Source organism: Piliocolobus tephrosceles, chromosome 4, assembly GCF_002776525.5.
Source record: "Piliocolobus tephrosceles isolate RC106 chromosome 4, ASM277652v3, whole genome shotgun sequence".
Classification (NCBI taxonomy): domain Eukaryota; kingdom Metazoa; phylum Chordata; class Mammalia; order Primates; family Cercopithecidae; genus Piliocolobus; species Piliocolobus tephrosceles.
Window position 1 is genome coordinate 98,269,475 of NC_045437.1, and position 72,089 is coordinate 98,341,563.

Sequence of the window (72,089 nt, forward strand, 5' to 3'; positions counted from 1 at the left end):
TTTTTGCTTAAAGCTGAATATGTTGGATCAGGTAATAAGAAATGAGGTCAAACACCCTTTAGTCTGTGTATGTGTTTAGTATATGTTAATATCACTAGAAGTTAGCTGTGCTTAATGTTTGTGTAGCTACAGATGCCAAAGGCTTCACTTTGTCCTCGTGTCCTTGTTTTTTTATCTCCTCTTGTGCTTTAGACTTTCTTATTTCTCCTTGGAAAATCTGACACGGAGTTCTTTGATCTGTAATTTGTTGTTAACATATGAGAGACTTGATGTGGCGGTAAGCTGTGTAGGAAAGGAGTATTCTGTTATCTCATGATTGAATGCTGGTGTTTCAATGGGTCTGTGTTTCCAGAATGTGACCTTCTGAAGTGTTTCTTCAAGGTTACAGCATTGTTCACTTTGCTCTCAACTTGCAGCATTTCCAGTTCATTTCCTTGAAACTCTAACCCTTCTTGACTATGTTGTGTTCCCTTGCTTTATTTATTTATTTATTTTTCATTATTTTGACAGGAAGACCGGATGGGGCTGAATCAAAAGAAATTTCACTCCCCTCTTTGGGATTTTTTGAGCTAATTTTGTCTGCTTGTTTGTTTAGGATTTTATTTGACAAAGCATTTTTTTTTTCATTTTTATTGAAGTATAATTGACAAAAAAAATCTATGTATTTTAGGTGTACCACTTAATGTTTTAACAGACTTATACATTGTGAAATAATCATTACAATTAGGCTAACATATCTAACATCTAACATAGTGTGTGTTGAGAACACTTAATATCTACCTTCTAAAAAATTCTGAATTAGATAATAAGTATTGTTGATTATATTCACATTGCTCTACCTTAGATATCCAGAATTTACTTATCTTCATCATTGAAACTCCAGTATTTAACACTCTTTCTGTCTCTTTCTTTTCTCCTGTCCTCCATTATTTCAATGGAATATGTGTCATTGCTTGAAATTTTTCCTACAATATCTGAGGCTCTATTTTTCTCAATTTTCTTTTCGTCTATTATTCATATTGAATAGCTTCTATCAATCTAACTTAATATTTATTAATTATTTATTTAGACATCATTGTTATTCTGCAGAACCCATCTAGTGATGTTTTTATTTCAGTTATTGGAAGTTTAATCTCTAGAATTTACGCTAACAATTTTCTTTTTTTGTAGATATTTTGTGTTTATTTAAAAAGCACCGTGTTTTTTCTTAGTCTTTGGACATGTATTTAATAACTTCTTTAAAGGTTCATTTAAAGGTCAGTTAAATCCAAAATCCAGAAACTCAAAAGACAGATAATTTCTATTGTTTACCTAATTTTTTTTTTAAATATATGTCACAGGTTTCTGACTTTTTCTTTCTTTGAATGTCCTATAATTTCTCATTGAAAACTGGGCAGTTTCTATAATAAAATGTAGTGACTCTGATATATTCATCTGAGGACTTTTAAATTTTAATTCTATTAATAGTTGAATTTATACTTCCTTGGACTCAAATGTAATCTCCTTTTTCTTTATAGTGTGCAACAACTTATATCTAAATTCTGTTAGTATGGCCTCTACTGTTGCATTTTTAGCTTGGCCACCTGGCGGTTTCCCTAATTCTGTGTAATAAGCTGACTCAAACTTATTTTGAGAGTCTCTTTTTATGCTCTTTGATGAGGAGTTCAGATTAGGTTGATCTATGAAAAACGAGGTATGCTAAATCAAGATAATGTCTTCTATAAAAAGATTAATCTTTTTTTTTTTTTTTTTTTTTTTTTTCTGCCAGGGTATCACATGTGCTAACACCCTTAGCCTAATTTAGCACTTTTCTACATTTGCTGGATGTTGCAGGTCCAAAATTGAAAATTCATTATGCTACTTGAAACAATGATTCTCATTTTACCTCTAGGTTAATGCTGATCTTTGCTTTGTCCTACAGCTTCTAACTCTTGTTTATCACTGAAACACTCAAGACATCATACGCCATGAAGATTGTATGTATGTGTGTCTGTGTATACAGAAACATACATATTTTATATGTATACTTAAATATTTCATATATACATAAATATATACAAAATATTTTATATAGAGAGTATATATGTGTGTATATATATTCATATATACATATACTATATATAGTCTCTGTGTGTATATATAATACACATATAGTCTTGATGGCATATGACTGTGTGCATATATATATACACACATACACACATATACATACATATAATATTTATATATAAGTGTATACATGAAGTTTTAATTTTAATTTTAGAATTAATTCTGTGACAAAAATATGTGTGTGTTTGTATGAACTACATGAATACATTGCTATTCCATCTTGCACCAGCTACTTCCAGAATTTCCTGTGGGACAGTGGAAAGAGGGGAGGACACTACAAACTAAAAATCTTTTTCCATCTGTTCTGCCACTGACACAAATTGCTTTCCACATGTACAGCTAGCCTGGAAAATTGTTTATATAACTTTACCATATTTCCTTTCTTGAACCTAATTGCATATACCTTATTCACTATTCACTTTAGGACCCATATCTAGTGTTTTAAACAAGATATATCCCTTTTTCTTCATGGTAAGTCTCTATTCTTTATAAATTTTGTTTTTTTTTTTCTGGCACTTCATGATATCTGATAAGAGTTGGATTCTCTCTCCACCCCCTACATTTATTCTCTTTATTGTTTTACTATACAGACTCTGCTGATCTGAGTTGCTTTGGTGAATATAACACATAAACACATATTCCACACTATGAGCACTACATATGGGTTTAGTTTCCTTGGAGTATATTTTTTATTTTTTCTTTAATTCTCTTTGTGACAATTTGATAATTTATGAGAGGAAAAGAAGGAAAATTCTGACACTCAGCAATGTTCAAAACTGAATCCATTATTAGTCTTAAATATTATCTGGGAGTTTCTTCCTTTTAAGTAATTTCACTCCCAAGATTTGTTGATACTATTTTTTACTGTTCTTTCTCCTCTTTTCGTGGTTCTTTGATTTTTCCCTCTCAATTTTTTTTCAAATATTGTAGAACCCATGATTTCATAGTTTCCATGGGACAAACTGAGTAACTTCTCCAAGTTCCAAAGAAAAGTGACTTGGAACAAATTATCTTACTGTTCTTCTATCTCTTTAAGTTTGGTTTGACCCAGTGAAGACAATGTTAATTTTCTAAATTTTGTAAATATATTTAACCACATATGTGGACTAGAGTTATCACTATTCCAAGATTAAAACTGTGTATGATGTCCTTCAGTTAGGGTTTGTTCTTTTTTTTCTTGTCATTATATAGGTATTTTCTGTCTTGGGGGATGGAGACCACAGTGGTAAAATTTCTTTTTTATCATATATTATGGGTAAATAATATCAGCATGTCTTATTATCATTGATGTCAACATTCTTCCCCTGGTGAAGTAGTGTTTGTCAGGTATCTCCACTGAAAAGATGAACATTTTCCCTTTCCACATTGTTCTTTTTGAGCAGAAGTCACTATGTGCAGCCTATATTTAGGAGATAGAACATTATATCCATCCTCTTGAAGGGTGGAATAGCTACATATACAGAATTACTCTGCTCACAGATTTGTCTGAAGCTCAACTGATTTATTTATTCAATAATTTATTCATGTAAATATGGAATTCTGGATATGTATTTTGTACTTTGTGTAATAAAGATGATATTCAACCTCATAATGTGAAAAATACACTAAAGGAATTTGTATAAATTATGATTTTTAAAAGTTACATGGGTATTACTCTCATTGTAGAAGTTTTATCTTAAATATTGCATATAGTTTAACATATCAATAAAAACAAGCTATAAATTCAACTTCTAATCAGAAAATTTAGAATAAAAATAAACTATCGAGCCAGGTTTCTGACTGTGTTCTTTTTCCAAGAACTGCAAGGAAAGACTAAGAATTCATGTGCTACAGATAAGTCTGCTTATTTCTATTCAACTTTCTATTCCCCATTAGAATATTAAACTTGATCAGATAAGGTTGGAAAGCAAAGAAAAACAGCCAAATGATTTTTTGAGGGTGGTGCATACCAATGCAAAAGTGCTTGTTTCTCATTTCCAGGACATAATTTGGGGGAAATTCAAGTGAATTATTGAGGTTCTTTATGTACAAGATATCTAAACTGATAAACTGAAAAATAAACCCTTGTATCTTATGGTCAAGGCCGAGTACAAGTGGGATCAGAATTTTTCTGCCTATCCTAGAGTGGGATACAGAGGGTCTAAGAGCACCAACAGAGTGGGAGGGATTACAGTGGAGCTAAGAAAGCTACATAGTAAGAAGAACTTAATTACAGGAACAATTGACTTCAGTGTGTTATGTAAGCAGAATATCCAAGGAGACAATTTAACCCGAAACCTTTTAGTAGATTTGTAAAGAAAGCCCAATGGATAGATGAAAGAAGCTAAAAGTAGGTCACAGCTAAGGACAACCAGGCACACCTAGTTCAATACTCTGAAGCATATAAGACATTTGGAACTTCAGATAAAAGTCATTGCTGAAAGAAAAGAGAAAAATAATTTGAGGAAAACCTACAAGATTGTGTATTTATAGTAGAGATAATTAATTAATATGGTAGTAGACTAAAATTGAACATTGAAAATGACAGTAATTCCGAGGTAGCAAAATTGGGAGTTTCTCTTCATCAAAAAGATTAAGAAATATCAGCAATTTAATTAACAATCAAAATAATCTAAATATAAACTGGGATTTTTCATGCTTGAAGTTAGATGACTAGTAACAACTGGACCCTCTGAGATTAAATGATATACCCACCAAAAGAAATAATGAGTCAGGTGACATTATTCCTAGGGCTTAAATTGTTTTGAGGGACTCATGGTTCTACATAGTCAATGGCTGATGCTAAAAATCACTCTTACCTACTTGCATGTGTGAGCATCAGTGATGTGGCCCAGCCTTTTCTTTATGGGATCCTATGATCTTCACATAGTATTTTGAAGAACATTCAGAGAAGAGGTAGAAGAAATAAAGACCAAGATGTTGGGCCATCTAAGTTAGTAACGAAATTTTGTTTCAGAGGGTGCCTTTGTGATCACCTGACTTTCCTGGGAGGTGGCCACTGGCAGAGATAAAGTGAATATACAATTCATATTCGAATGTGAGAAAACCAGGACAGTCTTTGCGATGATTTCAAGATTGATACCTAAAGACATGATAAGACTTTCTGATAACTTTGTAGGAAATGGGGTTCTATTTTGTAATCACAGGCAGATATGTTTAAATATGCTTATTGTATAAATACTCTTTTAACATTTGCAACTTTAACAGAATTGATAAATTCTAGTTACCAACCCTCATTACAAATATCTCTACTCATTTTGTTTCCAGCAACCAGCCAATCTTATTATTCTGAATGTGTAAAAACTATAAAGAGTGAAGTCAGGAAAGGAAATGAATCCTTAGACTCCCACAAAACAACTTTACAAGCTAATAATTTTACTAGTTAAACAGATATTTACAAAACGTTAACATTTCAAATTATCTGCTATTTATGAAACTATATAATTATCATCAGGTAATCTTTCTCTTAGGCTGTGCCTCACCTATTCTGGCATCTTTTATTCTTTATTAATCCTATTAGTGTGGGGATAAAAATTGAATTTTCTGAACATAACTGTGGAGAGTGTATTCTTCTAAGACTATGAAAATAATCATTGTACCCTTATTGTGTGATGGGCAGATAATGCAATAAGCAGTAATCTGAATCATTCACACACACACACACACACACACTCACAATAGTTTTATTTTATCGAGTGAGTAACTACTCTAAATTAATCACTCTGGTCAAGTTTAAACAACACACACCTATACCCAAATGCCAAATGAAATTGTTAATAAATACTGCATAGAATAATTTCTCCTGGACATATGTCTACAAATGACTGGAAAAAGAGAGACACTTTTATTACTATTGGTTATCAAGACACTTTCCTTTTACAGTGTTTTTGAAATATCTGACTAATGTGTTCCATAGATGAAGTACCTTTTTATAAACACTCTCAAGTCCTCCTTTTTAAAACTGATTGATGCCAATAAGTAGTCAGATAGTTAGCTCCGGGAACAAGAGCCATTTATTCATCATGATACATAGTGAGTCAGGAATTCCAAGAACTCAAGTGGGTGGTAATGGCTTAAGAAAAAAAAAAAAAAAAGTGTTCTATTTAGAACAACATTAACATTTTGAAAATCAACATTATATATTGCTCTGCCTTACCTACTAATCCTCAATTCATCAATATTGAAAAAAAGTTTCTCTCTCAAGTAAAGTTTAAACTATGGGTATACTAAATTAGGCCTCTGTGTATGAGACTTGTTTTTAAGGGCATCAAGAATTTCCCTGAATTATTCCCCTAGCCCAGTTTCCCTCACCAATGTACATCCAATGTCTGAATTTTTCCCATCATAAGTCAACTATTTTATGTACCATAAAAGAAAGTTTTAGTACAAAGATACAAATGCCCAGTAAAAAAATACTATAAAATAATTTATGGCAAAAATAGCAGAAACAGAGAAAACTCATCAGGAAAGTGTTTATATACAAATCTCTGTGTTAAAGTCGGAAGTGAGATGGAACTGTATTCTTTGTGAATGCCAGCTACACCCAGCTGTCATCATGTTCAATTACCCAGACTCTTCTAAATTTATGGCTGAACATGTGATACAATTTTAAGAAATGCTACATAAAGGAAAATTTCTGGGAAAGCATTTTACTTCAAAATGAAAACGGGGGAAAAAGAAAAGAGATTGCTCATGACTACCTCTGCCCTTTCTGCCTTGTGGACCCCTGGGAAAAGTAGTCCTGATAATCTTTCTGTCCCTCAGCTGAAATTCTTTGAATTATAATAATTATAATATTAGTCTCCATAACCCAAAATAATATAATCATGTTAAAACTAACATTTGCTGTTTTTCCTTATGCCCTGCTTTTTGAAGGAGAAAATGCTCCAGTGGAAAAAAGTGGCCATATAGACTGCCTTCATTGCAATGTCCTGCTCTCTGGGACTGTAGCCTCTGAAGCTTTGGGTACCCCAGAGAAAGCACTCTCTTTAAAATGGATGTTTGTATTTAATATGGATTTAACTGTTATTCTCAAAGAGTGGGTGGGTATGACTTCAGCTACATAAGTTCCACTGCAACTCAAAGTAATATTCAGAAACATATTGTTCAATCAGATGTATTGTTTTGAACATTTTATTATTCTATTAAATTTACCTAATTAATATGGTTTTAAGACATATTATGTGAATGTGCAATAAGCATTTGACTATTTTTGTTTTGTCAGGATTTTTGTGTTTTTTTTTTCTTTTGGTATAATTATAAGTTGTAGTAAATATAATATCTGTACACATGTATATTGTCAGGAAGAATATGTGTAATATATTTCTTGTTTCTTATATTTAATGTTTCTAATGTTTCTTATATTTATAAAATTGCTTTATTGTTACAAATATTTTCTAAAGATTTTTTGTTTTGTTTTGTTTTCGTTTTTGTTTTTGACTGAACCTTTCTCTCTTCGATTTTTCTAAAAATTAAACTGGGAGTAAACCTGGTTTTTATTTCATATGTTAGTGAGAGATTTAAATGTGATAACTTGTATTTAATAGAGAGCCTGGCAAATAGGAAGCAACAATAAATGCTTGTTGCTGCTGCTGTGATTGTCAAATCGTTTCCGTGTAGTTAATCTAATAATATCAATCCTTTGCTAGAAACTTAATAGACAATTGTTACTTTTATGAAAATTTTACTCTTCTCTTTTTTTCTTTTTTGAGACAGAGTCTCGCTCTGTTGCCCAGGCTGGAGTGCAGTGGCGCGATCTCGGCTCACTGCAAGCTCCGCCTCCCGGGTTCACGCCATTCTCCTGCCTCAGTCTCCCCAGTAGCTGGGACTACAGGCGCCTGCCACCTCGCGCGGCTAATTTTTTGTATTTTTAGTAGAGACGGGGTTTCACCTTGTTAGCCAGGATGATCTCGGTCTCCTGACCTCGTGATCCGCCAGCCTCGGCCTCCCAAAGTGCTGGGATTGAAGGCGTGAGCCACCGCGCCCGGCCAAGTGTTTTTTGTTGTTGTTGTTGTTGTTGTTTTAATGACTGATTAGTGGCCATGAGGCAACTCTCCAAATTATTGCTAGATTTTCTTTTCTTTTTTCGTTTTTTTTTTTTTTTTAATCACCAAGGGTCTTCCCTCCTGAGCAAATTTCTCAATCTAAAAAGTTAAAGGATTGTTTGTGCTTCCCTCATTGACTGCATTCTTAGTTAGACCCAAGACCTAAAAAACCAGGATACTCTGAATTCTCTCTGAGATTTGGTAGTGATTTATACAAAGTGGAAAGATGCTTCTGCCCCATCCCTGTTTTAACTAGTCCTCAATTTGGTCCAATGGCTAAGCCCTGCCTCTGCAGTTGAGTCCTGCCTCTTACCCAACTTTGTTGTAATAAAATGCACCTAACCAATTCTCTGCTTAGGCCTTTAACCTGAGTATAACACAATCACATACATACACAAATATTCAGGCAGGCGGAGTTTTCTTAGAGGTTTACTTGATGTAGAAGAAATAATAGGACTCTATATTATATAGCCTCTGAACTATGAACTGCTGATGTTAAAACCGCTGTTGTGCTAACGGTACATTCAAGATTTTAGTAAAGCTTCACTTAAAAATGTATTGGTTTTCTCATTACAAATTATTTAAAGGGTTTCAATGTATAAAAATTATTTTCATCATGATCAAAAACATAGTAAGCTATTTATAATGATCAGAATAGATATCCCCCTTTTCAAATTGGATGTGATATAGTGTAATTTTTAGCAGAAACAAACAATAATTTGCAAAAATAAACAGGAATTATCTTGTGTAGAAAGTGAAAATTTAATTACTTTTATAATAATGGATCAGAATAATAGTTTTTTATGTTATTAAATAAAACTTCTAATTCTTGGTGTTTTTATATCAAACATATGGATAATCCTAATATATTAGGTAATAATTTTACCACTAAAACTGTAAGTGATTAAAATAATTATTTTGGAGATTAATTTTCATCATAATCATGTATCAATTTTAAATAATTCTTATGAAGATTTATTATCCTTTTGTGGTTATAAATTCTTTTGCAATGAAACTACAGGAATACTTAAAAATTACATGTATATCAGTTGACATGTTTTGTAAAATAAAATGTCCGCATTACTGTTCAACCACTTAACAGAAAAGGAAAAATGTAACTTCAATGAGACTTCTTGAAGTAAAATATTTTGCTATGCATTTATGTATTTACAAAAACTCTACTGTAGCTCTGTCACATTTTTATGAGAAGAATTTGAGAATCACAATATAAAAACTGTTGATTTTACATGGTCTGTTAACAGTAGAATGTTTGATATTATTAAAAAGTTCAAGCATTTGTAATTTCCTCTAAAAAGTGGCAAACAATGATTTACTTTACTTCTTTATTTTCTCCTCAACTTTGTCTTAAACTATTCTACAGACTACACTAAATTGATCTAAAGTGGTGCGAAATTAATAAATAAATCAAGAATCAGTGAATCTCCTGGAGTCGACTTGGTAGATTCAATCGAATGATAAAAGAAAAATGCCTAAAACAATTTCGTAACTTAAACAAATAGACTGAGCTATTGTTTTTATTATTGATATCAGGATGTGTAGATTTACCTCTAAACATACAGTTTTTAACCAAGAATCTAAAGAGTCACATCGTTGAAAGCCATAGGGATGCCCAAAGTCATAAAAATGGATTTTCCAGAGTCCTTTAATTATGAGAAAATTTGTATTGCCGCTCACTGTGCAATAATAAAAAACTTGAATGGGATGATGTGACAGAAATAATATTTTTGATGCATAGGGGAACAGATAGTGTTTTTCACTCAATGGCATAAAACAATGCAATGGTTTTCTATGTAAGAGGTGTAGGCAGTTTGTCTTTGTCAAAAGGACTTTCCTAAGCGATTTGCCCAGATCACAAAAAGAAATGGGAAATACATGGCAAAGTAGATGTTGGACAAGATGGATGTACTAGCCAAGCCTAGTAGAGTGTAAAAGAAGAAAAGCAAAACAATAATAATAATAATAATAATAATAATAATAATAATAATAATAAAAGAGAATAAAAGAAAAGAAGTGTTGTCAACTAGAATGAAGGACTGAAACCTTTTTTATGGATTCTGAGAACAAAGTCAGCTGTATAATTATCTCTGCTAACATGAATGATATTGCAACATAGGTTTGATAGAAATGATTAGTTGATACAAAAAGTAATAAATATAAAATGAAATTCTTCAATACAATCTACTTTCCACTTCATTTCTTACATTCCAAGGATTTGTTTCTTATTATATTAATTGCTTAAAAAGAAAGATATGTGATTAATCATAAGCTGAGCATAGTAATTCTCATTAATAAATACATATTAATGTGTTTAATAATTAAAATAAGTAATTAACAGCAAAATATTTTTATATCTGGAGCATAATGAGATCTAGTTTATGTGATACAAAATTTTAAGATAGAAATTATTTTTGTAAAATTTATAAAAAGGGCATAAATTCTAGTTATATACTGGGGTTTACTGAGTAGCTAGGGAGATGGCTAGGATCAGAACCTTTGTGATTCTTGTTAAATATGTGTGCATCCTTGTGTATGTGTGTGTGTGTGTGTGTGTGTGTGTGTGTCTGTGTATGTGTGTGACAAAGAGAGAGAAGAGAGAAAGACAGAGAGGGAAAGAGAGAGACTCATAAAGCCTAATTTAATGTTTTGCTTTTACTTTAAAAATGTGCCTTTCCATAGCCAATGTATGATATGTTTGAGTGACATCCAGAATCTTTCATTTCAATTGCCAATGAACTCCATTTACCCTATTTAAAACTAGTTTCTAGGGGACATTAATAATAGTAAATATAGACTGATTGTAAAGTTGCTGAGCAATAAAACTATAAATATGTATTAGATAATTGCTATAAATTTATCAGTGGAGTATTTGCTGTGACCCCATTTTATGTTTTCAGGCAAATATCTAACCACTCATTCTTTAACGTAGTATGATCCAACTATAAAACTATTTGCAATTTTCTTATTTACTTCACAGTCTTTTTTGCCTCCAGATCTCTACAAATGCCATATCCTCTACTGTTTTTTTTTTTTTTTTTTTCAATGCTAAGTTTAATGAATGATTAAGGTCTCAGTGTACATGCTGCTTTTCAGACCCTCAAAGCTTGGGCCAATCATATCCTCCTATATGGATCAATAGTATGCTGTGTTAATCCCTTTATAACAATTGTCTATGCACTTACATGTCTCTCTTGTCAGCCTGTGAGTTCTTTCTAGAACAGGCACATTTTCTCCAATGTCAAAGTCCCACTGTCTAGTAATACAGAACCCAACACAAAATAAGTGTTCAATAGAGAAATGTTATATAAATGAATTGGCGAGGAGATGAAACATTAACCTATGTGCATGTGGCACATAGGTTAATGTTAGGAAGAGAAAGTACTATTTACATTAGTACCTCACATTTATTAAACAATTTTATATTCTTTATTCTATTAAATTTATCAACATTTTACAAATGAACTTCAGAGAGATTAACTCCCCTCATACTTAGCTAGTATACTGAGATTGATACATACATACAACAGAACAATAAATGTTAAATATAAGCACGTGTAAAATGCATCTTCTGATCAAATGCTTTATGTGTGTGTGTGTATATATATAATATATATTATATTATATATGAGGTAATGAGGTAATGTCTTATTTGGGAACATGGATGGATTGGGGCCATTATCCTTAGCAAAATATAATATATATTATATATATACACACACAACATATATATATATAATATGTTATATATTATATATATATACACACACACACAAATAGATGTGAGAAGGAAGTGTGGATTTCAGGATAAAGTGTGAGGTGAGATGGATTTCAAATGTGTTGCTTAGGGAGAGAAGGCTCCATATCACTGATCATTAGAGAAATACAAATTAAAACCACAATAAGAGACCATCTCTCACTAGTCAGAATGGTTATTACTAAAAAGTGAAAAAACAATAGATATTGGTGAAGTTTCAGAAAAAAAAGAGAACACTTAAATGTTGTTGGTGGGATTATAAATTAGTTCAACAATTGTGGAAAGCATTGTGGCAATTCCTCCAGCAGCTAAAAGCAGAACTACCATTCAACCCAGCAACCCCATTACTAGGTATATACCCACAGAAAAAGAAATCATTCTAAAGACATACACACGAATGCTCATTGCAGTACTATTCACAATAGCAGAGATATGGAATCCACTTAAATACCCATCAATGACAGATCGTATAAAGAAAATGTGGTACATATACACCATGGAATACTATGCAGCCATAAAAAAGGAATGAGGTAATGTCTTATTTGGGAACATGGATGGATTGGGGCCATTATCCTTAGCAAAATAACACAGGAACAGAAAACCAAACACTGCATGTTCTAACTTATAAGTAGGAGCTAAGTTATGAGAACTCATGGACAGAAAGAACGGAACAACAGAGACTGGGGCCTACTTGAGGATGGAATGTGGGAGGAAGGAGAGGAACAAAAAAAAATAGTTACTAGGCTTAGCACCTGGGTGCGAAAATAATCTGTATAGCAAACCTTCATGATACAAGTTTACCTATATAACAAACCTGCACATGTCTACCTGAACCTTAAATAAAAGTTTAAAAAAAAGAAAAAAAAGATCGAATGATGTAACATTATCCAGACTGAGTAGTAAAATAATCTAGACAGCAATGAGACATTAGACTTAAGAAACTAGAACAAGGGTGAACAAACTTTTTGTAAAAGGTCACATCATCAGTAATATGAAAGTAGCCATAGACAACTTGCAAGTAAATGAATACGGTTGTGTTCCAATAAAGCTTTTTTAAAAAACAAACACAGGCAGTGGGCTGAATTGTGCCTGCATGCTGTAATTTGTAGACACCTGGACTGGAGGAAACTGCATAAATAGAGGTACTCTCTGGGAAAAAGGAGAGATTCTACATGAATCCTCAAGGATTAGGTAAACCAACAGCAGATAGTAATTAACTAGCTCCATCTGGTTTCTAAAGAGAACTATCATGTGGCCACCTCTCCTTCTGACCCACCTAATGAAACATAATTCATGTATCAATCTGTAAGAACATTTACCCTACTCACAGACATTTTTGAAACTACTAAACCAACCTCTCAAAATCCCACAAAAATGCAAGACCTGAGAAATAGCTATTTATGCACTGTATGGTACTATTGTATGGTTTAATTATTACTGTAAGAATGAATATTTAATAGATCCTTTGCATTTCTGAGATAAATTAGATAAATCTATTTTGTTCCTTGTCTTTCAGCAATTTTGTTTTAATTTCCCTATGGAGAATGTAGAAATAACTATATTTGATGAAATTTTATCTCAGCATAGTCAAAAGAATCGTAAAATTATATGCTTTATGTGCTTTCATAATCTCTGTTAACTATCAAAACCCAGTGTACTATTAAATAACAACACAGTAGAAAACTGTGTGTTTTCATGTAATTTTATTTTATGTATTTTAATTGTATACTTTAAAATTTTGTAATATAGAATTATAAGTCATAACACATACCCAAATCAATATGGGTCATTACTAAATACTTATCTTAAGTTTGCTTTCCTAATAGCTGATAAAATAATTATCTTTATTATAAAACCAAAATTGAAAAGTGATAAAATTCTAAAGAATGATATAAATTATGAAATACACCTATATGATGTAATTGAATAAAATGAATAAGGGAAATTCTGATTTTCATCACAGTGCATGACTTCTTAATATCTGATGCTTAAAGAATTTTCTGTTAAATACAGCTAAAGCTGTACTAGACATATATAATATCCTTTAAAAATAAAGTCCAAAATCATCAAGGAAGGCCCCAAATCAATGCAATATTTACCTATTTAATTATAAAATACATAAAATCTTAAGGTCCTAAACAGACTTATGTTAAAATAATTACACAGTCATAAAGATAATATTTTAATATTATAATTTTATTCTGGTGAAATTCTCATCACTTTGAACAATTAAATTTTAATGCCACACATCTACAACCATCTGATATTTGACAAACCTGAGAAAAACAAGAAATGGGGAAAGGATTCCCTATTTAATAAATGGTGCTGGGAAAATTGGCTAGCCATAAGTAGAAAGCTGAAACTGGATCCTTTCCTTACTCCTTATACGAAGATTAATTCAAGATGGATTAGAGACTTAAATGTTAGACCTAATACCATCAAAACCCTAGAAGAAAATCTAGGTAGTACCATTCAGGATATAGGCATGGGCAAGGACTTCATGTCTAAAACACCAAAAGCAACGGCAGCAAAAGCCAAAATTGACAAATGGGATCTCATTAAACTAAAGAGCTTCTGCACAGCAAAAGAAACTACCATCAGAGTGAACAGGCAACCTACAGAATGGGAGAAAATTTTTGCAATCTACTCATCTGACAAAGGGCTAATTTCCAGAATCTACAAAGAACTCAAGCAAATATACAAGAAAAAAACAAACAACCCCATCCAAAAGTGGGGAAAGGATATAAAATATTTAAAAATAACTTTTAACTTTCAACAATGTATTGACATCAGCCAGATGTCAATGTGTTTTTCTTCTTTTACAATTTACTAGATTGGATTAAAATGAACCCTAAACAAGTGTATTAAGTAGATATGTATATATCAACCAAAATAATAGTGGACATTACCAAAAAAAAGTACATTTTAAATAAATTATAGTATCTATTCTAAATTGCACCTAAACAGTGATAGTAATCCAGAATCCAAGAAAGTGAAGACAAATGAAATTAATTAATGTACACACTCCGTATTCAGGATGTAAACATCCGAAATATTTGCATACAAGCTTTTATTTGGGGAGAAAACTGGTCTCACTATTGTTAGGAACTAGAATCTTTTCCTCACTCCTCAGGCTGCTCCTAAAATACCATCCACTAGAAATCAACAGACTCCTCTAAACACAAAGCTGACTTGCACGATAACTGCAGAATGGCAAATTGCATAATCAATGAATTTTTGTCAGTGGGCTTATGAGTATAAATATTGTGAATTTAATTAAATTAATGTCCAAGATATTGCATTACTAAAGCAAATGTTCCAAGCTACAGTCCTCCTGTAACTACTCCTGTCACAGCCACCCTGTATGATGTCCTGGGTCCTGTGAACTAGGGATAAGGAGGTAGTTATCGCAGATGAGCTTTTTGACACTGTCTGACCTGGATCATGATTATCGGTGCCTGCATCTTCAGAGGACATATTTCTAGATGATTTCTAGTCACTTTTTCTGTGTTCTTATTTATATACTATGATTTGATGTACTTATTCAGTTTCCTGTGGACCACTGTATAATTTTACAGCAAGCACAGCATGAAAATCAAATCTTATTTTTGTAGTATTGCTCTGAAATAAAAAAGAATGCCACTCTTATTTGAAAAAATAAAAAAAAAAAGATCATATTGAAAACAAGGAATCAAAACTGTGGACTTTTTATAACCTGATGGTAATTGGCTATAATTTGTTATTAATTTATATGCATCTACCATCTTAGAACTGGCCACTGTATATGCAGTCATGAGCAAATGGCAGTGGCATCACCTGGTAGCTTTTTATGAACAGTAGAATCTCAGGCTACATCCCAAAACAACAACTTTTTTAGAATATTTTACTGCCACCCATAAGCTATTCACATTTCCTCAGCAACAACTCTATTTCACACCCTATACTAAATGATGGGAACAAGGTAAATTATCTCTGGTGCCTGCAATTGAAGGAGCTCATGGCCCAGTGAAAAAGACAGCAGGAACTTAGGGTGACATTTGATGGACAATATGTGAAATCAAGAGTAAAGAAGAAATATATTTGTTCCCTTCTGGTGGTCAGAAAACCGGAGATAGTGAGTCACCTTATTGTTCTTCAAACAGGGTGTATCTTTATGAAATTACAATAACGTATTTGTTAAACTGCTTGCTTTCAGTGAAAGTACAACGAAGCCGAGATTTTATTTCTCAGGAAACGAACATAGTTACTTTACTGGATGACATACTACCACAATAATTTCCTAAAGTTTTCGATTGGTCAATATGTTTGATTTTACATATTTACATAATTTTTACTTTTTAAACTTTTTATTTTGAATTTTAAACACAAAGGAAAGTTAAGATTTGTCAAATACTAACAGCTGTCCTACTTTTCCATGCATTTTTATTTTTGTTTTGTGTGTGTATTTTTGATATTTGTTATTATTTGCAAAGCCATTTGAAAACAAGCTGCAGACATGCTTAAGAATTTCAATAAGTTCAGGGTGATTTCCTAAATAAAAATATATTGTATAATCACTGTAAAATTAATTATCAAAATAAGACCCATTTTAGAGCAATAAAATATTAATGTGTGATATGAAGACAACATTAAAATGTTGACAAATATGTCTCTGTACCATCCTTTACAGCTATTTTGTTGAGCTCCAGACCCTATGATCTAGGACCACACGTTTTGTTTGGTTGTCTTATCTCTTTGTCTTTATTTGCAGGAGTTCCTTTCTTTTTATCTCTAAAGTCATTGAAATTCTGGAAGAACAAACACAAGTTAGTGTGTAGAATGTAACCTAATGTGATTTTACTTTATGCTTTATCATAAAGGATCCAGGTTATAAATTTTGGTCAGGAATAAGAAATATGCAACAAGCCTTCTCAGTGCATCTCATCAGGAGGCATATAATGTCTATTTGTCCAATTGTTACTGATGTTAACTTTGATTTTTGGTTATAGATGTGTCCACCAGCTTTTGCCCTTATGGAATCACTCTTTTTCTCTTTGTAATTAATGAGGAACTGTTAGTTTATAAGGTTATTTGTGTATGTTTCTTGGAATAAATACTAAAAGAATTTATTTATAAGAAAATTCAATATGATTATTAAATAATCTCTTTGGTCTATAGCTATCTAGTTTGAGTTTATTAAACAAAATTATTCTGTAGATATAAAAATGTCATATATAAATTTTTATTACCACATTTTTATAACTTGTAAAAATTTCAAAAATCAAAGGTTTATGTTATTTGTTATCATATAGTTTAATAACCAAAAGTCATGAGTCATTCTAGGTAATTTTGCTTTAAGAAAAGAGAATTTATTTATTTATTTATTTATTATTTATTTTTTGAGATAGAGTCTTGCTCTCTTGCTAGGCTGGAGTGCAGTGGCACGTTCTTGGCTCACTGCAACCTCTGCCTCCCAGGTTCAAGTGATTCTCTTGTCTCAGCCTCCCAAGTATCTGGGACTACAGGCATGTGCCACCACGGCCAGCTAATTTTTATATTTTTAGTAGATATGAGGTTTCACCATGTTGGCGAGGATGGTCTTGATCTCTTGACTTTGTGATCCACCCGCCTTGGCCTCTCAAAGTGTGGGGATGTCAGGAGTGTGCCACTGCACCTGACCAGAAAAGATAATTTATAAAAATACCAGATAACTTAACCTGAAAACACTTGAAATCAATGTATTTGTTATGTCAGTTATATTTCTATGACTTCATTATTTTAATAATCATATGAAATATAAGCATTAGAATTCTTAGGGTATGAAAACTATCAATTAAAATTTCATGGTCAATATGTTAAAAAGTAAAAATAGGTACTTAGAAACTTGTATTTATCAAGATGTTTTAAAAACTATATTGGAAAATAATAACTTGCATTCCCTTATACTTTAAGTGAAGTACTTCAACTTAGAAAAACAAGAATGTTTTAACTTGTGCAATTTTAACTTGAGTTTAAAAAGTTTCTCGGGCTATGGCTGGTCCCAGCTTATTAAAAGACAGAGATGAGTGCAAAAAAATTAGCCAGAATTCACCGGTAAAACTCCATGTTGTTTCATTGCAATTTAGGAAATCATTGAGCTTTGTATCACTTTGAATAGACTGTCATTCTTCCTTCCTAACAGTGCATGAACAGGAATAATGATTTATAATAAGTGGGCCATTCTTCAATAAAAGATTTCTCTGATGGGGGCTAGGATAGGGAGCTCTGCTCCACTGAAGCAATCATAGCTGTCCTTGGATGTCCTCAGCACTCAGCACACAGTCTCAGTAGAAGGAGCAGAGGAATTACACTGATCAAATTTCAATTTTTTATCTCCTTCCTGTTAAAGCAAGGCAGCAAAATATTATTAACCCTCCAGTATCACTTATTAAGTAGCTTAGGGTATTCTTGTTGAAGAGACATTTCTCTTTTTATATACCTAAACATTTCTTTTTATGCCCATGAGTCTTCTAATACCAAATTAATAACTTCTCAGCACTTCCATTCTTGCTTTCCTATATATTAAAGTTTCAGGTCATATACTGAATAAGTGTTATTTACTAAAGATTAATCTTACCAGCACTTGAAAATTAGAAAATATAACAAAATCAAAGAAATAATTCTATCAATATTAAACTTTTGTCACATGAAAACTTAATTTCAATCCTATTTTCTCAAACATTGCCAACCTAAATTTACAAATGTTTCTCCATTCATCTTTAGACATATTGAAATTTTCTTTTAAAGCTTAAAACTAGATTCTTCTCCATTTTCTTTTTGTTCCTTTGCAATCTTTGTGCTTGTTCAGAAGAATCAGGAATGCTATGTTCCACGTTCTGTTTCTGAAATAGAGCTAATTAGCCAGTGGGGTCAGTATTAGAACACACAGAGACAGACAGGGTCTAGAGTTGTTCACTTTACTACCTGATTATTCAGCCTTCTTATTTGACAGCTCTAGAGAAAAGTTATTCTCAAGCTTTATGAGGAATTAACACAGCAGACTAAGATAAGTGGATATTCTTGAGCTATTTATCTTTATAATATAGCAAAATATTGTCTTTTGGTTTATTTGGGTTTTGCCTCATTAGGCTTTATATTTTAGTTTTCATTTTCACGAGCTTAACATTCTAGCTACTAATTTTACATATTATTAATTTTAATTGGACACAGTTTAGCTAGTGAAAGAAAGCAAGTATTTTGAAAAATTAGTACTACATCCTACAAATTATCATTATGATTCTTTAATAGAATAAAGATCAACTTTCTGTATTTCAAATATTTCTTCAGTTTACAAAATTAGACACAAACATAGGTGATTTAGTCACAATTCAATCATGAATGAATATTTACTTTAAATAGTGTCAGAAAATTTTATGTTACCTATGTATTGGTAACTTTTCAACTATAGCCTGTGAGATATACATTCAAATTGTTTCAAGATCTTTGACAATGTAAACACTCCCAGAATAGGCATAGGCATTATTGTACACATGTGCATGTATATATATATATATATATATATATATATATATATATATATATAATAGGAAACATATATTTGGTGATATTTAGACATGTGGATAGATGGTTGTATACAGTTTATTTCATGTTAAATATATTGCTAAATATTATACATTTTTGAAACATTTACTAGTGTTACATCGGTTACCTGATTGCTGATTAACAAAATACCTTCAAATTCAATGGATGAAAAAGAACTAACCTTTATCACCTGCTGAATCATAAGCCAATAATTCAGAATGAGGTCAACTGGTCCTTCTAGTGTCCACAGATCTTCCTTACCTCCTCTGTCTACATCTATCATTAGCAGCTAGTTCTTTGATCTGTTTCTGGACATTGGCTAGCAGTGAGCTGGGGTGCAGTTTCTCACCCTGTTATAGGCTAGACTGTTTTTTTTTTTTTTTTTTTTCTTATAAAGGAGACTGAGTTCAAAGAGAAAAAAAATGAAACCATAAAAACCTTTTCAATGTTTTGAATTTAAGCTGTCTAATGCTAGTCTTGTCGTGCTCATTTGTTGAAAGGAAGTCACACAGCCAGGACAGATTTAAGAAGTGAGCAAATAGTGCAGACTATCGCAGGTCCTCTTTTTGGGAGACCCTACGAAGGCAGATTATAAATGATGTACAAATGAGAAAACCTTTGATCCTGATAAATGCTGCTATCAATCTACCACAGAAGTGATACTTAGTAATTACATTTTTAAATAAGTGTTGTAAAAATAGACACCTTCCAACAGTATTTTCTTTAATTTTTATGTTACAGTTGCATTAACTGACAAATACAAATTATAAATATTGATGCATAATAGCGTGTTTGAAATACACATACACATTGTGAATGGCTGAATCAAGCTATTTAGTATATGCATTACCTCGCATACTTACCATGTTTTGTGGTGAACACTTAATTTTAGTCACCATCATGTACAAGAGATCTCCTGAACTTATTTCTTCTGTCTAACTGAAATTTTATGCCCTTTGACCAACATTTCCCATATTACCTTCCCTCATCAACCAGACCTCAGCCTCTGCTAACCACCATTTTACTCTATTTCTATGAATTTGGCTTTTTTAAGTTACAGATATATAAGTGAGATCACACGGTATTTGGCTTTCTGTACTTGGCTTATTTCACTTAACATAATGTCCTCCAGGTTCATTTATGTCATTGCACATGACAAATTTTCCCTCTTTTTAAAGGCAGAATGGCATTCCATTGTGTATATGTATCACATTTTATTAATCTAATCATTAATTGATGGACACTTAGTGTGATACCATATCTTGGCTATTGTGAATAATGTTGCAATAAACATAGGAGTGTTAATATTTTGTCTACATACTAATCATGTCCTTTAGATATACACCCAGCAGTGGGATTGCTGCATCTTCCTAAATTCTATATTTAATTTCGCAGAGATTTTAGATTTTTTATTATGCTTTAGATATGTTTGAATATATCATCTAAAATGCATATAACTTTTTCTAGTATTTTGTAATAGTTTTACTTCTAATGTTTTTTCTTTTTCTATTGCAAAAGCCAGAAGTTTCAAAACAATATTGAAAAACAATGGTTGCAGCAGGTTTCCTCAAAGTTTTCCTCAGGAATTTCATGCATTAAATGGCAAATATGTGTTATTTAGATTGCATTTGCTTTCTAATTTCCAAGTAACAAAAATCAACTTAATAACAGATTATTACATATACATACATTATGAATATGATTCTTTCAATATGCTGAAAATAGTTCTTTTTTTTCTTTCAAATAGTGCTTGAATAGTGTACTTTATTATACAGGGTTCCAATGAGGGACAAAACACACTCTGAATCAGCATCATTCAAACTATAGAAACCTTGGACTAGTAGCAGGCAAACACTTACTACTCTGTGTGCCTGTAGTGAAAAGGATTTTCCCCAAAAAGTACATAGCAATATCTGGGGGTCCTGAATATACTTTTATATGGTTTGGCTCTGTGTTCCCACCCAAATCTCACCTTTAATTGCAATTCCCATGTGTTGGAGGAGGGGCCTGGTTGGGGGTGTTGGATCATGGGGGCGGTTTCTATTGATTTAACACCATCCTCCCAGTGCTGTCTCGTGATGTAATTCTCATAAGATCTGCTTGTTAAGAAGAAAGTATATAGCACCTCCCCCTTCACTCTGTCTCTCCTGCTACCATATGATGTGCTTGCTTCCTTTTCCACCTTCCACCATGATTGCAAGTCTTCTGAGGCCTCCCAGCCATGCTTCCTGTACAGCCTGCAGAATTGGAACTGTGAGTCAATTAAACCTCATTTCTTCATAAATTACTCAGTCTTGGGTAATTCTATAGCTACCAACTCATCTTTGTAACACTGTGAGAAAAGACCAATACACACTTCTAGCATCTCCCCACTCCCCAATTAAAATAATAAATTTTCTCTCTTAAAACTGGCCAGGACTTAGCCTCAAAAAATAAAATGCAGTGGGGTGATGCTTCAAGATTTCTGAGGCTAGGTTATAAAAGGCATTGGAGCTTCTGTCTAGTCTCTATCTCTATTTCTCTTTCTCTCTGTGTGTGTGTGTGTGTCTGTCTGTCTGTCTGTCTGTCTCTCTCTGTCTTTCAGTCAGGGCACTCACATATGAATCCAAGAACCATGATGTGAGAAATCTCAGGCTATTTGGAGGGCTTCATGAAGGTGTTCTTATGTAAAGTTAAAGCTCCAGCTGAGAGCCAGTATCAAACATCAGAGTAAAAAAAACTTTCAGATAATTCCAGACCTTGGTGATTTACTATTCCTGAGTTTTAAAATATTTCATCAGAGGACTTAGACATCAGGAACCAGAGACAACATAAACCTACTCTGCCACATCTGGATCAATGGCTCACAGGATCTGTGAACCTAGTGAATGGTTATTTTACATCAGTAAGTGTTGAGGTAATTCCATATGCAACTAATGGAGACCAAGAGAAAAGGAGAGTGATTGTTTTTAGAACTAGAGAAAAAGAGAGAAAATTACATAGGGTCATCCATATTGAATGGAAGATAACAACCATTCTCATTGGGAGAGAGTTGAGGTGATCAACACTCTGACCTCACTCTGGTATCTCCTCTTTCAATTTCTGATGGGGATCAACATTATTTTAACCTAGACAGAAGACAAAGGCCATGGGAACCTTGTTGATGTAGTTCATACAGCTCAGCTTCTTAGGCAGAAGGCAAGATGGAGAAGTATGCAGACTGTATCTTGAGCCACAAATTAATGATTCCAAACACATGTACCACATGCAACTTTCCAAACGAATTTTCCCTGAAGCAAAGCAGTCTAAAAGGCAAACACAATAGGAGAGACAAATACTGTTTATTGTGAAAGGAAACCTTGATTCTATGCCACATTGATATTTATGCTGGCATTCTGAGATGAGGGAAAAAATTGAAATGTGTTCTGTGACTTCATGAGAATAAGAAACTCCTTACTAGCAAAGGTAATGAAACAATTTATAATTGTCTAACATCAAAAAAGACTATTTTTTTTACTTCAAATTTTACTAGGAATGTATGAAGAAGGTTAAAAAAATAATTTTAATTTATATTTATCTATTGATATGGTGAGTACTATAAATTGGCAAATATGGTTATAAATTAGAGGTAGTATTATCTGTATGGCAGCATCAATGCCATATTATGAGTCACATAGAATTGTTATATTAGAAATATTTTTCAGGGCTTTATAAGCTGTGCTATGGTTCAGTAATGTATCCTAGGATAAAGAATGTATTCTGTAGCTACCAACTCATCTTTTGTGTCCTTTTATTCTCCCTAGAATTTGTAATAATATAAAGAGATCATTCCTACACAAATGGTTGCAGTGCAAATGATTTAACACTCTGTATTGTTTAGTGAAATAGCAAAGAACAGAAACATGCTATTAATGTTCTGATTGGTCCAAAACAAAAAAAAAAATATGATAATCTTTGTTTTTGTTTTGTTAGAAGAAGATGGTAATCTTTATTTTTATTGTTTATTTTGTTTTGATTTCAAAAACCATAGATATGCTTACCTTTATAGCTTTTAATTTCTGTTTAGATCCTCTCTCCCTCTTTCCCACACACATAACCCTACGTACACATACATAGAAATGACAATGCCCTAATAACACTTTTTGGCTGTTTCTTTAAATAATACATGTACAAGTATAGAAAAAAAATTATAAAGGAAGGTGAACATGAAAAACAAAAGTATTTTCCCACTATATCCAAAATTGTTAGCCATAAAAGTAGTCATTGTTAATTTTATTTTGCAAAAATTATTACTTTTGCCTATATATGTATGCATCTGTCATGTTATTTTCCTTACATATTCTATGGCAATTTGCTTTCTTCAATTTTGCAGTATATCTGAAATATCACCTAATTTAAAAAAACTTATTTCTTAAAACAACTGTATATTATCTAGCTTAAGGGTATGTCATAATGTAGCAGATCTCTAACTCTTTGCTTAATCTGTTAATGAGAAATGATCTGTATCAAAATACAGTATCTATTATTGAAATTTAAAATACAGAATCATATAATTTATATTTAACATCAAAAACTGATAATTAAAATAATGTCTATTAAGACGCTATGCTAAAACCTAGACTGTCTTTGCAATGGTGGGATAGGCCAAGATTTTTTAGAGCACAAAAAGGAGGAACTGTAAAACAAAAGATAATTTGATACTTTGGACTCTGATATAATACAGCAATATTTTCAGTTCATCAAAGGATGCAGTAGAAAACATTGTTAATACAGATTAGAAAAAAATCTTCAACACATGAATCTGAATATCTGACAAAAGACCTGTATTCATACAAATAACTCCTACAATTTCATATTAAGAAGACAAGCAACCCAATAGAATAATGGGTAAACTATTTGAAACATCACGTCAGAAAGAAGATATGAAAATGTCCAATAAGCCCATAAAAATTACCTACATCATTAGTCATCTGGAAAATGAAAGTTAAATCTATCATAAGATACAACTAAATGAAAAAAGAATGAACACAAACATTGAAAGGTAGAGAGGATGTGGAGCAACCAAAATTTTATATGTTGTTGGGAGAAATACAAACATAGTGTAATCTCTTTGGAAAACTGCTTGACATTTTATTTACTTATACATACCACCCTATGATCCAGCAGTTCTGCTTGTAGCTATTTATTTAAAGTAAATGAAAATATGTGACCTCAAAATTCTTGAAAAGAATAATCCTAACAGTTTTATTCATTTTAGAAAAAATGTGGGCAGAATCCCAATATTCTTTAACAGGAGAATAAACACTGTGCTGTATGCCACCTAGTAATGAGAAAGGAATGAGCTATTGATACATACAATAACATGGATGAATCTCAATAATATTATGCTGAATGAAAGAAGCTAGACAAATGATATACTGTATGATCTCATTAATATTAAATGCAAGGTTATGCAAAAGTAATCAGCGTTAATAGAAATCAAGTCAATTGTTGCTTCTGGTTGGGAGGATGGGCATGAGAGAATATTCTTGATGTAATCAAAATAATCGGTGTCCTAATATGCATTTATCAAAACTGATTGAACGTTACACTGAAGATCTGAACATTTCATTGAATGCAAATTTAAATAAGAGAGGGAGAAAGAGAAAGCCCTGAGTAAATAATAAGTAACGCAAAACAAACTAAAATATTAAGAAATAAGCACTTATGAAATGCACCTAGCAAAGAGGAAAACATTATAGATCAAATATTTTATTTTATTTAAATTAAATTAAATTTAATTTAAAAAAATGTCTATTACAAATTCTCAGTTTAACTTAGGCTGAATCATTGGGAAAATATTACTTGGTAGAAGCAGTAAAATCATAATTTTATATATGAATGTATTTGTAAGTGACAGCTAAATCTGACTTTGAATCAAACTCTTGTGAATAGGCTATAAGTTAAAAACATGTAGTTTACATCTCATACCAGTCAGAATGGCTATTATTAAAAATTCAAAAAGTAACATTCTGATGAAGTTACTGAGAAAAGTGAGCCCTTATACACTGCTGGTGAGAGTGTACATTAGTTCCATCATTGTGGAAAACAATGTGTACATTCCTCAAAAAACTAAAAACAGAATTACCATTCAACCAGCAGTCCCATTACTCGGTGTATACACAAAGGAAAACAAATCATTCTACCATAAATACATATGCACACATATGTTCATTGCAGCACTATTCAAAATAGCAAAGACATACAATCAACCTAAATGCCCATCAATGGTAGATTGGACACAGAAAATGTGGTATATATACACCATGGAATACTACGCAATCATAAAACAAAATGAGATCATGTCCTTCGCAGCAACATGGATGGAGCTAGAGGCCATTATCCTTAGCAAACTAACATGGGAGCAGAAAAACAAACACACATGTTCTCATTTTTAAGTTGGGGCTAAATAATGAGAACATATAGACACAAAGAGGAGGACAACAGACACTGTGACTTACTTGAGGTTAAAGGGTATCATGCACTTGAGAGGTGAAGGAGGAGGGAGAAGATCAGAAAAAAAGTAACTATTGGGTATTTCGCTTAGTACTTGGGTGACAAAATAATCTGTGCACCTATCCCCCATGACAAAACGTTAGTTATATAACAAACTAGCACATGTAGCCCTGAACCTAAAACAAAAGTTAAAAAAAAAAAAAAAAATAGTGGTTTAAATGTCCCTATGCTTTCACTGCAGACCTCATCACTGTCTGTAACCCATAAATGGAGCAGCAGGGCACACAGCACATTCTAATGATTCAACTCAGTTTATTTGGTTGCCAACAGTAAATTAGAATTGTCACTGTTTTTAAAGTGATTTAAGTATCAAAAGGAGAGCTACTTTGCTGCCACCTACTACCCTTGGCAGATACAGCAAATAACTTACTTAAAAATTCTGAAGCTGAAAGACGTATAAAACAATCCAGCGTTGACATACTTTCCACTTTTCTCTTATAGTTAACAGAGTCCCTGCTTTTTAATGTTTTTTTTTTTTCATTTTTTAAAATTAAGAATGAAAGGAAGACTTTGCTTTACATAGTTGAAGCTCTGATTTTGTCTTTTGCGAATCACAAATGATATCAGCTGGGTTTTTTTTAGAAGCAAATAGGCTGCACGCAGGACGGTTACACAGTTTGTCACAGCCGGAATAATAGTGTTGCAAGCGTCCCCTGGTGTGTAACTGAGCTTTTAATGTCTAAACTAAAACTGTAAACCTCAGGGGGCACAGGGTGAAATGGGGCTTTGGCTTTTATCTCAGGTGACTTTCTGAGTTTCATACTTGAGATTGTTTTCTACCTTGAAGATTAAAATGTGGTGAGAAAGAAAAGTTCACCAAAATATTTCACATAATAAAATTTACTTATTTTTGTCATGTAGGAGGTAAGAAATAAGATTTTGCATGAACACAGAGACTGTACTTATGCTCACTCGCTTATCCTAAACTACAGGAGACACTGAAATTTTTCCCTCTTTGTTCCTCTTCCTTATTTAATATAACAATTCATAGCAATGTTTTTGGTTTATTTGATACATAATAAAATGCTTAATGTGAACATACCCTAAATTACTCTTCTTTTAGATAGTTAAAAAAAAAAAAAGCAGATTCTACTTATAACAAGGAAAGATACTTTAGGAGCTTGTGATATACATAGGTATTTGTATTACAAAAGCTTATATTCCAATTCTGGCTGTACCAGTTAATAGCTATGTAAAATCAGGTGGTTTTCACTTACGTATGCAGAGGTTTAGTTTTCTCCCCCGTAATTTATCAGGTAATACGAATAAGTTGATAACATATATAAATGTCTACTCTCCAAAGTACCAGTCTTACGGTCATCTGAAGCTGTGTACAAATGATAATTCTTTTGTTTTTGCACTATATTACCTCATACTATGCCTTCTGAACAGGAGAAGACGGTATTAGAAAATTCCACTTAATGGTGAGTATATGGATTTGAAATTATGATGACACAATTTGTTATTATTTTTGTTTGCCTTTTTTGAATTTCTTCTACTGGGAAAGCTGAAAGAGAAATGTAATAAAAAGGTGACATTTGCTCACTAGGCAGAATTTATTTTTAAATAGTTAACAAACAAAAATTTAAAATTTCAGGCTTCAATCTATGTACTGAGATTGAAAAATACATTGTATTTTATATTTCCATATCGGTTCATGTGATAAGAAAAAAAAAATAACATCATCCAAAACAGGTGCATTCAAATACAGATGTAGAAATTTGATTACCTACCATGATTACCATCCATGCACCTCTACTTGCCTTTCCTGCTATACTATAGAGTCATGTACTCTGCTTGTCAATTAGGGTGCAGACATACCATTTGTTCTTTGGATTTGTTTGTCAAAAATGGCACTGCCATCCTTTTTTGGTTTGAAAGCTTGTTTCAGTCAGCCCACTTTCCTGAGGTAAACTCTAGTCTTTATAATTCAGAGTAAAGTATCTATATTTATGTTTAAAGTGGCTGCAAACTTCATATAGAAGTTACAGTCTAGCATGCAAATAAGAAAGAAAGAAGTAAAATCATCTCTGTCTGCAGATGATATGATTTTCTCTGCAGCAAACCCTAAATACTCCACCAAAAAAATGTTAGAGCAAATAGTCAATAAAGTTGCAGAATACAAAATCGACATAGAAAAATCAGTTGGATTTCTATAAACCAACAGTGAACTATCTTTAAAAAAATAAGAAAAATCTCATTCACAGTAGCATAAAAGAACAACAGAATTAATACCTTAAAAATGTTCTTATTACTCAAAGTTATCTACAGATTCAATGCAATCAAAATTCCAATATCATTATTCACAAAAATAGAAAAAATATTAAAATTGTATGTGGGATCATAAGAGATTCTGAATAGCAAAGCAATTCTGAGCAAGAAAAACATAGCTAAGGGTCTCATAGCACTTGATTTTAAATTATGTTAAAAAGCTATAGTAGTAGAAACAGTATGATACTGACCTAAAAAGAGACACATAGACTCTATCGATAGAACAGGATAGAAAGCTGAATAATAAACCTATGTATATGCAGTCAACTGATCTTCACAAAGGCATCAATAGTATATGATGGGAAAAACATAATCTCTTATAAATGCTTTTGGTAAAACTGGTTATCCACATGCAAAAGAATAAAATTGGATCCTTATCTTACATCATGCATTAAAAATCAACCTAAAACTATTAGGCTTAAATGTAAGACCTGAAACCTAAAAACCCTATAAAAACACATAGGGGGAAAACACTTCGATATTGAAATTGGCAATAATTTATTCTGATATGTTGCTAAAAGCACAGGCAACAAAAGTAAAAATAACAAGTGGGACTACATCAAACTACAAAGTGACTATACAGCAAAGAACATGATCAGCAAAATAAAAAGGCAATCTGTGGAATGAGAAAAAGTATTTGCAAAACATATATCTGACGGGCAAAAATTCAAAATATATAAGGAACTCACACAACTCAATACCAAAAAAAAATTAAAAAAATTAAAAAATTATCAAAGGACTTGAATATACCTATTCCCAAAGAAGCCATAGAAATTATCAACAGATAAATGAAAAGGGACTTCTTAGCATCGCTATTCATCATGGAAACGCAAATCAAAACCACAGTGAGGTATCATCTCCCACATATTAAAACGTCTATTATCAAAAAGACAAAACGTAACAAGTCATGGTGAGAATGTGGAAAAATAGGGAATCCTTGTACACTGTTGGTGGGATTGTAAATTGCTACAGCCATTATGAAAAACTGTATGGAGTTTCCTCACAAAAGTAAAAATAAAAGTACTGTTTTATCCAGCAACCCCACTACTACCCAAGGGAAATGAAATCATTATTTCAAAGAGGTAGCTGCACTCCCATGCTCACTGCAGCACAGTCATAATTACCAAGATATGGAAACAACGTAAGTGTCTATCGATGAATGAATGGATAAATAAAATGTGATACACACACACACACTAGAATACTATTCAACCTTAAAAAGAAGGAAATCCTGTCATTTGTGTCAACATACATGAATCTAGAGGAGACTATCGTAAGTGGAATAGACCAGACATAGGGTACTACCACCTGATCCCATTTTGATGTAGAATCTTAAAAGGTCAAATTCATATAAACAGGAACAGGAATCATGGCTGCCAGGGTTGCCAGAGCTTGGAGTGTAGGGCAATGGAGTGAAGCGGTTCCAAGAGTGCAAGGCTTCAGTTATAAGGTGATTAAATTCTGTAGGTCAAATGTAAAGCATGGTGACTACAGTTAATAATAATGTATCATAAATTGAAATTCAGTAAGAGATGAAGTCTTAGGTGTTCTCACCAAATAAATAAATACACATATGCATACACATATACATACATATACACACACACACATACATACATATATACATACATAGGTTAATTAGCTTGACAGGTGAATCATTTACAACATGTGTGCCCTTCAAAACATCCTGCCTGTTGTAGTGAGAACACATGGACTCAGGGAGGGGAATATCACCCACTGGGGTCTGTTGGGGGCTAGGGGATAAGGGGTAGGAGAGCATTAGGACATATACCTAATGCATGTGAGGCTTAAAACCTAGATGATGGGTTGATAGGTGCAAAAAATTACCATGGTACATGTATACCTATGTAACAAACCTGCACGTTCTGCACACGTATCCCGGAACTTAAAGGAAAATAAAAATTAAGAATAAAAATAAAAATAAACATACTGTTGCATACCATAAATATATACAATGTTTGTCAATTATACCTTTAAAAAGCTGGAAGAAAAGTAAAGACCACAGAAAGAGAAAGAAAAAGAAGGTTTAGGCTTTCATATAGTATTGAATAAAGGAGTTAGTGTCTTTCCTAATATTGTGGTGGAACAATTAGCTTCTCTGCCTATGAAATTGTTAAGGGGAAAAAAGTATATTTTAACAAAGACATTTGAATACTTAATATAAAATCTGACTTACCTTTTTTCTTTTTCATTTCTAACAAGTCGCTTTTTTTTTCTGGGTCTCAGTTTTTTTCATAAGTGCATTAAGTATTATAATAATATAATAATAAGACTTGCTTTATAGAGATATGCTCTGGATCATTAAACTTTATGATACCCCCTCCTCTTTGTGCACGTAATTAGAAAATGGTATGAGATATAAACTTCAAACTTCTTAGCAATCAATGATCAGATGTACTCTAGAATCTTTTTAGATGACATGAATTGTATATATTGTGAGCTTAGAAATATGTAATCTACATAGGATTATGAGAGGCCAAATAACGTGGTAGTTCAGAACCTTGCCTTTGAAGTCAAAATAGCTGTCACTTAGACATAATGAGGAAAGTCGTGTAACTTCTCTTTGCCTTGATTTCTTCACTTATAAATTTGGGCCAAAAAATAGTTTTGTTAACCAAGTTAACTAAGAATTAAAAAAATATTATGAATAGCACCTGAGGCATAATAAACATTAAATACATTTATTTACTCTTAATTTGTTATATTATTAAACTGCATGCTCTCACACTCACATTATATGGATTTGGATGGTACAGAAAAGGACCATTCTGTTTCCCTTTCATGGAAAGTCTAGTTGACCAGCTGATGGGAGTGCTGTTAACAAACAAACTTTAAGTGTCAGCCCTTTCAGGGACTGCTTCAGTTTCAGATAACTGCGCTGAGATATTCAGGAGACTTCATCTGAATGGAAATTCCAGATACTGTGTGCTGCCCACTGACGTTAGGAAGCACTGTCCCCTCACCCTGCCAACACTATTAGGTAGGAGGTTAGTCCCAGCTACTTTTGTGGACATCCTATTCAGTGTATTGCATCACACCTTCCCAATCCCAAAATGTCACTATCGACCTAAAGTTGACAGGCAATCTTAGCAATGTGACATTCCATATTATTCTTTCAACCAAAATGTATTAAGAAACTATAAAGTGTTAGGCTTTATCTAGGTTCCAGAACATAGAAAATAAAAATAAAATAAAATAAATTATGTTCCTTAACATTATGAATATCTGTTAACTTCCCACAATATCAAATGACATGATCATCTCTCTGAAAAGGATCTTACAAGGATGTATCTCCACGGCTGCAGTTTCAAGTAGACTCTCTCCACAAATTGCACTGTCTGACCAAATGTGCTCTAAAAACAGTGATATTTACAATGGGGTAGAATTCGCATAGCATGTGCAATGAATCTCCAAGGAAATAAGTGAGACTCCCAAATTCAATATGCAATTTTGGCTAAAACTGAACTAACATCCCAAGTATAACCCACTCATAATTATTCTTACATTGCTTTAAAAAATTATGTGTCTCCCACCTGGTATAAATATTATCATTTCTCAGGGCTAGAAACTCTCTGGGGTTCTAAAAGTACAATTTAAAGAGCAATGTTGCTATTAAGGAAGTAAATGAATTTAATTAATGAGTACAGATTTCTTTGGCAAATCAGAAAATTTCTATTTGCTTTCAACAGATTTAAAGGAGGATCTAAATGAGTTCTAAGCTGATCAATAATTAAAAATTTTTTTAAGACAGATAATATCAAGACTTTCTTTCATTTTTCTCAGAAGTAAAATATGAAGTGACATCGTTAAAATTGAATCCGCTTTTATCGGAATCTACTTTTCAACATGAAGTTATTTCCTAAGCAATTACTTTTAAGGTTCAAACCAAGAATAATATTAATCTATACATACTAGAAAAATTAAAAAGAAACCTCTTACTTCTCTAAAAGTGATGCAATCTCAATAAAGTTTTGAATTTCATTAAGTTTTTTTTTTTTTTTTTTTTTTTTACTTTTAAATATTAGTATGTTTATGTGGCTTGGCTCAATTGCATATTAATCTTAGTTGAATTAGCTCAATCCAGGATAAACTGTTTAGCACTTAGGGCCTCATGTTCTTAACATAATAAATAAACTTAATTTCAATTTGAATACATATTTTTATTACATAGAATTATGACAGGGTTACAAATCTTAAACATTCAAATGTAATACTGTATGTTACAACAAAATCTCTGCATGAAAATAAAAATTCAAATGTAAAAAGATATAAAGAACAATTTCTCATTCTTACAGAAGAGCTAATGCCTATATTCTTTAAAGAGTGTTAATGAGAGGCTGGGTGTGGTGGCTCACGCCCGTAATCCCAACACTTTGGGAGGCCGAGGTGGGTGGGTCATGAGGTCAGGAGACCGAGACCATCCTGGCTAACACGGTAAAACCCCGTCTCTATTAAAAATACAAAAAGTTAGTCGGGTGCGGTGGCGGGTGCCTGTAGTCCCAGCTACTAGGGAGGCTGAGGCAAGAGAATAGCATGAAACCAGGAGGCGGAGCTTGCAGTGAGTCAACATCGGGCCACTGCACTCCAGCCTGGGCAACAGAGCAAGGCTCCATCTCAAAAATAATAATAAAAAAAAGAATAAAAAAATAAAAAAATAGAGTGTTGATGAGAGAACATAGGTTTGTAGAAAATCTTGTAAAGGATTCGAAAGGAGAAATTTTAGAATTCCCACATTAAAATATTTATTTTCTGTTTTCCTTTGCATATTAAATTCTAATCTCATTACCTAAGAGTGACATTAATTGTAATACCAGTGGTGTAAAACATCCCTTATCTTATAGGACTTTACCGTATAAACAAAAAATTAAAACACTCAAATATCTGTATAAAATATAATGAAATATGATTCAATGTATCAATGTAAATGAATTTCATCTGTCTCAAATATATACCAAGTTCAGCAAAATCAAAGGCAGATTTTTTTTTACTCACATATATTTCCTTGATTTTCCAACTCAAAATTAAGCCATTTAAAAACATTGTTTTAGCAAAATACATATAAAGTAAAATAAATCACTGTTACAATAAACTTTTTTACTACATGTTTACTAGAAATCATGTTTAAAGCAGCTTTTAACATTTATATACAGTGTATTCTTTTGTTTGGGAAACAGTGGTAATTATGATAGCTATAGGCAGAATAATGCATGATAAGTATTGCCAACAATGCAGAGGCAGAAGAGGTATATTTACCTACATTAATAGTTAGGGGATGCATGAAAGAAGTTTCTTCAGACTTACACCTTTGCCCTCAGTTATTATTAGACATATACTTGATGATACAATATTGTTTGTAATAAAAAATGTTATTTGGATTATTGTTAACTTTGACTTATAGATACTTGTAAAATAATATTTTCAGTAAAATAATACAAAACTATTATAGAAACTTGATATTTTAAGGAAATCTATGGGTAGTTTCTGTTTTACAGTTGTATAATCACAATGTATTTATCTTAAAAAATAAATTTGTGTTGAGAACTGGACTACCTAAGAATTTTGATCATTTGCTTCAGAAAACCTTTACAGACAAGACTGTAAATAAATATATTACATCATTCTTCATGAATTTATGCAAATAAATTTAATTGAGAGAGTGGTGAACTTACTTGAGCAAACAGCTTGCTTATCAGACAACTGTGTAGTGAGCAAGATTCACTACAAACCTTTCTCTGTTTATAACCACTAATAACCATTATTATTTCTCCAAATTTTATTCAACCACAGCTATTTCCATACTTAAGATCTACCTCAAACGACTTAAACCCAGGCCTCAAACCTATGAAATCTTTTCCTCTCAGATGTTAAGGTCATCAAGATGGTGCTCCTTCTTATTGCTGTGAGTCCTAATAAACGTAGTTATAGTTTCCCAATACATTTTGTTTGTAATAGGTTATTAACAAGTTGATAATTGCAGGAAGATCATAAGTATACAATTTCTTATTCACATTTTCCAACATATTTTCTATTTGTCACTACCAATGGTGTTCTAGTTATTTAATGTTTATGAGCTGACAACTGAGACCACTTAACAATACGGAAAGATGCGGTTTAGCCGGGCGCGGTGGCTCAAGCCTGTAATCCCAGCACTTTGGGAGGCTGAGGCGGGCGGATCACGAGGTCAGGAGATCGCGACCATCCTGGTCTACATGGTGAAACCCCGTCTCTACTAAAAATACAAAAAACTAGCCGGGTGAGGTGGCGGGCACCTGTAGTCCCAGCTACTCGGGAGGCTCAGGCAGGAGAATGGCGTAAACCCGGGAGGCGGAGCTTGCGGTGAGCTGAGATCCTGCCACTGCACTCCAGCCTGGGTGGCAGAGCCAGACTCGGTCTCAAAAAAAAAAAAAAAAAAAAAAAAACAAAAAAACAAAACAAAACAAAAAAAAACAGAAAGATGTGGTTTATACATGTAACATTTTAAATTGTTAAAAAAGTAATATTTGAAAACAAAATTAATGTGACAAATGTTATAATCAGGCATTCTTACCATGATCCCACATGATAAATTAGTACAAATACTCAATATTTACCCTAACGGAAACCATAAGCTTTTTCTTTATTATGAAGTCATTTTAAAGTTCTAATTTTTCTATTCTCATGTTAGCTATTTAGCTTCTAAATCTACACATTACGTGCTGCTGAGCGCCACAAATGCCTCTGAAAATTGACAACTCCGTCACATCTCACTGCCTCTCCTACAACATGGATCCATGAGATGCACACGTCTTCTTTATTTTTAAATGCTGATTTAAAAACTTTTTGTTCTTTTAATTAGGTTAAGGTGTGTGGGCAGGTTGAATAGTGTTCCTGCAGATTGTCACTACATTACACAAGCTAGGGTATTCATATAGATATAAAACCTACATTTGAAATTTGAAATTTGAAACTTGAAACTACATTTTTATTTGAAATTTGAATTTGAAACTACATTTTCATTTTTGAAATGTTACATCAAAATCGCTATCTATGATCATTAATGTCTACAAATTTATACAAAAGGAGAAATTTATATATATTGAGGAAAATGTTCAATAGTAGATTTCTAAATTTTTGTCTTAGGTTAACTCAAATATAGTTTAGAAACTTATTTGTGTCTCACAGCCAATAAGTCTAAGGGTTAGTTCTGAAAGATGTTAGCCAGGATACTCCACTTGAGGTAGTAGGTACAAAAGTAATTGCTGTTTTTGCCATTGAAAGTAATGACAAAATCAGCAATTACTTTTGTGTTGCAGGAAGTCAGGGGCCCCTAACAGAGAGACCAGCTGAAGCCGTGGCAGAAGAACATAAATTGTGAAGATTTCATGGACATTTATTAGTTCCCCAAATTAATACTTTCATAATTTCTTATGCCTGTCTTAACTTCAATCTCTGAACATAAATTGTGAAGATTTCATGGACACTTATCACGTCCCCAATCAATACCCTTGTGATTTCCTATGCCTGTCTTTACTTTAATCTCTTAATCCTATCATCTTCTTCGTAAGCTGAGGAAGATATATGTCGCCTCAGGACCCTGTGATGATTGTGTTAACTGCACAAATTGCTTGTAGAGCATGTGTGTTTGAACAATATGAAATCTGGGCATCTTGACAAAAGAACAGGATAGCAGCAATGTTCAGGGAACACAAGAGATAAGACTTCTGGCTACCAGTGAGCCGGACGGAACAGAGCCATATTTCTCCTCTTTCAAAAGCAAATAGGAGAAATATGGCTGAATTCTTTTTCTCAGCAAGGTGCATCCCTGAGAAAGAGAAGGTGCCCTGAGGGTAGGTTTACAGATGGCCCCCTTAAGGCGTGCCATCTTTTATGGTCGAAGCCAAAGGGACAAAATAAGCCCCGGTCTCCTGTTGCACTCCCAGGCTTATTAGGACAAGGAAATTCCCTCCTAATCAATTTTGGTCAGACAGGTTGTCTGCTCTCAAACCCTGTTTCCTGATATGATGTTATTAATGACAATGTGTGCCTGAAACTTCATTAGCAATTTTAATTTTGCCCCATCTGGTGGTCCCGTGATCTCGCCCTGCCTCCATTTGCTTTGTGATATTTTATTACCTTGTGAAGTATGTGATCTCTGTGACCTACACCATATTCATGCACCCCCTCCCCTTTTGAAAATTGCTAATAAAAACTTGCTGGTTTTATGGCTCTGGGAACATCATGGATCCTGCCAACATGTGATGTCTCCCCTGGACACCCAGCTTTAAATTTCTCTCTCTTGTGCTCTTTCCCTTTATTTCTCAAACCAGCCGAGACACCTAGGAAATAGAAAAGAACCCGTGTAAGCACTGGGAGTGGGTTCTCCTGATACTTTTGCACCAACCTAATAATAGTTGAAATAATAATATCAAACTTTATGGATACTTTGATGACATTGACATTTATCCTGTGATATTCAAGGAAAAAAAAAAAAGATTGAAATTGTTCACAATAATATCTTTACCAAGCCCACCCCAAGAACATGAGCAAGGTAACAGATTACATCAACCACAAGTTGGCCAAATCCATAGTAGTCACCAAAAGCCTGTCTTGTTTCTTATTTCTTGTGTGTGTGTGTGTGTTTCTGAATGTGTGTGTGTGTACCTGTGTGTCTGTGTGCAGCTGAACCATGGTCTTGCAAATAAAAGACCATAGTTGGATTTATTTTTTGCCATAATCTAGTACATTTAATAATATTGAAAACTCCCCATCATTTTGGTAATAATTTTATGAATTGGTTATTCAGGATAAAGTAGCATATTAAACTTTTGTAGCACATTATTTCAGTTTCTTACTTTTAATTGTATCCCTGACTCATTTGAGAATGCATGTTTCATGATATTTTGGCTTGAGAGCATTACATTGTTTTCCTTTTTTATATCTGAATCTTCCTAAAACCTGTTTCTTGGAACACACATGTGTATATATGTGTGTGTGTGCGTGTGTATGTGTAAGAGTGTGTACCTATGGATGTGTACAGATATCTTGGCTAAATGATAGTATAAATGAATTATATGTTACCCAAGCTGCCTAAAGTTTTCTAGTTAGAAATAAACCCTAAAATTTCTAAACCATTAGGAGCATCACTATTATAAAATCATCTGTTCACATGCATTTGCTTAATATTCTTGTATTTTTCACGTCCCTTAGTGAATCTAAAAGATAAGTAAAACTTTTTCTGTAATGTAAGTTTTTGAACTTAGTGAATTAGAAAGAAGAATGTAAATCCAGTTAAGCTATATTTAGAAAAATGTAATTTGACCAGCACGTGATGGGCAGTGACTAGGTTACCAGTAAGAAAGACTGTATTACTATTCATTCCTAAAGCTAGCTACTTGGTCAAATAAACTAGTTTATTCTTAATTACAATTACAAAAATGATGCCAGTTTCCATTAGACTAGTGAGTGATGATGACAATAATGATAATAATGTAATTTTAAAGCTAGCTTCACTAGTCTCTCTCTGTAATAGCTGTTATACCTTCTTTTTCTCTTATGAATCTAACTCCTGATAGTTTTAATAGGAAAAACTACAATTATTATAATTATAAAATGAAATCAACTGTTTTGACTATAACTAAGTATTATACATGCTCACATATTTTTCCTATGCCATTTTTAACTGCAGTCCTTAAAATGAAATTATCTATTTCAGCTTTCTAATGAGGCTGTCAACCTGAAGCATTTTATTTATTCTTTATCCAAGGTTAATGCTAAAACTCAGTATGACTTAAAAAAAATAAATCCACCTCTTGGCTGCCCAAATTATATACTACTATACCCAAGGACGGTTAGCTATTTTTCAATGATTCACTCCGGAAGCAGCAAAAATTTTACTATTTTATGATTAACTTGTAGCTTTCTTTGAATTACATTTGCAAAATGTAGGATCCAAAATAAATGATCTAGTTCTTATTTTAGCGAAATTATGAGGAATAAAAATATAAATATTAGATATCCAGTGGATAAATATATATATAGGCATGAATATGAACATCAGACATCAAAGATAGGTTTTTAACAGATATTGATTAAAATGGAGATAGTTTAATCTTCTGTTTATATGATTGCTTTGAAGTTCAGTAAAACATTACTTCAAATAGTTCCAATATGTATTTTCTTAACAATGAAGGGACAACAGCATAATGACAAAATGTGCCAAAAATTTTAACAATGTGACTTTACATTTATATTTAATAGTAGTTAATATTAATATTTAATAATGCATCCTTTAAATGAATGGATAGAATAAAATAAATCACTAATCAATATAATTCTCCAGTAATAAGTAAATATTGTGGTTCATTTATATTTTTAAAAACTTTTTAATGACAGATGATTTTACTGTTCAGTGCCTTATTTTGGGGGAACTGTAGGCATAGAGGAAAGATAAATGTTCACCAAATAGCTTAAACTGGGTCACATAACAGATGTAATACAAAACAATATATTTAAAAGTTAATGTTAAAATAATTGTACAAGGCCAGGTGTGGTGTTGTAATCATGCCTGTAATCCCAGCACTTTGGGAGGCTGAGGTGGGTGGATCACAAGGTCAGGAGATCAAGACCATCCTGGCGAACATGGTGAAATCCCGTCTCTATTGAAAATACAAAAAAATTAGCCAGGCGTGGTGGCGGGCGCCTGTAGTCCCAGCTTCTAGGGAGGCTGAGGCAGGAGAATGACGTGAACCCGAAAGGCGGCGGAGCTTGCAGTGAGTGGAGATCGCGCCACTGCACTCCAGCCTGGGTGACAGAGCGAGACTCCTCAAAAAAAATAAATAATAATAATAATTGTACAAATTTTCCATAATAGCTGGGGGACCAGTGATTTAAGAAGGAGGAAAAAGTAAAAGAAAGCTTATTTCATTTTTTTACAGGCTTATATATTGACAGGCAGGTCCATTTAATAAATAAAGTTGTAAGAAAATGATCAAACTAAGGCTTTAGGGCCACATGTGTCCCTTTGAAGCTTTTAACAGCCATCATTTTGCAAAAAAACTTATTAGATATACCTGTTAAGTGCCATAGGGTACATAGATTCTTTAAGCATGGTTGATATCTTAAAGTATTTACAATCTGGTTGAACAGATAAGACTTGTACAAACAAAATTACAATTCAGGGAAGTATAAGATAAGTGTCAAGTGCCAGGTGAGAAATGTTTCTATTGAAATTCAAAGGGAAAAATAACTTCTGATTAGTGTTTCACTTAAAACCTCCATGCAATCTCAAAGAAAAGAATAATAATGAAATGTTCTGATTCTGGTTAAGGTAATAGTGTTTTCTTAAAAATCTTAATTTGATACTGCAAGATCAGGGTCTCTAAACACCTTATATACAATCTAGAAAATAATTTTAGAAAGATACATTTAAAGTGATAAAAATGACTCAGTAGCAATGAGCATAATAAATTCTAGTTTGTATCCACTTTAATAACTTTATATTATATATTAGGAATCATACCTCGTATTTTAAAAATGGAAATTCAGACAAAGTAAGAGTTGTTGAGTTTTATGTACATAATCAAGGCACTTAGTTTACTGGAGAGAGATAAAGAAAGGAAAAGAAAGAGAAAAATAGAAAGTGTTTCCATGAGTGGGAGGTCATGTTCATTACTTAAATTCCCAATATAATTATTTTCATGTAGTGGTTAAAATAAGTAACAGAAGTCAGTGACTTAACTCAATAAAGACTGATTCCTGATTGCATGACAGTCAGATGCTGATCAGATAGTTTCCTTAAGTGTTTTGCTCCAGGAATAAGGATGCATCTTCTTCTATTATTTATATCTGTTATCTCCTGGTCTTTCACTTCCAATTCTTTGTATAAGGAAAAGTGACAGGATGGACAATCATGGTAGATACCTTAGTATTCATACCTGGAATATTGATATTTTTACCCACATTCCAGTATTTGGTAGTATTTACATGCAAAGTAGGGAGTAGATTATAGACAACATAGTATCCTTATGTGTCCAGGAAAAAAATAAAACACACAGCACTTCCTTTGTTAAATTTTATTTTCAATAAAGGTCCATAGAGTGAATATTTTTATTTTTTATTCTAATATCACTTTTTGTTTGTGTTTACGGTGGGGTACTGCATTCAATTCACTGCGTATCATCTTTGCAGGATGATAGATCAAATTGTTCTATTTTGCCAGCACAAAATCCCAAAGCCTGCCAGACAGTTGCACTATTAAATCCATTCTCATCCTGCCATGATAGAGTGAAAAGGTGGATGTGGTTATCTAAATTGTGCCAACTGAATTATTTTTATATGTTTTTTGAATTACAAGAAGAATTGTTCAAGAACTGTGATTTATATACTTGGCTTAGTAACAATACTGAGAAATATGGTTAAATATCAGTTGCTCTCTAGATGCTTTAAATTGGCTAATTCCTATCTTGGTTGCCGTGTTTGTTTCCAGTCAAAATAACCTGACATAGTAATCCATTATGTGAGCAACCCAATATTGTATAAATAATTTTCCCTTTTCTTCTCTTAAGTAAAACATTATAATTTTTTTGTTGTTGTTGTTGTTGTTTTTTTTTTTTTTTTATGTCTGGCAACTAACAAACCTTAGTTAGTACATTAATATTTTCATTTAAAAATGAAAGATTATAATTGCTCTTGTCCATGAATGATTAATAATAAATTTTAAAATGATACTCATTTGGATTATGATCTAAATTTGAAAGAAGTTGGCTTTCATGACTTAATCTAATGAAGGAAAAAACTTTAGTCAAAGATGGAAAATAATAAATCAGTATATATCAGCGTCTTCTGCTGACTTTTGCTCTTCCTTTATAAAAATGATGATTTATTAATTCAGTTGTAACACCAATTTATTGAAATGAAGGGGTTTTATTATTTCTCAGTTAGTATCTGGGTACAGTATTATGACATGCAAATATACTTAAAATTTTCAATATTACACAAATGAGTGCAAAAGATGCAAAAGATAAATGAATATAAATTTTACAGCAAATTTTTTTTTTTTTTTTGAGACGTAGTCTCGCTCTGTCGCCCATACTGGAGTGCAGTGGCGAACTCGCCTCCCTGGTTCACGCCATTCTCCTGCCTCAGCCTCCCGTGTAGCTGGGACTACAGGCGTCCGGCTAATTTTTTGTATTCTTAGTAGAGACGGGGTTTCACCGTGTTAGCCACGATGGTCTAGATCTGCTGACCTCGTGATCCGCCCGTCTAAGTCTCCCAAAGTGCTGGGATTACAGGCGTGAGCCACCGCGCCCGGCCGGCAAATGATTATTTTTTTAAATGTAATACTCCAATTCAGAGATGGCAAAGTCCTGTAACAGGCCATGTATCTTTAGCTTTGAGAGTGATATGTCACTGTTAAACCTACTCAACTTCGTGTTGTGGCACAAAAGCAGCTTTTGATAATACATGTATGAATGAGTGTGGTGGTGTACCAGTAAAACTTTATAAAACCTGATGGACATCGAGATTTGGTCTGTAGGCAGTAGTTTTTAGACCCCTGCCCTAATTTCTCAAAAATTTCTTTTTTAAATTTTCATAATGAAGTATGTTTGCAATAATAACTTAATAATCTCATGCAAATAGTCATCAGGACAGGTAACTGAAGTTAATAATCATTTCTGCTTTTCTGTCTATATTAATAATTGCAAATAACCATAATACTAAAATAATGGTCAAAGGAGTCTCATATGTGCACATACAATATAAACATTATGAGTGTTCTGTTTTTCTGGGTTGTTCTGCAGAAATAATATTCGTTGTAATTGCACTCAAAGTATTATTGTACTAAATCTAATTACAACTTAAATATGTGTAATCCTAGTATTTTCTCATACATTGTGAGAAACTTTTTTCAAAGTGCTTCCTTTTGTTCATATACAAGACTACATGTAGCACAAATTATTTAGAAAAATAATTTGATATGATTGATCACTTTATTCTTTATGTTTAGGTTTTTTTTTAATTTTTTTTTTTTTTTTTTGAGACGGAGTCTCGCTCTGTCACCCAGGATGGAGTGCAGTGGCCGGATCTCAGCTCACTGCAAGCTCCGCCTCCCGGGTTTATGCCATTCTCCTGCCTCAGCCTCCAGAGTAGCTGGGACTACAGGTGCCTGCCATCTCGCCCGGCTAGTTTTTTGTATTTTTTAGTAGAGACGGGGTTTCACCGTGTTAGCCAGTATGGTCTCGATCTCCTGACCTCGTGATCCGACCGTCTTGGCCTCCCAAAGTGCTGGGATTACAGGCTGGAGGGACCGCGCCCAGCCTATGCTTGGGTTTTTAAAGGGAGAGAAAGACTATAAAAAGAAAACAAGGGGAAGAAATCAAGGTAAGCAAAGTATTTAGAGATCTCATATCTTTCAGAAATAAACAATAAGTCATCCATTTTTTATTGTTCACTGATTATAATCTCTTTTACTGGGAAAGTGTGAGTACCAACATGCATATAAGATAAAAAATAAATTGATAAGACATCAGTAAAAGAAGTAATGAAATGTGGATTATATACATAATACCACCTACTGGGGAAAACAAAGATTAAGAAGGGAAAAATTCTATTTTTAAAAAAGAAAACAGTTACCATTTTACCTAATAAACCATAGCATATCCAAGACAATTCATACCAAATTTTAAAAATATGTGACAAGTATGTTGCCATTTTAACCAATTCCTTGAAGGTCAAGTAGAACTCTCATCTTATTTTCCTGTAAATGTGAAACTTTTGAGATGTTGGCATACTATTTTACATAGACAATAGAAAAAAAAAATTGTGCCTGTAATCCCAGCCCTATGGGAGGCTGAGGCAGGCAGATCACTTGAGGTCAGGAGTTCGAGATCAGCCTGGTCAACATGGTGAAACCTCGTCTCTATTACAAATACAAAAATTAGCCAATCATGGTGGTGGGTGCCTGTAATCCCACCTACTTGGGAGGCTGAGACAGGGGAATCACTTGAACCTGGGAGATAAGTTACAGTGAGCCGAGATTGTGCTGCTCCACTCCAGCTTGGGTGACAGAGTGAAACTGTCTCAAAAAAATAGAAATCATAAACAAAACACCTCAAATTTAGAAAAAGAAGAAAGGAAAGCGAAAATAGAAAGAAAGAAGGATGGAAAAATAATAGGATAAGAAATTGGCTGTCATCAAAATGACAGATGTTTACTTTATGGGAAGAGGAAAAATAGTGAAAATTAATAAACCAGATCTGTGGAGATTTAAATCAATAACACAGATTGGCAGGTGGAGACTGAGTCTAACACTGAATCTTCATCATCCTCCTTTGTAATTTTTTTAAAATTTCAACTTTTATTTACGTACAGTGTGTACATGTGCAGTTTTGTTACATGGGAATACTGCATGATGCTGAGGTTTGAAATATGGATCCTATCACACAGGTAATGAACACTGTACCTGACGGGTAACCTATACATATATTTGGAGAGAAAAGGAACATGCGTTAATAAAAAATATAGTTTGTCAGAGGGAAAATCAACCACTTAAAATGTAGAAGATCTCAGAAAAAAATATTTCTAAACAAACAATACTATACAAAATAACAAAATTATAGAATTTATAATATCTAGTAGATAATTGTAAATATTGAAGCAAATTGAAAGAAAACCAAAAGAGGTCCCTGACAGGGACCCACTGGTCCCCCTCCCTCCACCCTCTAGCAGTCCACAGTGTCTATTCCCACATGTGTCCACACACACTAAATGTTAAGCTCTCATTTATAAGTAAGAGCCATATTTTGATTTCTGTTCCTGCTTTCGTTTGTTTAGGATTATGGCCTTCAACTCCATCCATGTTGTGGCAAATAACATGATTTTATTCCTTTTTATAGCTGCATACTATTCAGTGGTGTGTATGTACCCCCTTTTCTTTATCCATTGTACCATTGATGGGCATCTGTGTTGATGCCATGTCTTTGATACTGTAAATAGTGCATCAATAAACATGTAAGTGCATGTGTCTTTTTAATAGAATGATTTATTTTATTTTGGATATATATATACCCAGTAAGAGGATTGCTGGGTTGAATGACAGCTCTGTTTTCAGTTATTTGAGAAATAGTCAGACTACTTTCTACAGCAGCTGGACTAATCTTCATTCCCACCAAAAGTGTATGGCCATTCTCTCTTCTCTACAGCCTTGCCAGCATCTACTGTTTTTTGACTTTGTATTAATAGCCAGTCTGACTGATGTGAGACAGTATCTCATTGAGGTTTTGATTTGCATTTATCCAATCATTAGTGATGCTGAGCATTGTTTCATATGTTTGTTGGCCACTGGCATGCCTTCTTTTGAGAAGTGTCTGTTCATATCCTTTGCTCATTTTTAATGGGACTATGTTTTTTCTTAATGATTTATATAAGTTCCTTGTAGATTTTGAATATTAAGATCTTGTCAGATGCCCAAATAGCCCCAGCAATCCTAAGCAAAAACAACAAAGCTGAAGGCATCACGCTACCCATCCTGAAACTACACTATAAAGTCACAGAAACAAAAACAGCTTTGTACTAGTACAGAAATAGACACATAGAGCAATGGGACACAAATGAAAACTCAAAAATAAAGCTGCACACCTACAACCATCTAGCCTTTGACAAGGCCAATTAAAACAATGGAGAAAGGACTTTCTATTTAATAAATTGTGCTGGGATAACTGGCTAGCCACATGCAGAAGATGGAAGGTAGACCACTACTGCTCACCATATACAAAAATTAACTTAAAATGGATTAAAGGTTTACATATAAGACCTCAAACTATAACAATTCTGGAAGGTAACCTAGAAAATACTCTTTTCAACATCAGCCTTGGCAAAGAATTTTTGGCTATGTCTTTGAAAGTAATTGCAACATAAACAAAAATAAAGTGGGACTTAATTACACTAAAGAGCTTCTGCACAGCAAAAGAAACTGTGAACAAGCTGACAGCCTACAAGATGGAAGAAGGTATTTGAAAATTATGCTTTCTTTCTAAGTTCTGCAGCCTAGATTCCCCACAAGGATCCACTGCCAGAGTTGAAGCAAAGTAGAGTCAGAGAGGGGATGCAGACATAAGTTTTGTTTACAGAGCCTATAATGTAAAGGCTTAAAATAGAGTCACATTGACTCATTAAGCACCGAAACTGAGGACACGTCTGCACAAATGGCAAAACAAATAACTAATTGGTAGTTAATACATTTGAGAAAACAAACCACATTCAAAGTTTTTCTTTACTACTTGGCCGTCCCTAACCTTTCTAAAAAACAAAAAGATGTTCTCCCTTCAACCAACTATTGACATTTAGAAAGGAACACAAAGTCTGTACATATATTTGAAGAGAAAAAACATGAGTTAATAAGAAATATAACTTTTATTATATTTTAATAAAATATAAGGAAAAACCAACCACTTAAATGTAGAAGATCTCAAAAAATTTCTTAAATAATACCATATAAAATAATAAGATTGTATGTTATAATGTCTATTAAATAATTATAAACACTGAAGCAAATTGTAAGAAAACCAAGAGGTAAAAAGTGAAGCTGCTAATTTTAATAAACAAAAATTAATATACGTATATGTATTACAGAAATGAAGCCCACTCTGAAAGAAATGATAACAAAAATGAGTTAAATGACCAAGATGAGAAGTCCAGACAACATAAGATAAAATTGAATAGAAAAGGATATTTCTTTTTCCTTAAGGTACTTAGTTGGGTGGAAAAAAAAATCTTTTCCAACCTATTAATATTTTTTCTTGACAAAGTTAGCATAATAAACAGAAAAACATTTGAAGAAATGCTTCTCAAATCCTTAACTGACTCTACATTTCTCAGGTTAATTACAAATAATAACTAACACAATGACAACGTTACTAAACTTTGTGAATAACAACCGAAATTATGTGTATCTCCACACAAGTGAACAATAACAAACAGTTGGTGAATGTAGAAATCATTTATTTGAAAATAGAAAAGAATGTATTACACACTTGGGCAATATAAAAAGTGATATTTTAAGTTATTACAGGAGATGAGGCAGGGTAACTAGGAGAATGTGAAATGTTTCCTCCACAATCTTCTATTTTTTTTTTTTTTTTTTTTTTTTTGAGACGGAGTCTGGCTCTGTGGCCCAGGCTGGAGTGCAGTGGCCGGATCTCAGCTCACTGCAAGCTCCGCCTCCCGGGTTCCCGCCATTCTCCTGCCTCAGCCTCCCGAGTAGCTGGGACTACAGGCGCCCGCCACCTTGCCCGGCTAGTTTTTTGTATTGTTAGTAGAGACGGGGTTTCACCGTGTTAGCCAGGATGGTCTCGATCTCCTGACCTCGTGATCCACCCGTCTCGGCCTCCCAAAGTGCTAGGATTACAGGCTTGAGCCACAGCGCCCGGCTCGTCTATATTTTATTAAATAAAATTTATAGATGTAGCTACATTTTAAACATATAACACTTTGAGAAATCAAATGTCTTGTTATTTTTATATTTTTCCACTTTTTAAGAAGTATATTGTATACATACACATTTGTTTATTAAAAAACCTTGTAAATTTCAGCAATTTCTACAATTTCCATAAGTTTCATAAAAAAGATGTATTTAAACATTCTTAACTTTTTTATAAACAAGTATAAACCAATTGTATTTTATTACATTATATCCAATATTAACTCTATAGGCAAAGAGAAATGGCTATGATGGTGCTCATACAAAATTAATTGGGTTTATTTGTAAGAAAAAAGATTTTAAGTGATACAGTAATTCTGTTTTCATTGTTTTGAAGTTGCTTGGAATTTTTCTAAATAGTACATATTTTCTAAATAGCACATAGTTTTTTTAAGTTTTTTTAACTTTTATTTTAGGTTCAGGAGTACATGTGCAGGTGTGTTATGTAGGTAAACTCATGTCACGGAGGTTTGTTGTACAGGTATTTTAGTCACCAGGTGCTAATACTAGTACTCAATAGTATATATATATTTTTTATTCTCTCACTCCATTCTCAAGTAGGCCTTTGTGTTTGTTACTCCACTCTTTGTGTCCCTGTGTTCTCATCTTTTATCTCCCACCTATAAGTGGGAACATGTAGTATTTGGTTTTCTGTACCTGAGTTAATTTACTTAGGATAAAGGCCTCCTGCTCCATCCATGGTCCTGCAAAGGACATAATCTCATTCTTTTTTATGGCTGCATAATATTCCATGGTGTATATGTACCACATTTTCTCTAGAAAGTCTACCATTGATGGGCATTTGGATTGATTCCATGTCTTTGCTATTGTGAATAGTGCTGCAATGAACATATATGTACATGTCTCTTAATGGTATGCCAATTTTCATCCTTTTCAAAATATAACCAGTAAAGGGATTTCTGGGTTGAACTGTAGTTCTTTTTTTTAGGTCTTTGAGAAATCACCACACTGCTTTCTACAATGGTTGAACTAATTTACACTCTAACCAACAATGTATACGTATTCTCTTCTCCACACAATTGCTAGTGTCTGTTTTTTTTTTTGTTTGTTTGTTTTTTTGACTTTTTAATAACAGCCATTCTGACTGGTGTGAGACGGTATCTAATCGTGGTTTCAATTTGGATTACTTTAATGATCAGTCATGTTGAGCTTTTTTTCATATACTTGTTGGCTCCTTATGTGTCTTCTTTTGAAAAGCGTCTATTTATGTCCTTTGCCCACTTTTTAATAGGGTTGTTTTTTGCTTGTAAATTTGTTTAAGTTCCTTATAAATGCTGGATATTAGACCTTTGTCAGATGCACAGTTTGCAAATATGTTTCCCATTCTGTAGGTTGTCTGCTTACTCTGTTGATAGTTTCTTTTGCTGTGCAGAAGCTCTTAAGTTTAATTAAGTTTAATTAGATCCTATTGCCAATTTTTGCTTTTGCTGTGATTGCTTTTGGCATCTTCATCATGAACTCTTTGTCAATGCTTATCTCCAAATGGCATTGCCTGTGTTGTCTTCCATGGTTTTTATAGTTTTGAGTTTTATAGTTATGTTTCTAATCCATCTTGAGTTGATTTTATTTTATATATATATGTGTGTGTGTATATATGTGTGTATATATAGAGTAATATATTATATATAGTAATTATATATGTTATATATAATATATAATATTACTATATATTACTATATAAGTATATTATTATTATAATATTACTATATAAGTATATGTAAGTATTTATATATTATATATAGTAATGTTACTATATATACACACACGCATATATACACTATATATAGTACTATGTGTGTGTGTGTGTGTGTGTGTGTGTGCGTGCGTGTATACGTAGTAAGAAAGAGGTCCAGTTTCAATTTTCTGCATGTGGCTAGCCAGTTATCCCAGCATAATACATTAAATAGGGAATCCTTTCCCCATTGCTTGTTTCAGTCAGCTTTATTGAAGATAAGATGGTTATGGGTGTGAGACCTTATTTCTGGGCTCTTTATTCTGTTCCATTTTTATGTGCATCTGTTTTTATACCAGTACCATGCTCTTTTGGTTACCCTAGCCCTATAGCATAGTTTGAAGTATGGTAACATGATACCTCCAGCTTGTTCTCTTTGCCTATGATTTCCTTGGCTAGTTGGACTATTTTTTGGTTCCACATAAATTTCAATCTAGTTTTTTTCTAGTTCTGAGAAAAGTCTCAATGGTAGTTTAAAAAGAACATCATTGAATCTACAAATTGTGTGGGGCAGTACAGCCATTTGAAAAATATTGATTCTTCCTATCCATGAACATGGCATGTTTTTACATTTGTTTGTGTCATTGCTGATTTCTTTGAGTAGTCTTTTGTAATTGTCATTGCAGAGATGTTTCGCCTTCCTGGTTAGCTATATTTGTATGTATTTTAGTCTTTTTGTGCATCTTTGTGAATAAGATTTCATTCCTGCCTTGGCTCTCAGATTGGCTGTTGTTGGTAGGTAGGAATGCGAGTGAATTTTGCACGTTGATATTGTACCTGAAACTTTGCTGAAGTTGTTTATCAGCTGAAGAAGCTTTTGGACCAAGACTATGGGGTTTTCTAGATATAAAATCATGTTTTCTGCAAACAGGGATAATTTGACTTCTCTTCTTCCTATCTTAATGCCCTTTATTTCTATTTAAATGACACATGTTTTCTAAATGGTACGTAATTTTATTTAAAAATAAAAATAAGTCTCTTTTGAAAAACTAGGACTTTGATAGGTATATAAAAGTACTTTCATACAAGACAAAATGTTGAAAATATTACACTCAACATTTTTGAGTATATGTCCTTGATATAATTTTAGTGTTATTTACAAGAAACAAGCTAAAACTGCTTTATAAAAAATTCACATTCAATAAAAGCTCATATATAATTGGAATACAATTAAATTCAAATTATCATCAACAATATTACCTCTAAAAGTGTAATATTACCTCTAAAAATATTACCTTTAAAAGTGTTACTTTGGTGGGTTCATGGGTTATTTTTCACACACTTCTCTGCTATTTTATGAGAAAAAAATAAGAAAAAATTGGAAACACATAATTTATGGGACTTGAATGTTATAATTGTAGAAATAACAACTAGTCTTTTTAAAACTTTAAAACATTAAATTGATGAATCTTTTAAAAACTACAACACATTCTAGGATAGAAAAAATTATCCTATTTCAAATCAATTGCATATATACTCATATTATCTCTCCAGCATTAATAATTAAGCTTATGAAACAAAAATATTTATTGAGTCAGTATTAATATAACAAACATGAGTTGAACTCCATAAAGTTCAGTCATACATATAATTAATTATAACTCATATCACCTGCTTCAGAGCATAATTTAAACTTATAAAGATGTACAGATTCATTGAAATTAAATTTAGGTTGTTAAAATGAACTGATTAACAATTAATGGATCACAATTTTACACCTGATTGAGATTTGGAATATATAAAATATAAAATTTAAAAATGATTTAATATGTGAAATGCTAGGAAGGAAGGAAGGAAGGGAGGAAGGAAGGAAGGAAGGGAGGGAGGAAGGAAGGAAGGAAGGAAGAACGGGTGGAAGCAAAGAAAGAAAGAAGAAGGAAAGAAAACAAAAGAAGATTAACACAGATGCACTGCAAAAATGTATGTACTATGAAAAGAGCAATAACACAGTGACGCCTGGAGGGCAAATCTCATCTGCTGTAATAAAAATCAAGGTAAGAAGCCAAGATGAATTTGAACAATTTTCTTGCTCTAGCAAAGAAATTCAACAAGGAAGTTCTTAATCACAAATGGTCACCTTCCCTGCTGTTATATGTAATTGTTCTAAAGACCTTCTGGTTAAAAAGCTATTGTAGTTTGAGATTTATGTAATGTCTAAATTGGAATAGAGGCAGACATATTCTCCAAAGGTGTTTTAAGGTAAGCTCCGAAAAAAGATATTTTGTAAATTTTATGAATATTTTAGCTTTTCAACTCTCAGATTCAGTATAACAGATACCCTTTCATCTTCCATTAAGTCAATCAAGAAGCAAATTGGAAAGAAATTTATTATTAAAGATGAAGACAGTTTTTAATGATTGCTATTTGATTTGAAGCTAGTAGTATGCAGATTACAGAAGTGAAGCATTTCACATAGAAGTAATAAATGGCAGGTCTAGAGGACTATGAAAGAAAAAGTAATAGTCTCAAATGAGAAATGAGAAGATCTTATTTTCTCTTTTTTCTTTAGATATTTGGATGCCCTCATTTGGTCATTTCATTGAAATCAAGACATGCAGCCTCAAAGTTAATAGAAAACCAGCCCCCAAGGCACCGTGTTGTGTTCCTCCTGTATTCCAATCATCTAGCTTTTCAAATAATATAAAATAATCTGTGGTATGAAGGGAATTCCATTTTACAACGTCAGAATTATCTGAAAATTTTTACAAGTATACCTTTTCAGACCTTGTCTTGCACATATATTTTACAATTCAAATAATGCATTAACTTTAAAACATATTCAGAAACTAGCATTTTCCTATCTTATTAGCTTGCTTCCGTTTCACTTTTCAATACAAGTGATCATGTTCTATAATCAGATTTGACTTGTACATGACATCTTGGCTGTTAAGAGAATTGCAGAATCACAGAGGGCAGAATTCTTGCCCTTAAGTTTAAAGCATCTGCCTCAAAAACTGACTCTTCAATTGACGTTTATCAGAGTGCCTTCACCGCTTAGCATTTTTAACCTAATTTTGTAGCAAAAGGAAACATTTAAACAGTCCCTGGTGTCTGGAATTTTGCACAGTATTACTTTGAATTTAAGTTTAAAATAACATTGGCTATATAAACTAGAAATATTTTGGATAGACACCAATCCACTGGGCCTAAAGCAAAAGAATCCTGATGATGTTGGTGGATATTGTCAAAGATGATATTACCTAATGAACGGATATATTAAACAATAAAGAAAACAATTGATTTATAATGGAGTAAAAAAGCATGCTTTAATTGAAAAGAGATTAAAAAATCTGCCTTAATCTCAAAGTCAGTGCTTCAGACAATATAAAGCTTTTTTTCTCTTTTTATTTCTTATGTTCTCTTCTTTTTCTACATTTTCAGATTTTTGGGCAAGCTATTTGGCAAAAGAAGACCAAAATGTTTGAATCTGCACACAGAATTTTTAGCAGTGTGATTAAAACAGATCATCTAAACTCTCAAGTTTCAGCTTCTCGACTGTAAGTAATGATAATATGTCCTCTGTGATTTTCTTCTATATAGACATACAGATTAAATGAGAAATTATATATTTATATAATGTATTATATATTATATTTTACATTCTCATGACTAGATGTGAAATTTCCAGTTTCTCCATATGTTTTTGTTGGATTGGGTTAATTCAAAGGCCTTGTCTTCGAGCTCTGAATTTATTTTTCTACTTGTTCAATTATATTACTGAGACTTTCCAGAGCATTTTGCATTTCTATAAGTGTTTCCAATGATTTCCTGAAAGTTTGATTGTTTTTTTCTTTATGCTATCTATTTCCTTGAATATTTCTCCCTCCTTGTATTGCTTTTTGGATTTCCTTGCACTGGGCTTTGCCTTTCTTTTGTGCCTCCCTGATTAGCTTAATACCTAACCTCCTGAATTCTTTTTCAGGTAAATCAGGGATTTTTTCTTGGTTTGGATCCATTGCTGGTAAGCTAGTGTGATTTTTGGGGGGGCTGTTGAAGAGCCTTATTTTGTTATATTACTAGGATTGGTTCTCTGTTTCCTTCTCATTTGGGTAGGCTGTCAGAGGGAAGGTCTAGGGCTGAAGACTGTTGTTCAGATTCTTTTGTCCCACAGGGTATTCCCTTGATGTAGTATTCTTCCCCTTTTCCTATGGATGTGGCTTCCTGAGAGCCAAGCTGTAGTAATTGTTATCTCTTTTCTGGATCTAGTCGCCTAGTAGGTCTACCAGGCTCTGGGCTGGTACTGGGGGTTGTCTGCACAGAGTCCTGTGATGTGAACTGGCTGTGGGTTTCTCAGCCATGGATACAAGCACCTGTTCAAGTGAAGGTGGCTAGGGGGGGTGTAATGGACTCTGTGAGGGCTCTTAGCTTTAGTGGTTTAATGTTCTATTTGTGTGTTGGTTGGCCTCCTGCTAGGAGGTGGTGCTTTCCAGAGAGTATCAGCTGTGGTAGTATGGGGAGGAACTGGCGGTGAGTGAACTCTAGAACTCCCGAGAGTATATGCCCTTTATCTTCCACTACCTGGATGGGAAGCAAAGGAACATGAGGTGGGGGCAGGGTTAGGCGTGAGCTCACATTCTCCTTGGGCAAGACTTGCTGTGGCTGCTGTAGGGGATGGGGATGAGGTTCCTTAGTTAATGGTGTTCTGTACCTAGGAGGATTATGACTGTCTGCTGAGTCATGCAAGTTTTCAGGGAAGTGGGGGAAACTCAGGAGGCACAGGCATTGCCGAGTTCCCAGGGCAATCCAAGGGGCCGGTATCACTCCCACCCTGCTAGCAGCACCAAGTCTGTTTCCAGGCAGTGGGCAAGCAGGGATGAGAACTTGCCCAGGCTACACGCCTCCCAGCTGTGAAACAAAAGGGCTTTAGTTCTTCCCCTACCTGTGGAGCCTGCACGCCAGATGCAGGCCCTCCCCTGAGTTCTGGCCAGGAATCTTCTCACCCGGTTCAAATTGTTACAAAGTTTAGCTGGAGACTTCCTTCTCCTGTGGCATTCTCTTCGCACCCCTTGCTGCCCTCCCTAAGGATCCCTATGGTGCCAGACAAGAATGGCCTGCTTGGGGACCCAGTGAGCTCCCAGGGCCTTTCCCACTGATTCCTCTACCCCTGTATTTCACTTGGCTCTCCAAATTGACTTAGCTCCAGGTGAGATTGGAAAATTCTCCTACAATCCAGACCTTCAGTTTCCCCAGTTGGGGTGTGTGTTCGGGGGCAGAGGATCTATCTCCCTTTCCCGCTTCTACAGTTTGGACACTCACAGTATTCGGCATGTTCCTGTTCCTGGTTTATTCCTGCAGTCATTCTGGAGCTAAATTTTATGATAAAATTATCCACACATTGTTCTGTCCATCCAAGCCAGAGATGCAATCTAGTCCTGCCTCCTGTCTGCCATGATGAGCCCCCTTCTGTAAATTATTGCATCTTTTGGCTCCTACCACAAGAAAGAAGCACAAGGTCTAGCAGATCTCTTTGGGTATTACTTTGCCTTATGTACTAGAGGATACGAAAGCCTGTGGATTTGAGTTGGGCTCAGACAAGAAAACGTTTCAGGCTGTGGTACAGGCAACACTGCTACTTGGAGACCAGGTAGTGTGGGAGAGATCGATGATGGCAAATGAAGCCATATAGAGTTTGTGGCAAACCCCAGGGGAAAAGGAGAATGCCATTCCATGGTTTTCTGGAGCAAGATGATGGTACCTGCATTGATGAATTACATACATTCTGAAAAACCTCTTCTAGCATGCACCCAGTCCCTGATGGAGAAAGAATACATAATAAACCATGTAACCCTCTATCTAAGACTATTTATCAGAAGACGGATCTTATCAGAACCATCACAATAAGAGTTTTAGTAGGCTCAAAATAAAATTGATCAAAAATGAAGGTGTCATAAACGAGACTGAGCATTAACAAAAACAGAAGGCACAAACAAGTTGCATAAATCATAATCCCAGACCAGTGATATCCACCACAGTTCCTCATCTCTCACCTCTGACACTTGGAAATTATTTGCAAGCATGAAAAATGGAGGAAGAAATCAGAGCTTGGTTTACTGATGGAACAGCTAGTTTTGTTGGGAAAACATGAAATATAGACCCTAGAGGTACTGCAATTTTATTTCAGGTGTCCTTGAAATAGTTTGAAATGGGAAAGTCTTCCAAATGGACTGAACATGGTGAACACAGTCATCCATTTTATGTGTAGCACAATTTTAGAATATATACAAACTGTTGGGAAGTTTCAAAATATTTGACTGGCTAACTGAAATGGAGGATATAAGTGAAACCCCATCTCTACTAAAAATACAAAAATTAGCCAGGCATGGTGGCTAATGCCTGTAATCCCAGTTACTCAGGAGGCTAAGGTAGGAGAATCGCTTGAACCCAGGAGGCGGCGGTTGTAGTGAGCCATGATCCCACCACTGTACTCCAGCCTGGGCAACAAGAAAGAAACTCCATCTCAAAAAAAAAAAAAAGAAAGAAAAATGAAGGATATATATATATGGGCTCAAAAGAATGCATTCACATTTATACAGGTTGTTCTAGCTATTGCTGCCATTAACTGTCCTCTGCCACCAATAGAGATGGTGTATTAGTTCGTTTTCACACTGCTATAAAGATACTATCTGAGACTGGGTAATTTATTCATAAAAAAGATTTACTCACAGTTCCACTTGGTGAAAGATAAGGGGAAGCAAGACATGTTTTACATGGCAGTAGGAGAGACAGCCAGCGAGTGAGGAAGTGCCACACTTGAAAACCATCGCCACTCATGAGCACTCAATCACTATCAGGAGACTAGCCTGAGGGAAACCATCTCCATGATCCAGTCGCCTCCCACTAGGTCCCTGCCCTGACATGTGAGGATTACAAATAGAGATAAAATTTGGGATACAGAGCCAAACCATATCACGTGGTGATTTGACAACATTTTTCAAGAAGGCCAATTAGCAACTTGGGGGAAATTTAAGCTTGTTATGCACCTTTCCTTCCTAGAAAGACAAGCTTGGTTGACTGATTGATTGATTGATTCTCACAGAAATGAACAGGTGTTCTGTCAAGGAGTTTGCCTTTCTCACTTGTAGGACTTTAACCAGCACTACTGCTGAGGGTGTAAGTAGTGTTCAGTCCCTGGCATGGGATCCCACATGATATCACATCAGATAACAGGAAATATTTTAAAATAAATATTTTAAATGGAATGAGCCTATGGTAATGGGATTAGGTAGTATCATGATCAGGCATTGTACCACTCCGAAGCTGCCAACCTGTTGAAAGTACAGCTGAAGCACTGGTCCAGAAGTTATTTTGTGTGTGTGTGAGGATGGATAATCACCTTGCAAGATGTAATATAGGCGATAAATCAAAGAGTTTTTTTGTTTGTTTGTTTGTTTTTGAGATGGAGTCTTGTTCTGTCGACCAGGCTGAAGTGCAGTGGTGTGATCTCGGCTCATTGCAGTCTCCTCTCACTGAACCTCCCGAGTTCAAGCGATTCTCTTGCCTCAGCCTCCTGAGTAGCTGGGATTACAAGTGCATGCCACCATGCCTGGCTAATTTTGCATTTTTAGTAGAGACAGGGTTTGACCATGTTGTTCAGGCTGGTCTCGAACTCCTGGCCTTGTGATTTGCCCACCTCGGCCTCCCAAAGTGCTGTGATTAGAATACTTGCATTCAAGATGCTCAGGGTGGTAGCAAGAGTGGCCACACATATTATTACCCCCCAAAAACCACTCATAGACTCTGGACTTCCTGTTCTCACAATTCTGGCCTCCAAAGAGTTAGAGGAACTTGATATCAAAGGGACTATATTTTGATCGAGAATTAACTTCTTTAAATTTTAACATGTCTCTCTTGGCATTCTATGTTCAGGAACCAGAAAAAAAAAAAAAAAAAAGTATTACTATGCTAGCAGTGATAACTGGCCCTGATCATCAAGAGACAAAAGAGCATTAATACACAATGAGGGCAAGGAGAAAAGTATGAGGAACCCAGATGATATATTTGGATACTTCTTGGTACTTCCTTGCTTAACTGTGATGACCCACTCCTCAGCTTTTAAGTCATGGGTGTGAGAACTGGAAGGGAGGTGGTTAGAATTTAAGGTTGATGAGGTATTTGGAGATGATACTTGATATCTAAAATATGGAGAATGCCATTTTTTAATTCAATTCAGCAGCAATTTGAAAGATAAAAAATTGTTTTTGCAAGGAAAGCATGACATAGTGAAATGTGCTTTAGAAATATTTATTGAAGATGAACTTATGTACATGTGTGTATACATTTGTGCACGTGTACACATACGTGCACATGTGTAGGCATGAAATAAAAGTGATTACAGGTAGGAAAGGCAGTTGAAAGTTATTGGCAGTTGCATAGGCTATAAGGAAAGGGGTGTGAATAATTGTGACAGCAGTGGAATAGATTTGTAGAATTTCAATATGTGATTTATAAACAAAGAAAATAAGACAGAGAAAAAATAATGTTTTGCATTTATCCACATATTTATCATTTCCAATTCACCTCATTCTTTTCTGAGAATTTGAGTTTCCATTAGCTGTAACTTACCTTTAGCCCAAGGAATGCCACTTGGCATTTTTTTTTATAGTGCTGGTTAGCTTGCAAAAAATTAATTTGCTATTATTTAAAATTATCTTTGATTACTTTCATGTTTAAAAGGTATTTTTGACTGTAATATAATTCTGAATTGATTTATATAAATATATAGTTTCATTCTCTTCTGACCTTTGGTTTTCTGAGAAACCAATTGTTAATTGAATTGTTACTCCTTATGTGAAATATATTGTTTTTCCATTGCTGTTTATGGATTTGCTTTTCCTGTTTGGCTTTTATCCACTTAATTACTACGTGCTGCTATAGTTTGGATGTTTGTTCCTGCTAAATCTCATGTTGATCTTCAATGTTGGAAGCGGGGCCTGCTGGGAGATGTTTGGTTCATGGGGTGGATCCCTACTGAATGGCTTGGCATAGTCTGAGTGCTAGTGAGTTCTCAGTGTAGTAGTTCCTGTAAGAATTGATTGTTAAAAAGAGCCTGGCATCTTTGCACTCTCTCCTTTGCTTTCTCTCTTGCTATTTGTTCTGTGCACACAAGAACTCACCTTCACCTTCTGCCATGAATGGAAGCAGGCTGTGGTCCTTGCTAGATGCAGGTGCTCAATCTTAGTCTTTTCCAGACGTCAGAATTGTGAACCAAATAATCATCTTCTTTATGGAAATTTTGAAGTCTTGAGTATTCCTTTACAGCAACACAAAAGAATTAAGACATGTGCCTTGGCATAAACTTTTTTTGTGTTTAGTCCACTTGGTTTTTCTTAGCATCCTGTATCTGCAAACTTCTGATTTCATTACATTTGGGAAATGTGGGTTCATTCTTTTTTCAAATACGTTGATTGATATTCTCTCCTGTTTCCTAGTTTTCTAATGAAACATAATTGGGCTTTCTGTTATCATCTAACAGGCCCTAATACTGTATTCTTGAGTTATAATTAATTTTTCATTTTTGTTCTTTATCTTGAATTTCTGTTGTCCTAAGCTCAAATTCATGCACTCTTTCACTCTGTCATCTCCATTCAGTGGCTCAATTCATCCAATAATTTTTTTTCAGAATATATTTTTCAGTTTTTGGAATTTCTATTTGGTTCTCTTTTATTCCATTTATTTAATACAATTTATATATTTCTGCTAAAATTTTCTCCCACTGAGAGCACACTATCTTTTTCCTCCTTCTTTTTAGATGTTGAATAATGTTCCATTATTGTTATTACTACTGCTGGTGAGAACGTAATTTGGTATAGCCATTATGAAAAACAGTATGGAGGTTTCTAAAAAAAAAAAAAAAAAAATGAGAAAATAACCACCACATGATGCAGCAAAATTAGAAAATAATCCTCACATTATGCCTTAATTCCGCTGCTGAGTATCAAAGAAGGAATAGAAATCACTATGTCAAAAGGGAAATCTGCATTGTCATGTTGATTGCATCATTATTCACAACAGTCAAAACATAAAATGCAATTTTTATTTTGCTTAGTCTTCCTTAATAGTTACTATACAATCTTCTATGTTTCTGTTGTAGTCTTCAAAGTTATAATTCCAATACTTGAATAAAAATTTCCTCAGGGGTCTCTAACTCATCTATATATGTTCTTCTACTTTTTCATTTTAGATTTTGTGATTCTTAGTTCTGTGTATACACTTGATTGAGTTAAGAGATGCCCAGATACCTGGTGAAGAATTATTTTTGTGTGTGTTAGGGAAGCTGTTATTGGAATAAGTTAGCATTTAAATCGGTAGACTGAACAAAGAAGATCTGCCCTTACCAATGTGGGTGGGCATCAGCCAATATATTGCGGGTCCACACAGAACTTAAAGGAAGAGGATGGTAAATTCTCTTTCTGTCTTTTTGAGCTGAAATATTCATCTTCTCCTGCCCGAGGACATCAGGGATCCTGTTTCTCTGACCTTCAGACTCAGATTAAATTATACAAGCTGTTTTCCTGGTTTTTCAGCTTGAGGAAGGCACATACTGGGACTTCTCAGCCTTCATAATTGTGTGAGCCAATTCCCATAATAAATTTTCTTTTATCTATTTATCTATCTATCTATCTATCATTTATCTATATCTGTTTATCTTATTGGTTCTGTTTTTCTGGACATTCCTCACTCATATAGATGGTTTTGGATATTATAATTTTACATAAAGTGTAAATAAGTGTACTTATGCATATAGTTATTTTCTTTATACATTTATTTTGAAGGTATTACTTTATTTTGATTAACTCCAAGTAATAGAGTCAGAAAATAATGATTCAGGGTAAATAGTAAAATTCTGTTGTCTAAATCTACTAGTAATTTATATAATTATTACTTAGAATCACACCAGTTTCATCACAATTGAGCTATGTCTTATGTTTTTCTTTATTAAATACCTGCACAGAGTGAAGCACTGAAAATATTTTCAAATATAAATTACACATCAAATATAATGTCCATCGTATAGATTTAAAAAGATCAAGTTGCAATTCTAGACCTCTATTATTTTAATTTATTACATGCTGTTAAGATAATCATTTTAATCCAAATAGACTTATAGGAGTAATTTCCTCTTCCAAAAGAAGACACAATTTTTAGTGGAAAATCCAAGGTTGAAATAGGAGAGTTAAATAGAAATGAAAGCCCTAGTATAATTTTCAATACAACTTTTTATTATAAGAGTCACTCAAGACTCCTAGAAATAAAGGAAAACAAAAAGTAAAGCTAAGGTTTTGAAAATTGGGTTAAATATACTGTATTAATTTCCTAAGGTTGCCATAACAAAATAACACAAACTTACTGGCTTAAAACAACAGAGTTTATTCTGTAACAGTTTGGGGGTCTAGAAGTCCAAAATCAAGGTGTCACCAGGATCACGCTCCCTCTGAACGCACTAACGAAAAATTGTTCCTTGCCTCTGTGTTCTAGTGGTTGCCAGTATTTTCTGGCATGCCTTGTCATGTAGTTGTATCATTTCAGTCTCTGCCTCCATCTTCACATGGGCTTTCTCTGTGTTCCCTCCTCATTCTGTAAGGATATAAGTCATTGAATTTAGGGCCTACTCTAATCCAGTGTGATATCATCCTAACTTAATTAATTACATCTGCAAAGGCCCTATTTTGACATGAATCACATTCTGAGGTTCCAAGTAGACATGCATTTTGGGGGCACAATAGAAAATGCACAAAATATATTGAAGAAATAGAATGTTATAATTAAGAATCATTCCAATTATATTTAGTCAGTTCAAATGATGTGTCTAGAGAAAATATGATTAGTGCTTACAACCATCTGGCTCTCCTTTGGGGCTCACAGAGAAAACCAACTTTTCTAACACCTTCATTAAGATAGAGAATTATATGATTTGTTCTTGTACTAGTGATGTGGGCAGAGTGATGTACCTTGCTTCTAGGCTAAGTCATTTAATTGCGGAACTCTTCATGTCTTCACCTGTTTTTGTCAAAGAGATCTCATCTTTACAGAGAGTAAGTTAATACAAAAGACAATGCAGGCTCCATTATCTTGGGCCTCTTTTAATTTTATGAAGCTGAACCAACCAAAACATGACTGGATACTGAGTAAGAAAAAATTAGTGATTTTGTAGAAATAATCTAATGTGGGTTTTTTGTTTGTTTGTTCCTACAACATACCCTTTCCTACAATTACCAATACTTTCTGTCTAGATACTTCCTCTTCTAGGCTACTATATACCCATTATTTATCACATACTATGGTATTTAATTATCTCCTTCATCTACTGTTTGGTAGTATAAACAACCAATTATCAAGGGTTCTATATTACTAAAAGTATAATTATAAATTATACTGAATCTGGCCGGGCGCCATGCTTCATGCCTCTAATTCCAGCATTTTGGGAGGCTGAGGTGGGTGGATCACCTGAGGCCAGGAGTTGGAGAGCAGCCTGGCCAACGTGGTGAAACCCCATCTCTACTAAAATACAAAAATTAGCCAGGGGTGTTGGTGCATGCCTGTAATTCCAGCTACTCAGGAGGCTGAAGCAGGATAATTGCTTGAACCTGGGAGGTGGAGGTTACAGTTAGCCAAGATCATGCCATTGCACCCCAGCCTGGGCAACAGAATAAGACTATGGCTCAAAAAATAAATAAATAAAACAAAGTAAAATAAAATAAAATATACTGAATCTGATACTTTGTAAATCCCTAAATTTCAATAATATTTTTTCTCATTTATGGTCTCCCTCGAAGGGAGCAAACATTCCTCTCTCAGAAATTTTAGTTCCTTAAGACCATTATAATTAGAAATGTAAAATAATTCAAAGTATAGATGTATCAATGTAAAAATATATAAATGTCTCAAGAAATTAAAATTATTGCAAATGTTGTGCTCTATTTGAATATCTCTATTATTTTATAATATTTGTAAGAAAAAAGGGTCACAAATCATAAGAAAGTGTGCTAAAATGTTTTATTAGTTTATAATCAAAGTTATTTCCTTTTAGATGATACTATTTTAATGGCATTGAACAAATGAGTTGATGTTGTAACACATTGTATAGTTCTTCAAATGAAGAATTTCCAGGGTAATGTGGATTATAAAGAGACTCCAAGACAGAGATATATCACAATAATATGTAAATTACAAGTACATTATCTATAGAAATTAATTTATGTTTGACAATTTAGGGATATAAATGTATGAAATGTACTTCTTTCGATTTCAGCTTCCATAATAGAAGATATTCAATTACGGTATGTTCCAAATGAAAAGGCTAATTAGCTGCTCAAAACTGGCATCTTTGTGATGCAAATTATGATATTTCAGATCCCAACTTTTAAAATTTCAAGTGAGTATGCTTTAGTTTATGATGTCAGGAGATATATGTCTATACTTATGTATATGTGCTTGCGTGTGTTTGAGTGCACCTGTATACACACATATTGTACCCTAAATAATTCTTCAGTTATTCCATTAGGAGTATAATTTGTTAGGTCAGTCAACCACACAAATATTTGTCTTCACAGGAGTGGTAAAATATACAAAAGGAAAACATTACCTTCTTGGACTCCAGATGATTTTTCAGAGAGAAACTTTCTCACCTGATTTATGTAACAATTATCTTTAATGTGTTTTCCTAAGAATTCTTTATACCTAGTCACAATATTAAAGTATATTGCATTTCACAGAAAATTGATTGTATAATTAAACTTATAGCATTAAAGAAAAAGAAAAAATAAAACACACATGCTGATACAGGAATGAGTGAAAGGGGAGACAATGAGTAGAAGGATGTGTCTATCTGATGCATTGCTAATATAAAAATTATTAATGCCAGTAAAGTATATCTAATAGAATATGAAAGCATAAAGACTGAGTTGATAACAACAAGGAATTATGTGACAAAGGTTGAGTCATATGAAATATCAGCTAATAAATGTAAGATAGTAACTGATGAAGATCCCTTGAAATCTTTATAAAAGAAGTTATTGATGATGAAAGAAATTTTACTGAAAAATATTAAAGGTTTATTTCATTATTAATTGATACATTATAATTTTACATATACTTTTTAATAATGAGATAACAATGCAATTGTAGTTGGATTTGCTCATTATTTTCTCACAAATTTATGAATTCAACTTTTTATAAATAAGTTAACTATAAATTTGTACATCACATATAACCCCATATTGAAAAAAATGTATTTAAGGCATAGGCATGCATATTTATACATATGCCAAATATGTATACATGTCATTGATAATAGATTATATTTTCGTTAATGTAGATTTATCCTTTATGACACAGCATAACATGGATCTGAAAATAAGATTGTCCTTTATACTTACACCTGAGAATACTCTTTTGTGGAAAAAGCATAATTAGTTATTCGACTCATATTAGATCACTTAATATATGCCAGACTCTCTATCAGTAAAGAAGCTTGAGGTTTTTTTTTTTAATTTTGGTAATTAAATAAATACAGTTATTGTTTCAGATAACTGAATTCTTCCCAGTTAAAACAGAATTCATTATATCACTCTCAAATCTCTCTAGAAAAGAATAGCATCAATTATAACAATACAAATATTAGAAGAAGGAGGAAGAAAAATGATTTAATTAGAAAAACCCAAAGTTATTTGTGCTTTCTGATTATAGAGCTAATATATATCTAGATTTAGATTTTTTTAAGATGTTAAAATCCACACTACTCATCTTTTGTTCGTGTTCTTTCAAGTAAACAAAACTGAGAAGGAAGTAGGCTGAATTTAGAAGCCTATTTTTCACAGGTTGTTTCCAAGACATGAAATAAGATTAATACAGATTGAAAATAATTTCTTGACTCTTCCAGTTTTAAGATCATAGCACATAATGAGAACCCTGAAACTTTTCAATATCCTGAAGTGACTTATGAATTAATAAAGACTCTGGGAGGCATATATTTTGTGTTCATCTTTCCCCCTTGGCAGTTGATATTTCATTTGTATAAGCAATTAAACAAAACATTCCTAGTCATGTAATAGGCAGTCTACCTTGCACTTAATTCATAACATTTAAGCTTTGTTTTTATTGCATGTAGGACTGTAAACAGATATTGTTTTCAAAACAATATTTTCAAGTTGGGGACTCTAGTTAAATATGTTCATTGTAGGAATTCCCATAATCTTAATGGACAAATATTTATGTGGTAATTATACAGAGAAATGTTTAGGTGCAATATTTTCCATTGTTATTTGATCATAAGCAACGTTTTTATAGGATGAGAATTACCATGCCACTGAACTAGGGTTGCATATAATTCTTTCTGAAGAATCTTTCAAGCTACAACCACAAATTTGTCAATTAAATTCTTGCTTCTTACTTACTTTCACTCCTACTATTGACCAAATTCAGGCAATCTTGCATGTGACCCTTCCTCTTTATGCCGTTGTCCTTCATTTTGACTGTTACCATTTGGATTTTCAAAGATTGTTCCATCCATTCTCGCTATACTCTAGTCTACCTTGCAGGCTATGATGATTGTCCACTCTATTTAACCTGGGTAGGTGGCTCATATACCTTTGTGGCTACTTCCTGTTTTTGCTGATCCAGCTCAAATGCTACATCCATGGAACTTTCTGAAAAAATCCTACTCAAAGCAATTTTTCTATTATTCCAGTTGCTCTTAAGTCTATTACTGCATTGATTGCATATGCCTATTTTTGCAGTGTATATATCATTGTCAAATCTGAAAGTTTAGTGTTTTTTTTTTTTTTTTTTCTTAAAGAAAGGTAGATATTACTACAACTTAAAAAATATTTCCAGTTTTCCTTATGGGTGCATGATGGGGTGTCTCTTCACTGACCCTTAGAATTAAGTGTTTCCATGTAAATAGTCAGTTAAACACAGGTAGAAGAAATATTTATTCCTTTGGGTAAAACCTTAAGAGTCAGTGTATGACTCACCATGCTGTCTCTTTTTTCTTTTTCAATAAAAGCTGACAATATTTCAGGCAGACAGCCTAATCTCAGGGTACAAGCAATATAGGGATGAGTCCCAAAGGACAGGCAGTGATGATGCAGTATGATAGGAAAATATATTTCTATTGAGATTATGGGTTTGTTTGCTACCACAACAAAACAAGCTTATTCCATTGCTATGCACTCTAAATGTAAAATATGCCAAAAATGTATATGTTTAATAGAGACAGAAATGGTCCTGAAAGTTATTAATGTTTATTTAAATAATGAGCTCAACTCACCTAAGTTTTTGCTGTTAATCTGTTTTCAGAAATATGGTAACAGAATAGAAACATCAAATCAATTAATTTTAGCTAAAAAACACTCTTAAAATAAACAAAAGTTTTACTATACTGCATTCCTAGTCAGTTTCCCAAACTATAGTCTGCAATTTGTTGACCTGTATTCAGTGACTGTTCATGGCATAACCATTCCAGACTTTAAAAAGCAAGCAGCAAAAGACCAAAAATATCTAACACAGTATTGAAGAAGAACAAAATTGGAGAACTGATATTGCCTGACTTCAAGACTTATGATAATGATAGTGTGGTATTATTAAAAAACAAAAACAGACCAATAGATCAATGGGCCAGAGTAGAGAGCCTAGAAATAGATCTACATACATATAACCAGCTGATCTTTGACAAAGAAGCAAAGGCAATGCTAAGATAGTCTTCTCAATAAATGAGAGGATAATTAAACACCCACATTCAAAACAATCTTGCATATATCTTACATTCCTCAAAAATTAACTCAAAATGAATTACAGACATAAATATAAAATGCAAAAGCTATAAAACTTTCAAAAGATAACATAAGAGAAAACCTAGATGAACTTGAATATCGTGACGGCTTTCTAATTACAACACCAATGGCACAATCTAGGAAAGAAGTAATTGATAAGCTGAACTTCATTAAAATTAAAAACTTCTGTTCTGCAAAAGACAACATCAAGAGACTAAGAAGACAAACCACAGTCTGGGAGAAAATATATGCAAGAGACACATCTGTCAAAGGGATTATTCAAAATATACAAAGAACTCTTAAAACTCAACAATAAAAAAAGATTAAAAAATAGCCAAAGATTTGAACAGACACCTCACCAAAGAAGATATAGACATTGCAAATAAGCATGTGAAAAGATGCTCCATATCATATATCATCAGGAAAATGCAAAGTAAAACCACAGTGAGAAGCCACTACATATCTAGTAGAATGGCAAAATATCAGAACCCTAACAACATCAATTGTTAGTGAAGATGTGGAGTGATATGGTTTGACTCTGTGTCCCCACTCAAATCTCATATTGAATTGTGATTCCGATTCCACGTGTTGGAGGTGGGGCCTGGTGGGAGGTGATTGGATCATGGGGTGGTTTCTAATGGTTTAGCACCATTTCCCTAGTATTGTCTCATGACAGAGTTCTCGTGAGATCTGATTGTTTAAAAGGCCTATACATGCAACAATGTGAATGAACCTCAACATAATTATGCTGAGCAAAAATCAGAAAGAAAACCCTGTGATTTATTTACATTAAATTCTAGAAAATGGAAGTGTAGTCACCAGTGGTAGTGTCTGGTGGTTACCTAGGAACAGGTAGGAAGGAGGAAAATGGTATTACAAAGGAATATGATAAAACGGTTCAGGGTGATAGAAAATGTTCATTATCTTGATTGTGATGGAAGATTTCAAGGATATAGCTCTATATCAGAACTTTTCAAATTGTATACTTTAAATATATACCTGTTTTGAATGTCAATTATATTTTAATAAAGAACTTAAAAATAAGAGACCAGAAAAGGACTATGACTGTGGGAGAAACAGCAACTAAAACAGATTTTAAAAAGAGAATGACAAAATGATCATAAATCCTGGCTACATACCACACAGTGTTCGAAAATATTTTACATGTATTATCTCATTTAAGCCTCAAAACAACCCTATTCAACATCATAGCTATGTAATTTTACAAATAAGGAAAATGAGGCACAAATTTACATATGGATATTCACACAATAAGGAATAAAGGCTAGATTAAATACTGACACTTTGCTACCGGAGCCCACATTCCTAATGATTTTTCTGCTCTCAGCTACAAACCGAGTAAGGCTGTTCCATTGAAAATAATGGGATTATGTTAATAATACTGTACACATTATTAATAATAAGTTGTTAAAAATTATTCCACTGCAAACCATATCTTGTTTTCTTTTGTTATTATTTAATATTATTTTAATTGACAAATAATAATTATACATATTTGCGGGGTATAATGTAATATTTTCGTATTTGTTTATAATGTGGAATGATTATTTTATCTTTGAGGTATTTACTTATTTTAGAAACAGGGTCTTGCTAAGTTGTCTAGCCTGTAGTGCAGTGACTATTCACAAATGTCACCATCACCCACTACAGTCTCAAACTCCCGACCTCAAGTGATCCTCCTGCCTCAGCCTCCAGAGTAGCTGGGACTACAGGAGCATAACACCATGCCCTGCTACACTGTGGAATAACTGAATCAGACTAATTAATAAATCCATCACCTCACATGTCTTTTTTTGTGTGAAAAACATTTAAAATCTAATATTTTAGCAATTGATATATGCAATGCATTATTCTTTATGATAGTCACTATTCTGTGTAATAGATTTCTACAGCTCACTTCTCCTAACTGAAACCCTGTACCTTTTGGTCAACATCTCTTTTCCCATTCACTCTATTCCTCCAGCCTCTGGAATCCACACTTCACATAAACAGGACTATGCTTTGTTTCCTTCTGCATTTCTCATGCATAGAAACACTGCCTAGCATACAGTAGAGGCTCATTAATCACATTTTAAAAATCTGTTAAATAAAAAGAAAAATGATGATCTGATACTATCAAAACTTGGATGCTTTTTTTTTATTATTTGGATAGATTGATTCGGTCTTCTGAATATAAAAATGTGGTAGAAGTAAGGTAAGGTAAAGTTTGTTGTATACAAATCAATACTCTTCAATGTCTTCCAAACAGTGATTTCTGATAAAATGGATATTACATCCCTCTTCCAAGAAGCCATTTCAAGTTTGGTAAAATTGAGCAGTTAGAAATGACTACTAGGACCAAAATTTAAGGGTATTTTTTAAGAAAAATATGCTCCCCTTTGTTTCCATCTCCTAGAGATACTTCTACTTTTAGGGTAACAAAAAATGTGATTTGAAGACCCACAAAATAAATAAATTCCAACATAGTTTCCAGGTATGAAATTCTAAATCCTTACAATTTACAATAAGAGAGACTTTTTCTAATTTTTTCAGTGTTATCCCTGATTCTTTGCCTTGAATTTCCTCTTCTTGAAAGTCCCGGGGAAGTCCCCTTGAACCCACCCGTTAAGGTCAATCTTAATCCCCATTTCCCACAAATTTCCCAGACATATAGTCAAAACTAATCTTATGATCCTTGGACTTTCTTAGCCCATTATCTTTAACAAACCAGTGGTGTTTGCCACTTTAGTCCCAAACTGTGCTGAAAGGGTTTGTTTCCTTCACCATAATGCACCTACTGGAAGGAAAAAGCTGTGCTTTATTCGTCTATGAATTCTTAACAGGTCTTTGCTCATAGCTGGCTTTCAATGTTTGATAAATTTACCATTCTTTTCACACCTTCTTCTTTGGAATTAGTAGCAATAAATTAGTTGAACTTTCAACTTAACCTTTTAAACTTAATCCCTGGCCCTGGTCAAGAGATGAATTAGCTCTCTGGAAGAGAAACGGCAGTAGTTTTATTGCAGAGACTATGGCAGGTATCTTTCTGCCTCAAGTCATGAGCTTTCCTGAGGGGAAAAATGTATTCCTTAAGAAATATGTATTAAATAGAAAAGTCCATCTTCATAATGACCTTCTTTATCTATCTTCTTCTACTCCGACTAAGAGATGGCTTTGGACATTTCAGCGTGCTTGAACTACCTGCACTCATTTCTCTGGAATCCTTATTATATGAAAGTCCAGCTGTAATATATCTAGATTTGTGCTAAAATTCCCTTTTGGCTTAATGTTCTATTTTGTAATAGACAAGAACCCAGCAGAGATGAGATACAGAATTCTGATTTTGCTTTGTTATGCCTTATAGCAAGCCAATTGCCAAAATAGGTCAATAAAACTGAAGTGTGTATATCATGAAACAAACATGACTAACAGGTAGACATTTGCCTTAAATACTCAGAAGGTTTTATGATGATAAACAACATAATGTGGATAGAAGAGGCTTATAGTTCCTCAAGTTCCTGAGTAAAACAATTTCAACCACTTTCTAGCATCCGTTTATCTTCAGGAAGTAAAGTGAGGCTAATGCAAATAACTAACATGTTTACTTAAAATAATTAAGGACTTCATTCAGTGTGGATTTATTATAAAAGAATATATGATATTTCAATCATTTGTTTGGGTTATTGTGAACATTTTAAGATTGAAAGTGGAATTATAGTGTTCCATGGAAGGCTTTAATGTCTTATGTAAACCATAGTAATGATTTCTCCTCATACACATACTATCATACATAAAACAGTTCGAAGTTCAACTCAATAATTATAAAAAGCATTTCTTGCTACCCTATTTTAACTATGAATAAAGTATTGTCCAAGGTGCTTTGCTAGATTTATTGAAATACTGACATGATACAGCAACTATAAGGTCATAAAATTTAAAAAGTAAATGAACCATAGAGATGCTGTACAAACCTCTATTTATTTCTAATTTTATTTTGAGCCGAAAAGAAAATTTAAGGTGTTATTCTCATTACATAATGATATTTCTGCCTTGGGTGTTCATAAGATGTAGAATCAGAATTAAATAGTTGTTTTTTTCTGTCATTGTTCATATTTTATCAGAAGTACATTATCTCACTTATTTGTATTATTATTATCATTCTTTCCCCACATAAAAACTGTCTTCCATATGCAAGTTATTTTGCTAGATACCAAGTTACAACACTGGGAAAGAGAGAGCGAGCCCCTCCCCTGAAGGAACTTGATATGTCCATTTTAAACCTACAGAAGCAAAATCTAGTGTATACAGGTATGCATGTATATATGGTAATTGCAGATTAATTGATAAATTCAATAACATATGATATGTTAATTTGTGGCAAATATTATGCTAAGCAATTTGCATATATTGAGCAGTATAAATTACTAGCAGAAATAAACAAAGTTGTCATATACAATTGACTGTTGAACAACCTAGGTTTGACATGTGTGGGTATACTTATATGCAAATTTTTTACAATAAGTATATTGGAAAATATTTTTAACCTATGTGAAATTTAAAATTTAAAATTCCACAATGAATCACATGGACTGGAAATATTTTAAAAATCAAAAAAGTTATGTCAAAAATACATGAGATTTATGTAGATAATAATCCGTTTTATTATTTACTACCATAAAAGACACCATATAAACTGTATATATATAATATACTATTATAAAACATTAAGATTTATCAAAACATATGCACAAAAAAATTGTCAACCATACGTGGTGCCATTTGCAGTTGAGGAAAATGTAAACAAATGTAAAGATGCAATGTTAAATCATAGTTGCAAAAAATTAACTGTACTACATACTTCACAATTGTAATAATTTCATAGTCACCTCCTGTTGCTATTGTGGTGAGCTCAAGTCTTGCCTGTTGCTGCTTAAAACTTCTATGATGCTAATCATCTACCAGTTAGCAGTTTGTCTCTCCAGTAAATTGCATATTACATTAAAAATGGTCTCCTAGAGTTCTTGAGTATTTTTTTCATGTTTTGTGCAATATCATAAACCTTGAATAACACTATGTGACCTATATACACTGCCACTAGTGATGTTGGAATTGCTTCCAAAAAGCAGAGAAATGGGTCTGGCATGGTGTCTCACACTTGTAATCCCAGCACTTTGGGAGGCAGAGGAGGGTGGATCACCTAAGGACAGGAGTTCAAGACCAGCCTGGCCAACATGGTGAAATCTCATCTCTACTAAAAATACAAATATTAGCTGGGCATGATGATGGGATCCAACTACTCAGATGTTGAGGCAAAAGCATTGCTTAAACCTGGGAGGCGGAGGTCGCAGTGAGCTAACACCACTGCACTCCAGCCTGGGTGACAGTGTGTGACTCAGTCTCAAAAAAAAAGAAAGAAAGAAAGAAAGAAAGAAAGAAAGAAAGAAAGAAAGAAAGAAAGAAAGAAAGAAAGAAAGAAAGAAAGAAAGAAAGAAAGAAAGAAAGAAAGAAAGAAAGAAACAGAAAAAAAGCAGACGCAGAGAAACAGCATGACATTATAAGAGGAAGTTGAATTGCTTGACGTTTGCATCTGAGGTTGTCCCCTATTTCAAGATAAATAAAATTTGTGAAGCCATTAGTACACCCATGCCAGCAGGCAAGAAAACTTTGTAATTTTTGCAAAATACTTATTTTTTTGTATTAAAAATGCAGATTTTATGTGGTTGCAGTATTGCTACAAGAAAGGCATCCCTATTGACTCTAATATAATTTGAGAAACAGTAAACTAATTATATGAAAACTTAAAGATATGGGAAGGTGAAGGATTCAAAGCTTCCAAAAAAAGGGGGGGTTTGATAATTTTAGGATGAGGTTTGGCTTAAAAAGGTGTCAAAATAACAGGAGAAGCAGCTTCTGCTGACCAAGAGAGAGAGATGAGTTCCCAGACACCATTAAGAAAATCACTGAGGGGGCCGGCTGCCGTGGCTCACGCCTGTAATCCCAGCACTTTGGGAGGCCCAGGTGGGCGGATCACGAGGTCAGGAGATGGAGACCATCCTGACTAACACAGTGAAACCCCGTCTCTACTAAAAATACAAAGAATTAGCCAGGCATGGTGGCAGGTACCTGTAGTCCCAGCTACTCCGGAGACAGAGGTAGGAGAATGGCGTGAATCCGGGAGGCGGTGCTTGCAGTGAGCCGAGATTATGCCACTACACTCCAGCCTGGGCGACAGAGTGAGGCTCCGTCTCAACAAAACAACAACAACGAAAAAAAATCACGGAGGGCTGGGCATGGTGACTCACGCCTGTAATCCCAGCATTTTGGGAGGCCAAGGAGGGAGGATCACCTGAGGTCAGGAGTTTGAGACCAGCCTGACCAAGACAGTGACACCTCATCTCTACGAATAATACAAAAAAAAAAAAAAAAAAGTCGGGTATGGTGGCACGTGCCTGTAATCGCAGTACTTGGGAGGCTGAGGCAGGAGAATCCCTTGAACCCAGGAAGCAGATCTTGCATGAGGCAAGATGGCGCCACTGCACTTCAGCCTGGGCAACAGACCAAGACTCTGTAAAAAAAAAAAAAAAGAAAAGAAAAAAGAAAATCATTGAGAAGAATTATAAATATATAGCCTGAATGGGTTTTGGGCTTTTAGTATAGACAAAAGTGCTCTATTCTGGAAAAAAAAAAAAAAAAAAAAAATCAAAATCGATATTTATTAATAAGGAAGAGAAGGAAGCACCAGGAAGGGATAGGCTAACTTTATAGCTTTGTGCAAATACAGTAGGATTTTTCATCAGGACTA